General features: G+C 31.5%; 1 protein-coding gene across 2 annotated transcripts; it reads left to right on the forward strand.

The window, feature by feature from the left end:
- Positions 1-8,997: 8,997 nt before the first annotated feature.
- Positions 8,998-59,236, forward strand: LOC119680599 (eukaryotic translation initiation factor 4 gamma 3). 2 transcript variants are annotated; one of them, XM_038093503.1, is made up of 16 exons: positions 9,037-9,245; positions 15,740-15,917; positions 29,543-30,229; positions 30,457-31,062; positions 31,118-31,295; positions 31,350-31,467; positions 40,130-40,173; positions 54,114-56,584; positions 56,845-57,097; positions 57,149-57,309; positions 57,388-57,868; positions 57,934-58,157; positions 58,261-58,407; positions 58,470-58,692; positions 58,829-58,930; positions 59,085-59,236. In XM_038093503.1, exons 2-16 carry the CDS (start codon positions 15,840-15,842, stop codon positions 59,162-59,164), a joined length of 5,853 nt encoding a protein of 1,950 aa, XP_037949431.1. In that variant the 5' UTR covers positions 9,037-9,245; positions 15,740-15,839; the 3' UTR covers positions 59,165-59,236. The 2 variants fall into 2 exon arrangements, with proteins under 2 accessions (XP_037949432.1, XP_037949431.1); XM_038093504.1 differs by lacking the exon at positions 29,543-30,229 and having other exon boundaries at positions 8,998-9,245.
- Positions 59,237-72,089: the final 12,853 nt, after the last annotated feature.

Here is a 72,089-nt window from a genome sequence, read left to right on the forward strand (position 1 = left end):
TGTCCTCTAATTATGACTTAGGTTTGTAGTGCGGTTCGATCTGCTCCAGAAATTTAGCCCATCTAAGTGAGGTTCGTGATATAAGGTTTACTTATTTTATTTTATTTTAGGCAATATATAGTTAAAATAAAAATTTGCAATATTATGTAATTAATGACAAGATTTCACAACTTCCTGTTATTTTCATTCAAACGGAAGATGCAATAAATAAATAAAAGGTTAAAAAAAAAATATTAGTTAACAAAAAATATTCATTTTAGATTAATATCAGGAAAGAAAGAAATGACCTTATAACCTTATTAAGGTTATGTCTTCAAATTCCGTTAAATCCGTTGAATTTTCTGATTCCAACACCGGCAGTGTGATCATCCAAATATCGGGCCTAACTGTCATTGGCCGCAAAACCACACTTTTGAAATCCCGAAATTTACTCATCTCAAAAGAAGTGATCGAAGAATAGGTCATAGCCGAGAAGAGGCTCTAAAAATCGCCACGCGGTCTACATCTGCGAATAAACGGGACAGATGAAAGGAGATTACGTGAGATTACGAAACTAGCGTACAGCCTAGCTGTTAATGATGTACCTTTAAGTTTCACGTAGGCCGACCCTGCTAGCATTTTGCTCTCTGCAGAGCAAATAACGCTTCTCCAAGAAGCTACGATTTACAACCGGAGCTTGAAAGGTACTTACTTAGAACGGTATGGCTCAAGAAATTTTCAGGTCACATAGGGGCCACATGCAGACTCGCCTTAAACGTGGTAGAGGAAGAGGTTTTCCCACAAACTTATGTAGTTCGTGACTATTTTCCTAAAAGTTTGACTTTGTCAAACGAAAAAGTTCTAGCCACCATTGGTACCTACAATAAACTCTCCACCAAACGGTGGAAAGTAATAATAGTAATACGCAGACTGACACAGGATCAGATGCTGCACCTGACGAATCCATGAGGAAGTTGTCCGAACTAAAAAGTAGGATTGCATACCTATTCGAACACTTGAGATTGATGCTTAAGGGTACCACCCCCGCTCTCTCTCACACCGTGAAAAATAACGTGAAATAGGCTACTACTGCTGAAAAGGAACTAAATACACTTCCTTTCACTAGTTAAGCTGTTAACACCTCTAGTAGGAGTACAGTTCAGATTCCCACCTCAGGAATTAAACTCACAATGTCCTCCACGGGCACATTAACCGTAGCAGATAAACCAAGGACTGCTACCATAAACCGCGGGGTCTTAATAAGAAATCAGAGAAACTGGTATATGACCGATCGATAGCAGTGCCACGTGCAGCTATTTTAATAGATGGAAATGTAAAACTTCTAACGTTAACTAACTTTATTTCTAGAACCTAGTAGCAGTTCTAGTTGAAGTTCCAACAATAGGAGAGGTCATGACCTCTGCATACTTCCCAAATGAAGAAGAAACCGTTCCATCATTGGACAGCTAATATTGGGCTGTGACGCAAACGCTCACCATAAAGTGTGAGGGAGCAATAACATAAATAAAACGGGTGAGTATCTTTTAGAGTATATTATATATTTAAGATTAATTATAACTAATAATATGGGTAACAAGCCCACATTTATTAAAGTAATTAGAGAAGAGATGTTGGATCTCACTCTATGCACCAGAGGAATTGAAGAATCTATATGGAATTGGCGAGTGTCGGATGCAATCTATCCTTCTGGCCATCAACATATCAACATAGATTTATGCGAACAGCTAGAGAAATTGTACTGGCCTAAGAAAACCAATTGGCATAGGCACAGGGACTAAGTGTATTCCGCAAACTTTTCTCTAAGTAAAGCTTTATGAACTTGTGAAGAAATTGAAATGACCGCTATCCATTTAGGTGAGATATTACTGACCTTCTATCATAACAGTACAGTTGCCAGAAGCACCGCAATTATAGGTAAGATTTTTTGGTGGAACTAGTAAGGAGCTTATTTAATAGGCCAAAACACTCTGGTAGGTAAAAATAATATAGCGTTGCACTCACTGATTACAACTAATCAATCAGTCAGTACAAACAAACTAGCTGGCGTAGCCATGTGTCAGCACTACGCACTATTTGATGTTATTTTCGACAAGGAAACATGAATTGGGCGATCAGCTTATTTCAACCGTTTAAGGCGCCTGAAGGCGATGGTAACCTTGCAACGTTATTTCAGAATTGCACGGATATCATTTTAGATCTACTAATCAAACTTTTTGGGGCTTGTCTTATTATATGTTATATCACTCACTTCTAAAGAGGAGTAAACATGATTTTTATTCGCAAACTTGGTAATGAACCCAAGGACCAGCCAAAGTCCTATAGGTCTATTAGCCTTACGTCTTTCTTACTGAAGGCTGTTGAAATGCTGATTGATCTGCACGTACGAAATAAACTGGAGCAAACTCTGCCTCTTCACTCCACTCAATTTGGTACTCAAAAGGCAATCCACGGAGGTCGTGCTGTGTCATTTAGTCAACAAAATTCAAAGCACTTTTCAATCTAAAGAGATTGCCTTATGTGCATGGAGCTTTTGGCAACAGATCATATGAATTCATATCCGGACCACTGACCCAAAAATATATTGACGCTGGTAGCTGATGATCTATTAGTTTAACTGGAGCAATATGGCTACAATACCATAGGTTATGCAGATAACCTGGTAATTATTGTTTCTGATAAATATGCCACAGTTACTGACGTAATACAGGCAGCCTTACAAAAAGTCTCGAACTGGTGCATAAAAGAAGGTCTAAGCATTAACCCAAAAATGAGGTAATTGTACCAGAAGGAATAAATATTGGATCCGTATCTATAAAAGACACAGCAGCTGAATGCTCTGATGAAGTCAAATATCTGGGGGTTACCCTAGATACGCATCTTAACTGGAACATTCACCTGGATAATATAATTGGCAAAGCTACTCGGGTCATGTGGGCGTATTGTTATGGTAGCTTATGGAAACTCTTAAGGTAGCACCTGGGGCCTAAGTCCCAGAATTCCATTGTGGCCCTACCGCACAATGATCAGACCCATTGTATCCTACGCAGCTCTTGTTTGGTGGAGCAACACACAAGAAAATGCTGCAATACTCAAATGCAATAAACTGCAAAAACTCGCATGTATTGCTATGACGGGAACTATACCCCTCTAAATCACTTTATTGAAAAGACAGCAGTTTTGACTGCAGCTAGGTTTCAACCTGTTATCAATATGCACGCAAGTCTCGACAGTCTAAATTCTATCTGCAGACTGAATCCCGGCATAGAGATCTACGATAGAACTGATCGCATGAACATGGAATTTCGCTTCGGTAGAAAATTCTAACTCCTCACTCCCGACCGATTGGACTGGGAAGATATCACTCCTGATTTAGAACCAAAAGTGATTTCATGGTACAACGACAGTTCAAAAGCCAAAGAAAGAGTTGGTGCAGGGATTTTTGGTTCTAAGACTATAATCTCGCTAGCGCTGGGTATATGGCCCACTGTCTTCCAAGCGGAGGTTCACGCCATCGAGGTCTCTGCTCGTATCAACATCAGTTATATGTATCTGTATTTATTGAGATAATAAAGCAGCAATCAAAGTACTACCCTTCTAGAAGTTTTCTTCAAAGCTTCTGTTAGACTGCTATGGCACGCTGTAGCAGCTAGCAAGCAAAAACAAAGTGATGCTTTGTTGGATACCTGGTCACACAGGAATCAATGGTAAAAAGTTTGGGGACAATATTGCGAAGACAATATCTGCCATTCAACTCTAATTGATAAATAGTTTTGAACCGAGAGAAGTGGCTACTGGCTTCCAGTCACATACTCTGTGACTGCCCAGCCATGATCTGGACCAAAAGAAGGTCACTGGGTCTACTCTCTCATTTTGGCATTAGGAGGTCTTCAACGGGAAACATTCTGGCCTTCATTCTTCTGTTCGGTAGAAATGTATTGCAGTACAAAAGATCAACTATGGTCGCGCTCCGCTCCTTTCTTGTAATTAATAATAATCTTTTTTTTAATAATCTTTTACGATTAATATTAAATGTTTAATTTAATAGTTAATATGGTGTAATGTATAATATATGTTATTAAGTATTATGTCAACTTTTCTGTATCATTTTAAAACGGAAAGGATCAGCAATATATTGGGATTTCCGAGGGAATCCTTGTTATCGTGAAAGTTTGTCAATAACGTGAATAGAATTTTTGGTAACCTGCCTATTGACAACGCCTTCGAATTAATTTCTGATAGCTCGCTGTTACTGCCAGCATCATCAATATTGCCATCAACATCTTTGAAGTCTGAGAAGAACGCACCTAGAAAGAAAAGAAAAACCGATGATAACCAACTATATTTCTTTTTATTTTTAAAAAATTATAAATTATTTTAGTTTATAAACATAATATAAATTATTTATAAATTTTATTATATGAAATATTTTTTTTTTTTAATTTTATATATATGGTAAATGTATTCTATCTAAAAACTATTCGATATTTTACAAGTTTTTAATAGCTATATTAGCATAAATGTATGTCGTGCTGCTTATTTCCCGTATGAAGAACTATGAAGAACTTATTTCTATTACAATTTGTACAACATTTGTAAACAATGATTTCATTTTCCAGAGAAAGAGAGGAGTGTTGGTTGAGCAACCAAAACACATTTCTTAATTGAATACTAAGTGATTTCCTTTTGTTAAATAAGTGCGCTTTCCACATTACACCTCTGTCTAGATGAATTCCGAAGTATTTTGAAGCAGTTGATTGTGGTACCACAATATTGTTGAGTTTTATTTCCAGACAAGTTGCTCTTCTTAATGTGAAAGTGGCATGAGAAGACTTGGACTCATTTGCTTTTATACGCCAACACCTAAGCCAAATTGATATATCATCGAGACTATCTTGTAGCATCAAAGAAGCGGTTCTTGGGTTTTTTGAAGTAGATTGCTTAGATTGCCGTGTCATCTACAAATGTTCCAGTGAAGATATTAGTGTTTGCTGGTAAGTCGTGCGTAAATATTAAATATAATAAGGGACCTAATAAGCTGCCTTGTGGTACTTCAGCTTTTATGCAGTGAAGTGATAAGATATGATCTTCAAACTTTACATAAAAATAACGTTTTGAGAGATATGATCGTAAAAACATATAAAAATTAACTGGTAGTATCATTTTAAATTTATAAAGAATTCTGCCACAAGCGATCAAATGCTTGTAAATTATCCAAGAACGCTGCCGAGCAATATTCCTTTTGGTCAAACGCCGAGTGTATTTTTTCTACTATTCTGTGTACCTGTTCTATTGTGCTATAACCTTGCCTGAATCCAAATTGATGATTTGGTATAGTTTTAATTCAGATGCGTGGTGTGACAATTCGTCGGTATTCCAAAGAACAAATTTCATTGACATGGTGTTGTTTTGGAAATAAGGGTTACTACCAGACTTGTCATTGCTGTAATTTGACTCATTATTTTCTTCAGAAATTTCATCATTTCGCGTTATTCTCTTAGAAGCGGATCATCTTGTTAATAAGCATTGTTTGTTTCAAAAGTTTCTGTACTTAATTTTTTTTTTGTTTGATTTGATTGGGTACTTGCCTCTTGAGCGTATGTAAACTTTGGCTGGTTCAATTGTTCGTTTTGTTTAACAGATTGTTTCACAGAGTTTTTTCTTTCAAGTTGAGAATGCAGAATTTTTTCTCTTAGTTTAGGAAAAGTGCTTATTTGCATTTTTTTATAGACAGAGCATCCTTTGTAATTGCAATTTAATACACTTGACCTAGATTTCTAGTACAATCAGCTGAGGCATAATCACTAGCACACTTTATGCACTTCGGTTGTCGACGGCAGCCACATTTTATAATATACTCTGCTATTCGGAAAGGAGATTTTACTTCCAGTTCATATATTGATGACAGTATTTATTTATTATATTTGAAATTTGAAATATTTAAAATATTGACAAAAATTCAAAAAGAAAATCAGTATCACTCAAACTGTCATACTGTCAACAGTTTGAAACAGAAATTCATAAATTTATTATTTATGTTAAAATTAGTGGTTTTTCCAATATTTTATAATATATTCTGCTATTCAGAGCGAAGACGAATCCAACAAATCAAAGATAATTAAAATGGGCGCAACCGTTCTTGAGTTATAAGTGGTCTAACTAACATGACTTTCTTTCATGTATATAGATTAGTGTTAGTTTAAATTAGTTATTTGTTTAAATAAAACTTACTGAAAATTTGAACTAAATATAGCCTTATTTCTTGTTCATTTGGATTGTGGTTGTTTAGTGTTCAAACTTGTTTTGAAGCCACCTGTTGTTTTCTCAGAATTGATAGAATTATAGACCATTTTTTTTGGAAATTCTCTTTACATACTTTTTTCATTCTTGTTCTTGTTTTCTTTAAATGTTCCTTTGCATATGGAACAACTGCTGCATTTATATTGTGAAGAATATTACAAATATTATATACTAAATTATTTAAAATTTCAGGTTTATCCATGCTGAATTATTTTCTCCTAAGAATACAACATTTAATGTCAGCTGTTTATAATTAAAATGTAAAGAAAAGCTCTACAACTGGAAATTTTTGACACATAAAAGCTCTTTTTCAAGACTTTAGTAACTTGTGTTAATGTAAACGACAAAAAGCTCAATGTTACTAAGCAACTTACAAAGTAAGCAGTGAAAACGCTGTATAATCATATGTTCACACTTTTTAAGTACTTTCACAAAATATTTTCTTTGGACATATGATATATACATATGAAAAATACTTTGCTCATATAATATGTACATATGATAAATAACAGTTTTGTTAAAAATTTTGTTGATATCTCAAAACTCTTCACAATAGTATAAGTTTGTATTGCACAATACTATACTACGGTGAACTGTCCGAGTTAAAATCAACTTGATTTTTTAGAAATTACGATTCAATTTTAATTTCAGCTGTCAAAATTCTCAATCAAATCTTCTTGATTTGAAATTGTTTTGCTATCGAAATCAAGAATAATTCGAAATGACAGCTAAAATTACAAACAAAACTATCGTGTGAATCCAATATTCGTTTGTGTTATACATTAGTAATTAATTTATGTTGGGGGAAATTGTTATCAATTTTCGTAGTAATTATTAATGATTCATTGGTAATGAAATGATCAATTTTTAATTTGTTAAAATGTAATTGAAATGTATAGTGGTTAATTAAAACAAAAAAAAAGCAAAAGATGCAGAAATTTTTTATTTCAGAAGGGCAAGAAAATACTCACAACTTGAGAAAGAAAACATGTGGAATAACAACAAAATCTTCAAATTTAGAATTTACTTGCGAACAAATTTTCATCTAAAGTTTCAATGCAGCCAAATTAAAAATTCAAGCTATTGTGAATGTTCACTGGAAATATGCGAAATTCCAGTTACCCTTAAAATCATATGACCGTTTTATTTACTAATGAATTCAAATTCATAAATTATTTAAGTCAAATATATGTATAAGATAAAAATGGGTGTAGTTATCTTTCTAATATTTATTTTGTTTTCTTTTATATGAACTAATTAATTTTTAGTGTTTACAATTTATATATATCATATTGTACACAGTATAACAAAAAACATAAGTCAAAAATAACCATTTTACATATTCTAAAAGTGGTAGCAATTGAGTTCTACCAGACTTAATGCTATATTTTTACAACTCTGAAAGAAAATTATTGCGGCTAATAATAATAATAGTAGCCGTAATTTTTTCTTTTGCGGCTAATAATAATAATAATAATAGCCGTAATTTTTCTTTTAGAGTGGCAAAAAAAATAATTAGTTCCGCTAAGCGGAATATTGGCATCACTGTGGCAATCTGTCAAATGTTGTGTTTTCGCAAGGAGCATATATAACATATGTGCACATTAAACAAGCAAATTATATTTTCTGTAAAAATAAATAACTAAACTAAAATTAAAATTTAAAATCAATAATGAATTTAGAGCAATGGTACGAATGCAGAAAATTTTGGAATTTCCTTTTACAACAAAATTAATATAGTTTAGTTAAATAATTTAAAAAGTTAAGAAGTTTAAATCGCTTTTCAATTATATTTTCTTCATATACTTTTAAAATTTTTTGTATAGTTTTAAAATATTTATTTTTCAAATTTGTGAAACTTTAATTTTTTTATTTTTATTTACAAATTCTTAATATATGACTGGCCACTTCTTAGCTAGTTGCTTAGATAAGGAAAGTAGTGTTGTTGCATTAGCAACTTTAAGCAAACAGCTCGCAGTTTTTTGCCACAAATTAAAGCTGCTGAAAGCACCTAATAAAAAGCTATTTGATAACTATCTAAATAAAAAATTAACTCATTTCGTTGTAAATTTATTTAGTAAATGCAATACATATATAAATAATATTGAAGTATTTTTATTACAATTAAATAAATGTTTTAATGTTAATTTTTGTTTTTATTATAGGCTTTAGATCATTAAAAACACTTATACTATTTATAAAAATACATAGTTTTTTTCATATATAAATAAACAGATGTTTAAAAGTTGGTTTATTTATAAACCATCTTGAGTATTATTGAAGTTTTTCCTTATTAATTCAACAAAAGCCAAACCATCATGTGAGACATATACGTAAATGTATTCAAAACAAAATATTATATGACAGCGGGTGTTGTTCTTTGACAAATTGATAAAATTGAATCTCAAAAAAAAAATAATAATCGCTGAATGTTGCTGAAGATGTTGCATACAATTTATTTCTCAAATGATCTATGTTGGTAAACAATTGAAATTGATACCAATATTTACAAAAATATTAATGTTTAGTATTATTTGTATTAAGTCAAATTTTTTTACCCAATATATTTGGTTAATCGTCGCGTAAAAATTGTTTAATTCCTACGAAAACATTTTGTGCAGGTAATATTTTCTCTGGTCGCACAAAATGATCTTTGGTTTGCGTCTAAGCCAAAAATATTTCTCTGGTTGTGCATTCTGCCTAAATTAAAGCATGTGATGCAAGTGGTAGAATTGTCAAAAAGTGTCATTCATCGGTAGTTCGATTAATAGCCACGAAGTTTGGTGTTCGTGTAATAATAGCAAATTTTCGTTATAAAGTGAATGTAATTAGCTGCAATTAATTTTATTAAAAACATATTTCAAATTTTTAGAGTCGCAATTTTACAAATTCTTTGGATTTGCATTTGTTTTTTTTATCGTGTGTTTCGGAAACTTTACGTGTCTCAGGTAACTGAAAATGGAAGCCATTTCAATTTTTTGTTTGTATCAAAAACTAAAAATGAAATGCAATAGATAACAAAATCCTAGAATCTCCGTATATTTTTAATTAACGATATAAATACTTTGTAAAGTATCTCTGTTTTAATATGTGCAACTTTAAATCAGTATGTTGCTCTATGTAAAATGGAATATAATCTTCGTAGTTGTATTGTTGAGAGAAAGGATTGCATCTGATTTTCTTAAAATTTGGAGTTAATTTTTTTTAAATATTCTAACACAATGTACTTTTTATTAATCTTATATTTTTGTAGTATTTGAATAGCAAAAATATTCTCTTTGTTAACAAACTTATATGTTTATGTGATGAAAACGTGGTTAGAGTAATTATATTAGTATGCAAATCTGTTTAGAGAGACCTGTGTGCAAGTTACACTCAGTACTTAATTAATTATAGTTACCTTCTCCGGCATTGTCTTCGCATAATAAGTGAAGATGTTTGACATTTGAATTTCGTCTGTTTTTAGTTTAAAAACCATAGTCAATGAGTTTAAAATAAAATAAATTTAAATTTTGCGTTATCAACTAAAAACTCAAAAGTGCTACGTACACGTCCCTAAGCGTAGTACCAACATCAATTTCGCACGAAAATATGACATAAAAATCTATATAAAAAAAACAAACATTTTTTTTATATTGAGTTTTATATCAGGTTTTCAGAGAAATGAATCTTAATAATAGGCTTTAGAATAATAACGTTAATACTTACATTGACTAATATTAAAATTAGTATTACTTTGTTAACCCAATTTATATAGCATAGTAATTTGATTTAAAATTATGTTTTGGCACATTTTGATTTGGACTTAGTATTACTTTACATTAAACACAGTTTTCAACAGATAATATATAATTATTTATATATTACTTCTTGACTTGATTTGTAAATAAGATATATCTTATCTAAGTCAAGATGTTTATAAAAGGATTAAGAAGATATCGTAGACTATATATACACAGTGTTTCTTAAATGAGAGGTGATTGGTCTAACAAACGAAAGAAATTAAATTCAAATTTAAAAGAATTCAATATTTAACGGCGCCAAATGAACGACAGAATTCTCACAATATCGCATAAACAATACATTTTAGTGACTTAGGTCATTCACGAGGTTCTAAACCATTGAGCATCCTTTAATATCTCTTCGTAATATCTCTTAGACATTTATTGTTTCAAAAAAATTAGATCATTTTTATTTTATATTTTTGTTAAATTATCTTTTACATTTGTAAATCAATAATTTGTTATGAACACCTCATTATTTTTTTTATTACATATCAACTTTCTTTTTGAATATTTGTTTCAAAACAATTTTACCTCAATAACGCATAGTGTTCGTATAATCATTCGTTGAAATGAGATACCTCATTTATACTAAAAAAAATTTTTAGTTCGTATATTAATACCTTATTTTTTTTTTTTGTGAATATTTTATGCATAATGCGACATTTTCCAGTAATTAAGGCGAGTTATCTTTTATTTTCTACTAAAACTTATTCATTTATTCTAACTTAAACACACGAAACGAAATACATATTTTTTCACATCCTGTTCTTGGTGAATATTGAAAATGAGAACTTCTCACATTCATGAAACATTGCTAGAAAGCATTTTTTGTAATATTTCTGATCCGTAAAGTTAGAGAAATGAATCATGCTTATGTTGGTAAACAAAAGTTTAATGCAGATCCCTTATAATATAATAATTTTGAGAGTTTTCGAACTGCTTAATAGGGAAATTTTTCTTATCAAAGAACACAATGTTTGATAATTCGCCACGTTCCTCCTTTGCTCTTTCGAGTCTGACTTTCTGTTGCTTTGGTGTAAGATCTTGTGCCTTTTGGAACTTCTAAGACTTTAGCTTGAGCTCATTTTGGAAAATGAGTCGGATCTGGGATATATTCAGTTCTTTGGCCGTTTCATTATCACTACGACGTGGATTTCGTTCACTTTCCGAAAAATTTCAGGTTATGTTGCTGTTTCTTTACGCCCGCCACGATAGCGTTCGACCACTCTGCCTCTACTATTATAAAGATGGTAAGATTCGAAACATTCTATTCACTTTGCGGTGTTTGAGCTAGCTGGTTGTGATTTTTCAGCCAAATATAATGCGATCACATTATTACGTTTGAATTCCATTTCAAATAACTATTGCTCTATAAAACTTATTGTTTTGGAAGATTGTAAACAATATAAACAGCTGCCATTCATATGAATTGTACGTAGTTGGTTCACGTATATGAGTTTGACAGTTTACCTGGGTGAAGTTGGTAACACTTCAATTGCCTGCGGTTACTTTGCATGCGAATTTTTACTTGTCTGTTCGTACAAGCAAATCAAATGTGTGTTATCATATGTGAGTGGTTACAGTTGCTCATTAAACAAAATATTTTGTTTCAAATTCAATCGGTCGTGCGAAAACAAAAGTGAAAATTAAAAGGTGTGTGTTGTTTTCATTCAATTCCAATTTTATAAAAGGAAATACATTTGAAAACATGTCAATTTTAGAAAATGTATTAGGATTTGTTAATTTAATTAGTTGGCGGCTTTATGAAAACTTAAATTTTTTATTGTGAATACATTCCTAAGTATTAATTAAAAAAATTAATTCATTTTAATTATAAATAAAGGAAAATATAGCTTGTTAATTTACTCAAAATGAAAATTTGCCATAAATATACAATAAAATATATATATATTATATAAAAAAAAATAGTAAAACATAAATAATATACACTAGTCGGCATAAGTATTTTCACAAAATAAAAGTCTTGCATTATTCAGTTTAACGTTGAAATGACTATAAAGCTTTCTTGTTTTTCTATTTGTTTTTATATAAACTTTATATTAAACAAATATTTTTTCATAGAAACTGAAAAAAGTATAAATTAATTAATAATTAAATATACTGGCATAAGTATTTTGACAAATATATTATACTAAGATACAAAGTTTAAATTTAACGAAAGTAAAGAAAAGAAGAAGAATTTAGTAAAATGTATAACCTACTTTACCTTCAAAAACTTTTTAAAGGCGTCTGGGTAGTGAATCCACTAAATTTTGAAGAATCTTTGGAGATATCTCTTTCCAAAGGGAAGTGAGCTCAGAAATTGTCTCTTCTCTGATTTTATTTAACGAAACTGTTCTTTTTCATTTCAAAAGAGACCAGTCGTTCTGTTTAAGATTTAAATCTGGACTTTAAGGTGGCTAATTCAAAACTTAAAAAATATTAGCTGTCATCCGAGTTTTGTGGCATGGGATATCATCCTGTTGCAGGATAAGTGATTCTCCAATTAGTCTATCTCCAGAAGAAAAATCATAGTCGTTTAGGGTAATGAAATATTGACCTTGGTTCAGCAAGCTCATTATACGCAACACATTCCCAGAACATGACTGAGCTGATTGCTTTAATTCGGCAAAAGATCTGACAAACTCTCCATTTTTGTTTTGATGAATGAAAATTATGCACTCATATTCTTATTTTTTTGTTTGAAATTAATTAATAATTTAATAACGTATTTTCCGCTAAATATATTGGAACTTCACTATGCATTTTGTTTTCAAAACAGAACTTTTAATTCGCAAGCAATGTAATGGCAACATGCGATGTGTTCGCACGAAAAAACATATATACGAATACGCAAGACAAAATTCGTATACAATGTAACCGCTGCCTAACCCCGTTTATTAGGTGATATAGAAAGCACCGACAATTCCTTTATATATTGGCCATTATTGTCTATGAACTATTTCCATTATTCGGGTAGTTTTATAATTTGTTTGGTTTAGAAGTTCTGTAATTGAACGGCGAGAAACTTGGCGAAGTGATTTTAAGCAGCTGACCAATTTTTTATCGTTAAAAATTGTTGCAAACATTGAAACAAACAGTAATCAGTCGGTTCAAAATCTGGGCTATGTGGTGGATGCATCGACACTTCCTAACTAAGTTCCGTCAATTTGTTCCAAGTTATCAAAAATATGTGCGGCCTGGCATTGTAATGATAGAACACAACTCCTTTTCTATTGGTAAATTCTGGGCGCTTTTCCTTGATTGCTTTGTTTAAGCGGTTGAGTCGTGAGCAGTAGAAGACCGAATTAACTGTTTCACGAGACTGGAGCAGCTCGTAATGGACAATTAGCTTCTAATCCCACCAAACACTCAACAAAGTCTTGTTCGGCTTCAATCCAGGCCTTGAAATCGTTTGTGGAGGCTCACAGGTTTTTGACTATGATCGCTTATATTGGATATTCTCGTATGTAACGCATTTTTCTACACCCTCAATGATTCGCTTCAAAAATAGTTCCATTTTGTTGTAATTCGTATAACCAAATTTCTTTGTGTTAATCATGTGAAACTCACACATCGAGCTTCTTTGTGTAGCCTGCTCTTTCAAGTGATTCCAAACTGTCATGTGGTTGACGCCTCCGCTATCCTGATAGCTTGCATATCAGTCTTGCTCCATCAGTTATTTCGTCGGCTTTTTCACTGACTAATCGACCACAGCATCTCTAACATCCAAATTTCCGGGACAGAATCGAGCGAACCAGGACTGAGTACGGCTTTACTCACAGCATTCTAACTGTAAACCGCACATAATTTTTGGTATGTTTATGCTGCGGTTTTACCTTTTTTTATAGTAATAAAGTATCACATAGTGTATTTCTTTAGATATTTTAGTAATTTTCAAATCAATATTCCTTTCCACACAAGCAACAAAGCTCATTTGACACAATCGGATTAGTGTTGTAAGATATATGGGTATCAACATCATCTAGTGACAAAAAACCGTCAATACTTTTTATATTACCTAATATATACAGTGCACGTTCGGTAGTCGCGACTAATTAAAACTAGAACTGTCGCGAAAACTAAATTTTTGCGATAACCGAACCTAAAATTTTCTTAAAAAAATTTGCATATTTTAGAAAATTTATAGATTTTGTGTTGCTTTTATGGCAAATTACTTTTGATAATAACGGCTGAATCACGTAGTTAATATGGTGTTGCTGTCGACTTGTCATTTTCCAAAGGCGTAATATACCGATGCATGTGTGAAGAACACCGTGGTGTTAAACCATCACGGAAGGTATCCACGTAAAATTTTGGACCTTCATTTCATGAATTCTCAGTTGCCGTTTTCGATATTTCTATTTGGTCCTTATTACTTTCTACCGGAAATTTTCTTGAATGCAATTGTTTATGCCAACCTCTTTGAAGTTATGTTCCGGGCTTATCTCAGCTATATAACTGGCATTCCAAGATTTTTTAATATTTTACGAGGATGTTTTGTCCCAGGACGTAGCTAGAATCTGAATAGCCTTTTTTAAATTGAAATTGTTTAGTTTTAACTGCAAATTTGTCTCTTTCTCGCCTAGCAAATAGATGAGTAGTTGTTTTTTGTAGTGCAATGTAAACAAAAAGATCTTTTGTTTACATTTTTATTTTACCAAATATAATAAAGTTAACAAACATGGGGAATAAATTCGCAATAACACCAGTTCTTGAAAATAAATGATATCATCCACTATATTTGTATATTTCTGGAATACTGCAAAAACCTTTAAGATCTCAAGGATTTTTCGACTTTTCAACCACCAACAATTTTAGTTGGTCTGCGCCATTCGCATTTAAATATAGCAAAAAATTACTCGTTTTTTTCTTGCGGATGCTGTTGTCTCACTATATGTGACAACAGTGTGATTTGGAAGTATCCGATAATGTAAACTGGATTCGTTGGGTTTATCCACCAACCATTTTAGTTTGTCTGTGCCATTCGCATTTAAACATAGCAAAAAAATTATTAGCTTTTTTCTTCCGGATGCTGTTGTCTGTCTCACTATGTGTGACAACAGTGTGATTTCGAAGTATCCGATAATGTAAACTGGATTCGTTGGCGTTGTAGATTTGATCAGCTTTTTCGTTGACTTTAAAATATTTCAAAGTTTTCCTGTATTTAAATAATTAACAGCAAATATCACAATAGACGCAAGGAAACTCATAAAATTGAACACTATAATTCTCTTTGTTCTTTTCTGTGCGAAAGATTCGGGGATATCCCTTATTACTGCTTACATTGAGACAAAAAATGTGGGCTAGCACTGCAATTAAATAAGAAAAGTTGATATATTACAATTTGAAAAAAAAAACAACAAGTCCGAAAATATCACTAATTTTTTTGCCATCTGTCGCCATTATTGGACTTAAAATATTAAAAATCAACCCAGTTATTACGACAACTGGGTCGTCGCGATAATTTTATAATAATAAAACAATTACATAACTTGAGTCTTTATCTCAAATAACTTTTTTTTGGCTTGCACATGATAGTTTGGTATCAAAAACTTTACTTTTAAATTTATTTATAATATTTTTTAATTGTTGAATTTTACATTATCACTATTTTTTCAATAATTTTTAATTTTATCATTTCACTATTTTTTAAGGAACCGTCTGTTATGTAGCAGCTTCATCAGTAGGTTAAAGCGTACCCTCTGAGTGTGGTCAGTCACCACCGACTTTAATATATCTTTTTATATAAACGGTATGCAACCAACGCCTACGACGTTATCTTTAGAGAAAAATATTCCAAAAACTATGCAACAACAACCAACGCAAAATATGGTAAATAATATTTCAAAATTCAATTACGATTGCCTTATATACTAACTTAAAACCATTTAACATTTATTTTATTTTATATTATATTATTTTACAATCCTTATTTTTAATAGTAAGCATAATTTGACGCAATTATAGTAGTCAAATTTCAAATAAATACATATATATTGAGTTGCTCTGAAAGTAATTTCGTTTTTTCCCACAGAGGATTTGAATGTATTATTTTTTCTATGGAATTATGCACTAAATCCGTAATTTTATTATATACTTTAACAACGCAGTTGCTTCTCTGGTGCTATCTTAAATAATTAAACTAGAAAGCAGCATTTTCAAAACTATAAAGCATATATTACTTTTTTCTTTTATTATAAAAAAGATAAATATAGTCTTTAAGCAAGAAATTCGATGTGTAAGGAAATGTATAGAAATGTATGTCAGCCCCAAAACTGACGTGTAAAATTTCGTTCTGTCAATTTTAGTGTTACAACATGCACCACGTTCTAGAAGTTCAACATAATCTTTAGGTCAAAAATTTACTTGTATTCATCTCTGTGGTTTATGGATTTTCATGGATAAGTTCTATGTACTGTCACTAACTGGAGAAATTCACTTAAATATACCTGAATTGTTTAATAGATACAGTTTTTCACTAAGATTGGTGTGTACTACCATACCTACTATATTCCACAGATCTAGAATCTACACATGATGACCCATATCGTTTCTACAAAAGTTTTTGGAATGCAAAACTCTTGAGTACAGATTAGGATAGAAAAGATATGCATCAGTTTTTTGTAGCAAAGATATTAGTTGATATAGTCGACTAAAATTGAGAATATATGATTATGATATAATAACTTACAGTCAGGGACAAAAGTTTAAATACACCTTAAAAATTCAAAGTTTAAATCAAAATAAACATTTCAATAAAACTAAGTTTTACCCTGGATAAATTGCCTCGCTATAAACAAAGGTTTAAAGCAAAAAATTCATTGAAATTCATTTTTTAGAGTTGAAGTGGATCAAGAATTAGAAGTAGGTTATTTCACTTCACTCTTGCACAACAATCACTTTTAAACAAATTAAATTTTTAATTCATCAGTGAAAAGCACAGTTTTTCAAAACTCCATGTCCTTGTATTTACAAATATCTCTGATTTTTTTCACTTGTAAGTGGTCTCTTTCGTGGAATTTTTTTTGAATGGACATGATTGCTCAATTTATAAGCGATGTCACTTGCAAGTTGTGGGGCACTGACAATAATAAAAATGCAACTTATAACAAATTTAGACTTCCAGACTTACCAAATTTGAGAAACCCAGAAATGTAACAGTACTTTTTTTCTTATAAAATAGCCGAAAATGGACCCCAAGTTGAAATTTTTGCAAGTGGCTTTAAACTTTTGTCCCCATCATTTTTTCGTTTTTGTTAAATTAACCGTTATGCTTGCAATAAAGCGAATATTCTTTGTTTTTATTTTTAATAATTTATAAAATTAAAAAAAAATACATACTTACACTTTTATTGAAATGTTTATTTTTGTTTTACCTCTGAATTTTTAGGGTGTATTTAAACTTTTGTGCCTGTCTGTATATACGAGGGTCACTATTTATATTTTGAGCCTTGGCAACACGTATTGTTGTCAGGTGTAATCTGACGTTTCAATACGAAAGTTTGACATAAGCATAATCTACTTTAGATTTTTTGTCAAAAGAGTGTTATTTCTGTTATTTACAGTGATTTGTAAATTGAGTGTTCGCGAAAAAATGGAATTAACGCGAGAAAATTTTCGTGCAATAATTTATTACGACTTTCGACGTGGATTATACAGACCAGAGTGCATTGATCAATTCACTTCCGCATTTGGCAATGAAGCTCCTTCTTTTGCCACGGTGATCGCTGATAAGGCAAGATCATCGTGCGACATAGAGTGAGATTAACGGAATAGTATTCAAAAAAAGATTCTTAAGCACACAAATGCTTAAGAAGTACAATGGCGATGCTTCAAAAGACGTACAGTATGACCTCGAATAATGCAACTAATAGAATTCGGGGATGTTGCAATAATCGATGTTGTTGCAATAATAGAGTTTGGTTTATTTAGTGTATCTAAAGTTTTTAAAACAAATTAAGATACATTAACACAAAGTTTATTAGAAAATAACATGATTACTTAATTTTATTTATAGCAATACAATTGCAATCATACTTTATGATAATAATTTGTTATTTTATTGTACTTGCCTCACTTTTTAGATCTTTAAGTATTACAACTTTTCTAAGAGGTATTGAACTTTCCTCAGACCATTGTGTGCATCTGTTAAGTGCATTTATTGCCATTTTTGTTTTTAAATATAATTACATGGTCTCAGTATCGGAGTCTGAATCGAGTCAAGTTGTTCAGCAAGAGACACAATTTCCATAAAATGAAATTCCATAAAAGATGAGTTGACCCACTCATCCATTTTTTGTTGAGAAGTAATATCTGAACTATTTTCATGATTTCATAATATTCTTATGCACCGAAAGTGTGTTCGCAAATTCTTATGATTGAGTATTAGAAAGCAAATATATAAACATAAGTGACAAATAAAATATTAGGAATGCAAGAGAGAAAAATAACAAAAGTTGGATTCGTCGCGGTAGTCAATTTTCATAATTGCAATATCAAAGGTAACACAGGAAAAATGTAAGAGGTTGCAATAACCAAGGAGTTGCGATATTCGAGGGTTGCATTAATCAAGGTCATAATGTATATAAGAATGTTAGAGTTGACAAATCATGGATATGTGCATATGAGCCGGAACGCTCATACAGTCGACTGTATGGATATTTCAAGATGAACAAATGGTCGCTTGTTTCTTGGGAAAGATTGATCTTATGGCGTTGCAACTTTACCATTATAGGACCATAAAACCATCAATTCCGGATGATATACAACCATTTGTGTACTGCAAGTCTTTAGTGAAATACGGAAAACAAACAAGCGCCGTCGAATGATTCTTCATATTCATCAAGACAACGAGAGTACTCATACATCTCGTCTAACAACCGACTACTTGAACATTCAAAAAATCGAATTGATGGGTCATCCGTCGTTTCCGAACGTCAAAAATAAATTGCGTGCATAACGAATTTAGTCGGCCGGAGAAGCTGTTGTTCATTAAAAACCCATGTTTCGGAGGTGTCTGAAGAAGATTAGAAAAAATGCTTTCACAAATGGTTCAAGAATACTTTAAGAAAATATCCTAGGATAAAATAGAATAGAAATAAACACAGCACCGGCTTCCATGCCCTGCGACCATAGTTGATCTTTTGTGATGAAACAGACCCTAATCGAACAGAATACATTCAGCCTTTTGAATGAAAGCCAGAATGTTAGCTGTTGAGGACCTCCTAATATCAGAAGGGGAGAGAAGTTCTCGAAGAAACATGTTAATATTTAAATTATATTCTATATATAATCAAACATAATAATTTTATTAAATTATACTTATACATAGCCTGTGGTTTTTGACGATATTGTTTGGATAGTATTTCACGTGTTTTCTTTTGTTGTTCAATAAAAAAATTGGTTCAAAATCAGAAAATGGCTGTTAGGATAGATGCGTTAGCTGTGTAGGCTAATGTTTTGATATTTAACACGTATGTTTACAGTAAGAGAAATTCTCATGATTAAAAATTTGAATTGTAAGATATTATATTTAACACAGAATACAATTATTTTTTAACTAATAAAATATTACGACAAGGAAGGAAAAATTTTGATCGCTGGAGATTTTGTTCAGAAGATAGAAAAAAAATATATGTTGCGATGGAAAACATTGTAATTGACATATATTTACTTCAAAAGGTGTTAAAAATTATTGTAATAATTTTGATTATGAATTTGTAGAAAACATTTGTGGTTTTGGCATTGTTAAGAACACAATAATTGTGTATTTATTACTTTAGATAAAGAAGTACTTTAATTGTTATATAATAGAATTGATTAGAAATTAACAGGATATTTGCTCCCAGCTTAGTAGCCTACTGCTCTTTGCATAAAGGAGAAAGATGCTGAAAAAGAAGCTTTTTCAAGAGAGTTTGTTTTCAGTTTGTGATATATTAATTAACAAATAAGTTCCATATTATAATACTTTGATACATTTATACCGCCAACTTTTCAGAGTTAAAATTCGAAAACTTTTCAACGCCGGTAACAAATCCAATAAAGAATATTAAGTCACAATGCATTTACTTTAATTCATAATATCAATATAATTAAATATTATAAATAATAATCTTGGGTGGCATTGACCTAATTGGTAAATTACTGTTACAAATGAAAATTAACAAAAACAACCTAAATTATTTCACGCTTATTATTTAATTATTTATAAAGTATTCTATATTTTGACTTTAAAGTCGTCTTCAGGAAACTGACATTATATATAAATATCCTAATTAACATATTAAAAGACAAAATGGTGTGCGAAGTATAAATACGAGGACGATTTTTCGGCAAATAAACATTTTATTTTTCTACATAATCACCTCTTAGCTGGATACATTTAGTCCACCGTTTTTAATTTTCTTATTCCCTCCAAATAATGACTTTTCTCAAAGCTCTCAAAAAACGCGCCCTCGTATCAAACCGCCCTCGTATCAAACCGCCCTTGTATATATACAGCCATAGTCAAAAGTATTTACACAACTAAAATTTTTGTGCACATTGCTCTAAAATAGATTTTTGTTGTTGTTGTTGGACGTAAATTTCAAAAAAATTTTTGTTGTCACTTAGTTTTATCTATGCAGAACCAAATAAAAAAGAATTGGAAAGATAACTGTTCATTTGACAAAAATATAAGCAACTGCGCTGATGCTTATTATGTTAGTTGTCAAAAGTATTTACATACATTTTTTTCGCGTCAAAAATATTTACACAAAACGTTAATTTCATTTTCTTCTTCTTAATTTATGAACTTTTAAAAAAATTCATCCCCAAAACAAAACCGTGCAACCTTCAAATCTATTGAGTGGCTGCACTGCTTTATTCTTTTAGCGTTGTCGTAAATGCATGGAGTGGTTATCAAATGAACCCTAGAATTGAAATCTAGACTGAATCGTTTAACACATTGTAACAAAACTGTATAGGTTTCTTAAAACACTTCAAAGCAAACGAGAGAATATTTGATAGGGTCGTTAGAGTAATATTGACTCTTTTGTGCACCACATAGGTATTGATATTAGCATCTTTCAACCTGCGATGTAGTGTAGCATGTCTAATAAACTTGCCAATCAACTTTTCCGATGATGCTGTTATTTTGACAGGACTCCTAATAATCTTCTGCATTCCCTTTGATTCATGGGAGGTTTCCGCCCAGTTCTCTTCAAATTTTTTAAATTTCCGCATATGTTCTTATTTTTAACTAGATTTTACACCGTTCTTTGTAAAATTTTGCATAACTTTACTAAATTCGTCGCCGAAATCCCACTCTTATATTAGGTACCAATTTCAGATCGAATTAGAACTGATAATTCATTGGTTTTTATCATTTTCCTGAATAATTTCTGAAATTTTGAAATCTCTAAATTTGTGTAGTTTGTGACAAAAACTAACAACTGCACTTACTTAAAGGAAATCCTAGAATAAATGCTTATTAATTTTTTGTGTAAATATTTTTGACGCGAACAAAATGTGTGTAAATACTTTTGTGATTCTCTAATAAGCCTATCTCCAGAAGGAAAGGCGTTGTCGTTTGGGGTAGTGAAATATTGACTTTGGTTCATCGAACCGATGATAGAAACCAACTCAGCCCATTATATGCAACACATGACTGAGCTCTGGGGATGTGAGCTCACCATGGCTCACTTTTTGAAAAACGGGACGTTTTATTCGCTTTTGCACCTTTGGAAGTTTTACAAAAAAGTGTGTTTTGACGAGTTATCCTAAAAGGAACCTTCATCTGTCCATAAAACGATTTTCCAAAACTCTGGCTTGTGCGGATGTTTCTTAGCGAAGGCCAGTCTTTTAAGCCCGTTTGCCCTTGATATGTACGATACATCCTTAGCTTTTATTGTCTTAAAATCTTCTTCCATTTAAAAAGAAGATTAAATTCTTGGCCATCAAATTTCATTTATCTGCAACAGATTAGGGATTGAGAAAAATATTTTTTTTTAATTCCTTTAAAAGGACTTGGTTTTCAGTGGGCGTTATTTTGCGTTTAGCACCTGATCTTGTTAAGTTTCTTATGTTATTGTGCTTCTTAAACTTATTAATTTGATAGTAAACAAACGCAACACCTTAAACTTCTTTGCTATATCTTTTACAGCCGTTCTAGCATTAAACTTTGCTACCATTGAAGATCTGACAACCAAGCTGAACTCAGTCGTTTTGGCCATGGTTTTTAATAATTTATAATGCAAACTATTTTTTGTTTTTACGTGCTCAATATTCAAAAACATTTACACAAAAAGGTTTTGTCGAAATACTTATACCGACGAATGTACCTGATATAACGTTTCCGTCACCTTTACAGTTGGTTGGGTATACCACATTTGACTTCTTTAAGTTTCATATATAAAAAGCATGCATAATATTAAGGAAGTAAGTTGTTAGAATATTAACAATACCTTGTGATCAAGATATTGTTAAAAGAACGAGTATTTTAAATTTTTAATTCCTGCGCTTATCCAATCGGTAAATTTTTTTTTATTTTCACTCTGGCAACACTATTATACACATTCTGTCAAAGTTTGACGCATATCGTACGATTAGTTTTTGTTTGGCGTCTATAGAAAGAAGTCGAAGGTGATGAGACATGGGTCTATGAATTTGACATGCCCACCAAATAACAATCGATCGAACGGTGCTTCGAAGGTGAGCCGAAACCGAAAAGAGAACGCCAAAGTCGGTCCAAAATATCATCCACCAAGCACAGTACTCTCCAGATATGGTCCCGTGTAATTTTTTCCTCTTCCCCCGACTCAAATTGCGATTGCGAGGAACGCGTTTTGAGACCATAGAGGCTATAAAAGAGAAGAGAATGAACTAAAGACCATACGGTGGCCTATAAAACTTGTATGGAAAATTGCAATACTCGGTAATTGAAAAGCATGAATATAAGAAATATTCCTGCAAATAAAACCAAAAGACAAAGTTTTGTTATTACATCAAGATTCCCAAGCAGTCACAGTATAGTTGAATGTGTGTGCATTTACGACTACAAATTCGAAAGACTAACCAAACTTCAATTTCTAAGTATCACAATAAAAATGCGTCCATGATTATTTTATTACAATTAAGGATAAAAGCATTAAATATTTGTTATTCTGCTTTTGGAGACAATATTAGAATGAAGCATAAAAAATAAAGTAATTGTTGTTAGGGATCTAATACCACACTGTAATGTCTTTGTCCTTCATTGTCGGATTAAGGAAAATAATATATAATTAGTTCTGCGTAAGTTATCAGGTTTAAATGAAAAGCATATGCAAAAAACTTCAATGAAATCAAATTAAAATGTTCCATACTTTTATTAGTCTTATATTACTCTAGAAATAGATTGTAATTTTTCAAAACCAATTTCACACTAAGCCGCGAAACCATTTTATATTTCGATTTCTAATATAGCAAGTTGCTTTTTGGCTGGTGACCTCTTCAAATAAGGAAAGTAAAAAGCTACATTTTAGTCTTTTTAGGCAAGAAATAGTTTGCAAAATTTTAAAACCGCATTTTTGATGTGGAAAAGGCACCACGTTATGGACGGCTAATTGAAGCTGATGAAGATACAGTAACAACATCAATCTATGCAAATGGGCGGATAATAACTCGTCAGAATGAGGAACATCATCATCACATTGTTGTCTACAACAATGTTTAACACAAAGGATCGTGGGTTTATAAAGGTGAATTCGCTCGATGCACTTCAAAAGTAGATATAAAAAAAGCTATTGCAATTGGTTGACGTGACTTTAAAGGAATCGTTTTCTTCCACTGCTTACTTAGCAAGTGTACCTTACTAAGTAAATTTCATTTACTATGCAAAGAGCTGCTGTGCTTTTTAACTTACTTAATAATAAAATAAGAAAAATTAGATCAGAAATATCGAATGCAACCCATAAAAATAGTTTTTCATTTATCAAATAGTTTCGAAATTGATCTACTCATCACTATTGCTAAAGATGAAAAGCAGCTTTTTATATAGAACAATTTATATAAATTTATATATAATTTATATAAAATATATATTACAATAAGAAGTTTGTGCTAAAGTCCTTTTTACTGTCGGTGTACTCTTTTCTGTGGCTAGTGTTTTCTTTTGTTGTGAGGGTTTGTTTTGTTTTCTAATTTCTTTTTGACTTCTAATGATTTTTTATTATTAGGGGTATTCAGGCAACTGATTAGTTGCTTAGTTGATTCAAAAACTTCATATAAAAAAAATTTAGCATTTTGATGTTAATCAGTTGCTTGAACGACCCAAAATGCGTAATCTTATTAGTTTGTTGTGTGCAAATGCCTTGGCAGCACTCGTATCAACAGCAGCAGCGAAATATATGTTAACAGTGAAACACTCAAGTATTCGTAAATTTTAATATCATTTAAATTTATCATATAACTCTTTAAAAATTATAGTTTTACTGAATTTTATTTATTAATTTATGTTAATATTTTTGCATTTTCTTTTTAAGACACCCTATGCTTATAGCGCCGACACTTGGTACTGGCAGCACTATTAATCAAATTTTCACTAATCTGGTAATCTCCGATATAGTAGATTCTCTGCCTAGTTTCATTTTTGTATGCAAATTTTTGTTGTACTCATCTAATAAGCAATTAATCAGTTGCCTGAATACCCCTATTATATTTTTCTGTGATTATGATGATAATGTTTTTGTGTATGATGTGGTAGGTTACTTGTGTGGATGACTATATTAATCTTAATTTTAATTTAATAATTAAATGATTAATTAAATTATTTAAATTTAATTAAACTTAATTAAATTAAATAATTAATTTAATTTATTATTAATTTATTAATTAAAAAATTAATTTAATTTATTTGATATTTTAATATGATATACGTATCTTTAGTAAAACATATAATTTGGGTACATTTGGTCTGGGTTCAAGTCAATCTTCCTTTGAAAGTCTTGATTTTGTTTGTAGAGATCATTTACTGATTTGTTGTTTTAGTAAAACAAGATTTTTATTGTAATGGGTGACTTTTTTTTTGAAGATGAGTAAAAGCATCGAAAGTTTGTGAGTGAATTTAAGAATTTAAACAGCTCTCGTCAAGGCGAAAAGTTATTTCTATACCTACCGTTAGGCAGAGGTACTTGGCATACGTGACACTGGAATATCGAAATTTTTAAAACGAAAAATTGAACTTTATTAATATTGTTAAATTTTGAATATGGTTTTTGAAGTTGCTAAATTCAAAATGGTATCCATTCATTTTTTGTAACTAATCACCCATATATATAATTGCATTTAATTAAATTTTAAAGGAAAATAAATGTGCGTTCATGTGTGAAATGCTTTAAATTTCACTAAGTTTTGATTATTTGATTTTAACGTTTTAGTGACCAAAATATCTGGAAAACAAAATTAATATTGTTGAGAATCTGAAAAGAGAATAAATGTTTAAAAAGTATCTATATCAGGGGCGAAGCGTCGATACTTATACTTAACATATCTTTTTAACATTTCTCTAAGTAGACAACAGAAAAACAAGTGCAAATGCAATAGCAAGAAATAATCGTTAATTGCACTCTATTTATACTTATTTTGTATGTGTATTTTTCATATGTTTCTCTTAAGGTTCTAAGGTTGAAAGAAAAAATTGCACTGCATTCTTTACAAAGACTGCTAATCAAATCATATTTGTTATCAGAATTCAAATATTGATTCACAAACCGTAGCACATATACTGGGTTTTAGGATTAAAGACAACAACATTTAAACTGACTCCTACACAGAAAGACAAATACACATTAAATGAATCCTACAATATGTTAAAAATTACAAATTGCATAGTGGCAGAAATAATTAAAAACTAGAATGACAAATACCATGTGTATGAATAACTTTTTTAAAAGATTTAAAAAGGCTTAAATAAGAGATGGGGTCGGCGAAAAATACGCACCGTATTAATTTATCACTAAGTCACTTTGTTCGTCTAACATTAAACTTCAAACACATTCAAGTTAAGTCCGCCAACAATATAGCGTTTGTGTGTTATGATTCAGTGATTATGACGAATTTTATGTCTAAAAAAAACTCACTTCATCGATTAGAACATGTCAGATATAGTTTCTACAATTTATAAGTTGTGAATTCTATGTGAAAGAGTCAGCGCTATGATAGACCACAAAAGTGCAATGACAAGCAATTGCAGAAGTTGTTGGATTATGACCCAACTCAAACTTAACAACAATTGGCAAAAACAATTAATGTATCACAAAAAACAATCATCAGACGTTCCTACACAGTTTGAATGAATGTCAAATGGTCAAAACGCAGTCACTTGTGAAATGTTTCTTCAATACCACGAAAGAAAATAATTGTATCGAATTGTGACGAGTGATGAAAAATGGATTTATTTTAAAAAATGGGAGCGAAAAAAAATCGTGAGTGTAACCTGGCGAAGCCGTTTGCTCAACACGAAGGCCAAATCGCTTCGGTAAGTAGACCGTGCTTTGTATCGGTGCGTTAGACCGGTATTGTGTCTCTTGAGCTTATGAAGTCTTGAAACTTGGTGAAACTATTAATACACAACGCGGAAGAAGATTGGAATGAGCCAGAAGTTTTGGCAAAATGTTTGTGGTACACGAAAATACCTACTTCACACAGCAAAATCAATAAAGACACCTTGAAATGGCTTAGAGGAGACATCTTTTCGCATCCGCCGTTCTCTCTAGATCTTGCGCCATCTGAGGCACGTGCTCACAGAGCAGGACTTCAGCCATTTCGAAAAAGTTGGAAAATGGCTCAAAGAATTTTATACGGACAAACGGATTAGTGAAAATAAGTGACCCTTACACGAAATATACATATCAAATATAAAGGAAAAGAATATTTTATTGAATAAATAAAGCTTAAAATGGCACAGTCATGTTGTTATTTTATGTAAGCAAGCAGTTCAATACAAAAAGTAAATCTTTGCCTAAAATATTATTTTAAGATAAGGTGGACATTATATCGGTGTTCTAAGAAGAAATACATGCCAAAGTTAAATTTGGACATCCCCTACAAACGCTGCATGCTAGACATGCAAATAAAGGTGGTGGAGGAGTCACATCCTTCGAGTCAATTCTGGTGAACACCCAGCTAATAAGATGATGTCTCGCTGTTGGTATCACCTTAATCAGCTTTAAGCTTTATAACCGAATGACATATGGAATTGCATAATCCTCTCAACTTTTGTATTGGGTTTTTAAATTATCACCAGCGTGAGCTCTTCTTTGAAACTAAACAGCGTTTGTCAATCATACTGTTTAACTCTTATCATCTGTGTCTCTTCCATTAAAATCGTGGACGATAAATCACAGCAGATACTTTGAAACTCTGGCATTGTCCAATTATTCCATTACTTTCTGCCAATTCGCTTTCAGTTTTTACCTAGTTGACAAAAGGCTGTCTCCCTGCATATACCAGCATGTTCTATGTTTTGACCAGCATGTTTCTAGATTTCTATATAAAATACACCAGTAAACAGTTAATTTTAAATATTTTATTTACCATTAGCTCACATATTTCAATTATTAAGTGAAAGTTCAATATAAAAGAAATTTTAGAAATAGCAACATACTATAGTTGACAAAATTTTAATTGCGGCATGACTATGAATACTTTTCTTTCGGAGTACACGACGTGTTTCAATAAGATTAGTGCCTCTCCAATGACGAAAAAATTTGCTTTGAATACTCTGCTATGTACTAGCAGTCGGAAAGATTTCTGTATTGGCAGTCCTCCCCCGTCTTGTTCGGTTTAGATCCACCTGTATATATGAAACATTAGATCCATTAGAACATTAGATGAGGCGGTGTTCGCAAACCTTCCCATATATATCATAGCGGCATCATCTGCGTAAGCCATACCTGTCATCTTATCATGTTCACAAGCAATTGATTCATTGTTAATGAAGATGTGGTGGTCTTCCTTCTAGATTCTCTACTGGAACCATATATGTTATATACATATATTTCTTGTTTTTATTTTTAGAATTAAGAGAAATACAATTGATTTAGTTTTATTTTCCCTTATTTAACAATAAAAATGTGATATCTTAGATAATGTATATAACTTACTTAATTAAATTAAATTTACTTTATTTTTCTTCAAAAATCTTGTTAATGTAATTTTTAATTCCATTATTATACCTTATTTCCTTTTAATTTTCTTCAATTTAATTTCATTACATTTTTTATTTCTAAATTTCATTTACTTGCATTATCTCGTTTTCAAAATATTGTTTACATTGTTATCCTCATAATTCAGATTGTTCTTGATCACTCACAATTTCGTCAGTCAGACTCCTCGAATACCTACCGTTCATATATTACCGGTATCGGTGCGATAGAACTTTATCGTCAATTTTTTTTTAATCTTAAGAAATCACTTCGGCCGCTTCGTTCAATAGATCTAGTGATTCTTTCGTGAGAATCAGCTTTCTATTCCTAGTTGCAATTTATGATTCTTCTAACTTAAGAATTTTCGAATTATTCACCGGTTTTCAATTGGTTTAGTATATTTTAAGGTTCAATTGGAGTTTCTGACTTCAATACTATGGATATACTGCATCTATCTTACTGATGACTGTCCAGTTAACTGGGTGTAGTTAACTCCAAAAACGTTCTTGCCAATTAAAACCTGCCTTGTTATAATCCTCCAATGTGATTTCTTTTTATTGTATAATACTCGCCGCCATTGGTCTTTCAACGATTACTTGCATCTATGACTGGAATCGATTTCATGATATGATTTTTTAGCTCTATTTCTACATATTTCGATTTTTGAAATAATTCGGAATATTAATATTCCAAATATAGAAATATAATATTAAAGAAATCAATACAGCAATAGAATTGGTTGTGCATACTTTTATTATTTAAGTCAGGGTTACATTATATCCTAATATATTGGATAGGTGGTGCAGTGTAATAGGAATGCAGAATTTTTTTTTTTTTTTTGATCTAAGAATATATTATAAAAATATATTCACATAAACTTGGATGTTTAGATTGATTGCACTTGAATTTACATACAAGAGTGTGCGTTTGTTCATTGCTTCAATAATTTCCCTCAGATTGTCATATTTGGTATCGGCACTTGGTATAATTATATATAAGAAATTCTCAATTGCGTTGGCATCAGGACTATGTCCTGAACATTTCATTTCATTTCATTGCAAAAATGAAGTGACGTCAGTAAGACTCATATAATTTTTTTTGAAAATTTTGTTTAACATATAAAATTTAAATGCTGCAATTTCGAATTCACATTTTAGTTTTCGTTTAGTTTTTGATTTTTGTTTTAAATATCCACAAAAAATATTTCTTCTATTTAAACTGGATTTTGAATTGAATTTATATATAATATTGTGTATAATTTTCGACAAAATTTTCGAATCTTATTTGTTATAGATTATGACATCAAATAAAAAGAAAAAAATTGTTCGACTGCAAACGGCACCACCATCTAAACATATACTGTCATCAAATAGTCAACACTTTCAAATTAATAAGGCATATAATGTAGTTTCTATTTTAAAAACATCAATTCCAAATACTCAACGGCAACAACATCAGCAACACCTGCAACAACCACAACAACAAAAACATCATCACCAACAGGCGCAACCTATAACGCAAAGTTATGCCAATGTAGTTAATAGGTCAGTGCCGACCGTAATATGTGGAAATGGAAATATGGTTGCTGTTAACAATTGTCAGATATCAAATGCCGATATTAGCCCAACGCCCGTGATTTTTAATATAAATCATCGAGCAGTAAATAATACTAGTTATATTGACCCGAATATAAAAACTGTAGGATACATTGGTAAAACTGACTGTAGTGCCAATGGTATCGGTAGTAGCAGTAACAATATTGCTGGTAGTGGTGGTAACGGCAGTAATATTATTACTTTGGCCAATAGCAAGTCGTCAATCTGTCCTAATATGTTAGGGTCATCATTAGGTGGTGCCACAGGCGGTTCTTACCTTAATGTGAAAGGTGTTGGTGTTAATGTTAATTGTATCGATAATAGGAATTACGATTTGAAAAATAACAAGTTAATCAATAACAAAAACTTTCAAGCAACGCAAGAGGTATGCTAGGCATATTTTAATATTATTTTATATTTTTTCACATTTAGGTTGATATATACGTTATTTTTTATATAGTATATATATTTTTTACTATATTATATATTTATATATATGTTTTTATAAAAAAATATATATTTATATAATATATAATTATTTTGTATAAAAAAATATAAATATTTCATACAACTTCATTTGTGTAAGCATTTATTTAATTTATTCTATATTAGTATGTTCCGCCATCTGGTCCTAATAATACAAACAACGTTCGTTCAAACCAGCAGACCGGAAACCCTTATCGCGGCCCATCAACACAAACATCGCGCACTAACGCTCGACATGTTTCTCTTCAACCAATGTATACACAAAGAATACATCCTGGAGTAGTATTACCTTTTGCTCCGCGGTTCGATCCGCGTCAAGGTTATCAAACTGGACAATTTTCGATTTCACAACCAATGCATGCAAGTCACTTTTATCAGTACTCTTTTTTACAACCGATGCAAACACAATCACATCAATGTGGATCAGTTAATGTTAACGCTGGGGTAGCTGTTGCTAATTCTATGCCCGTACAAACTGGACCAAATGGACCTATATCAGGGCCTACAGGCGCAGCTCAAGCACCAATGACACTTACACCTGGAACAGTTTTAACAGGTGCAGTTCCACCTGTTACTAATCCAGTATTAGCTGTTGCTCCACCAACTTCATCGCAGCATAGTGGTATTTCATCAGTAACTACTTCACAAGGTAATCGACTCCGAAAACATTGTCTTCCAATAATTGACCCTCATACGAAAAAAAATATATTAGAGGATTTAGACTTAAATAAGGTAAATAGATGTTATAAGATTATATATTTAATTTGTTAATATATTTTTATAAAAGAATTCATCAAATATGGAATGTGAGTACCAAGACCATGTACTGCCACCACAAACAGCTTCGAAATTACACACTGATATGCAATTTGGTACTGTACTGCAAGAACAATCGCTTGGTGGAACTGAAGGCGATATTGTATTAACATCGGAATCACTACCTTCAAACTCTATTTTCTCTATAGGTACAATTAAATTATATTTTTTTTAAACTTTCACTTTCATGTTTTATTATGTAGATACACCGCAACTACAACAACAGAGAGATTTAATAGGACAAACTCCAATAGTATCAGCAATATCTGATGCACCATCTGTGGAAATCCCAACAATTGCTCAAAAGTTAATAAGTAAAAAGTAAGTGAACACAATACTATCTAATAATATAAAAATAACTAGTTACTAATGTTTTAAATAAATAATCAAGAATAAGCAGGGACCGAAAGTAAAAGTTATTTCACAATTTTTTATGAAAAAAAGCAGGAACAAAAAGTTGTCTAAACTCATATCTAAGTATATAGTTATCAGTTTAACAACTTTTATTCTTAATATTATGCATGCTTTTTATATATAGCATTTTAAAATAAAACTCAAAAAATAATAATTAAATTTGCTTTATATTTTGATTTTTTCGCGCAGAAATAAATCTTAAAATTCTGCTTTTTATTTTAAAATGCACAAATAACGCTCGTGAGCCATTAAGTTATAAATTGTCTCACGCTCGTGAGCAAGAGTTCGAGTTGAGGCTAATGAGACCTCATGCTCTGCTTACAAGAAGGTGCTGCATGGTGGAATATAAAAAATATGTAGCATTGTTGTTGTTTTCATTCCACAGTTTGGCATGCGCCACTATTTATTTGAATTTTGCAGAGTTCGGAATGTGGTGCACAAAATCGCACACTGCACTGTGCGAGTGGAAATTATTTTTAAAATATGCACACGCACATTTGTGGTGTTAAGAAAAAAAATGCACGCACTCAAATTTGTTGTGCGATTTTAAATTTCACATCGCACAAAGCGATGATTGTGCACACAGATTCGTGCACACACATTTGTGCTGTGTGACTGATTTTTAAAAATGTGCACAATCAGATGTGCGAGAAAATTTTATGCTCGCACCGCACTGTGCGACAAAAAATTCTCTTTGCACACGAGTGTGCTGCTCATATTACGTTTGCACAAATGTGCACAAATGTGCGACTGCACAAACGTGCACAAATGTGCGATGCACAAACGTGCACAAATGTGCGATGCACAAACGTGCACAAATGTGCGATTTTGCGCTTGCACCCAAGGGTGGAAAAAATTACAGGAACTTCACAATTTTGTTTGAAATAGAAAATATTATTTTGTTGCAAATTTTGAAAAAAATTGATATTTGCGTTCGTTGGGATCGTAATTTATGTTAAAAATTGCATAAATTAACAAATATTTAAAATAATTATTTTTGTTAATTAATGTAAACTAAAAATTATAACTGTCTTAACCTTATTTGTATTTTAACTTAAAATATTAGTTTTTTGTATATTACTTTGAGCATTTTTAAATGCAAATATAGTAAGTGAACTTAAAGTATTTGTTTGGAAAGTTTTGCACCAGTTTAAAAAAAATAAAAACATATTTTAGGAAGATTTTTTTATGCCCAAAAAATATGAAAGATTAGGAAAATATTTTTTTTGAACAGGTAGCAGGTATTGGTATTGGTGTATTTGTTTAATAAATTTTGCAACAGTTTAAAAAAGATAATACGGGAGGGCCACAAATAGATATTTTTCTTCTCCAGAAATATGTATTCACATAGGTAGAGTATCTAACATTCATTAAAAAACGCGAAAGATTAAGAAAATATTTTCTTGAACAGGTAGCAGGATTTTAGCGCCCTTTCTACTGTGATAAGTAAGCAGAGATATAATTTAAGTGAAAAAAATATTTCAGCAATGTTATTAATAAGATTAAATGAAAATTTATTTCAAATAATATGTAATAAAAATTATATATTTTATAATAAGAAATTAAGATATTAAATTATAAAATTATTTCAATAACTTTGTTAAATTTAAGCTGTAATTAAAGATAAAAAATTAATTGAAATCTAATAACAAAATTAATTCATGTTGTTGTAAAAAATATTTAATTTGCTTTTTATAACCTTACTAACGAATCTTAGTGTACAACTTACTATTAAATAAAATTTTATGAAGTAGTCCAAAATTGATATATTTAATTTTTTCAAAGTACGATCCGTAGAACCGATCCTCTTTACTTATAACATTTCGAAACAAATACTCTTTCTCTATTAAATTCATGTACCTATTTAATATAACAAAGTTTTCAAGTACATTGTGAAATTAACTTTATTCCCATATTTTAAATTAATAAACCTTAAAAAAATAAGTAATATAAGCAATAAATGTAAATCTAATAATAAATTCAAAATTAAAATATAAATACAAAATTATTTCTTCAATAAAATATTTCGCATTAAGACCAAAATTAATACAAATCAGTTTTCCGTACTATTTTGCTGCGATATTTGTCATAATATTGTGCGCTTTTAAATCATAATTTTACACAAACGTGCAGTAGACATTTCGTCTCCGCACATTTGGGTGCATTTTTATTTTCGAGCCTGCACACAAAATGTGCTTCTCGTATTCTTTTCTGCACACGTTGTGTGCGAGGGCAAGTTGGCTGCCGCACACACAATGTGCTGTGCGAAATAACTTCGGCACAAACAACGAATGCGTGTGCGAGTTTTATTTCACTCCACCACACTCGTGTGAAATGTGCGTTTCGTTTGTGCACACAAGATGTGCACTTAAGATGTGCACAAAAATTTTCGCACACCACATTTGTGGTGTGAAATTTTAGAATCGCACAACATTTGTGCGTGGTGTTTTGCATTTTTGTGCACAGCACAGTGTTTTTCTGAACCCTGGAATTTTGTGATCTTACTTAATCGTTTTATATTACTTCAAGAGTTTTAAACTATATTATATTGCGTTTCGGAAAATTTGAAAATAAAAAAATAAATATTTCAAAGTTTTACCTGAATGTAATAAAACAATTTGCTGATAATGCGAAAAACAATGTATTATTGTTTTTTTTATATTGTTTTAATATAAATAATTTTAAGCTAAATTAATTTCAAATTATATATTTTCACATAGCTTTTTATTGAACAATTGAGCTCTCGCTCGTGAGACCTCATGAGCAACTCTTTAATATGAGGCTCACGCTGGTGAACAGCTTTTCAAAATAAGCCCATTTTGAGCTCACGCTCATGAGCCAATTTTAGGCTCACGTAAAAATTGAGTGAGCACTCATGAGTGAACAAATACGAATTCCGTGTTTCATACAAGGTAGTTGTTTTTGTAATTCCATACAAAATGTTTTAAAGGATTGGCAAAAGTAACAGTTATTTGTGCGTTTTAAAATAAAAAGCAAAATTTTAATAGTTATTTCTGTGCGAAAAAATAAAAGGCACATAAAATAATTATTTTTGATGAATATTTTATATTAAAATGCGAATGATAATAGTTAAAAGATTATTTTTTTTTTTTTTAAGAGAACGGATTCAGAATAAAGCAAGATATTAAATATTTATTTGAAAATGAAAAAACTCAAAGAAAAATACTAAAAATGACTAAATATTGGGCGTGACAGAAAATACAGATCAAATCGAAATGCAGAAGTAAAACTACAGTAGTGTTTTAATTGTAGATCACATATTGCAAAAAATTGCTTTAAAAAAAAAAAAATAAATAAAATAAAAAAAAAATAAAATAAAATAAAACAAAAAAAAAAAAAAAAAAAAAAAAAAAAAAAAAAAAAAAAAAAAAAAAAAAAAAATAAAATTAAATTAAAAAAAAAATAAAATAAAATAAAATTAAAAAAAAAATAAAATAAAATAAAATTAAAAAAAAAATAAAATAAAATAAAATTAAAAAAAAAATAAAAAAAAGGGAACAAATGCATTTTATTAAATAGAAAAAGTCTTCGAAAATTTCATTATAAACACCAGGGGCGAACATTTTGCTGACATAGTGGTGGCCGTGAGCATTGTTCAAGTACTGAAATGTTTGGAGAGTATGTCGTTGGAAAAAGTGATAATTACGTTATATAGACTGAAAAACATGTCAACAAAACCTTTCAATACAATAGTCATTTTTAATCGGTAAAAATGTTTTGGACAAATTCGAGTAAACGTGCTTCATTAATAAACAAAATGAAGCAATAGAAAACCTAGTACAAGACTGAGGCAAAATGTAGTACCCAATCAGTGTCGTAATAGCTTAGAAGATAAGTGATTCCTGTCGCGTTTGTATTAACTACCGTAAATTAAAGTATGGTTCCCCATGATGTTTTCCCAGTTTTCCGTTAATAGATTAAGTGTAAGAAAAACTGCGATATTTCATAATTATTGATATGGAAAATGAAGTTTTTCACGTGCTGTAAGAAGTACACAGTAAATGTATTGGCGGTTACGAATATATGCTCCTATTTTCAATTTTTTAAAGCAATTACTGAAAGTTTAATTAAAATGATATATTAAAATATTAATTATTTATAAGCAAATTAAATTCCCTAATATCAATAACTTCCGCCTGAAAAACTAATGATCAGAAAACCTATAATAAGAAGGTTTATTTAGTACTTTCGAGAAAACTGCACTGCTTACCCCTACACTCATCTTACAGTGGTCTATAACAATGGTTATTACACCCTCTTCAGGCGGGACTTAATGAGGGAGCTCCAGACAGACATATGTCTCTATATGGAAAGTTGATACTAAATCTTCTGTCAAAATTAAGACTGAAAAAAATTTAGTTAATGATATTTAGACTAAAACTGAAAAGATTTAGAATGGAAGCCATAGTAGTTGTAACCAGTCTTCTGTTGCCATGTAGCTTTAAGTCTAAAATCAGATGATGATTTAGTAGCATTAAACGAAGCTTTAGGTCTAACACAATGAATGATGATGTACACAGGCTACCACTGACAAGGAGTTCAGTTTAATGATTTACTCTGTTGACAGTTCCTATTACTAGCAGAAACTACAATAAGCTTTTCGTCTAGTTCTTTTAGACTTTAGCAGTTCCTCTCAATTCTATTCAGATTAGCTTTATTAAATAGTCTCCTCCAGGCGATATAAACCGCTTTCTTGATTTACATCTTATTCAGTTTGTTACCTATCTAGATTGTAGTTCATGGCGATCATAAGCTAAATAAGTAATGTTTTTTGCTAAATAATACAACTATTCTATTCGATTGTTGAAATGTAAATCATTTTATTATTCGATATTATTATTAAAATGTGAAGAAATCAGGAAATCATGCCACTTTACTGTTTTTATAAATTTGGAATAAATGAGTAACTACAATATAAAAGTCTATGAGTTGATCATGCGATTTAACCGTTTCTCCAATTTTATAGAAACGTTTACAATTCTTGCGTACATACATGTATTTGGGCGGATTCATACAATTATGTTACTTGCAGATGCTGCCTATATTTGGCCCCAGGAGCCCACAGTTTAGTATTTATCACTATAGGGTTACGCGAATGAAGTGTTACCAACTACACATAAGTATATCTGCCAAACTGATATACGTGAACCAACTACGTGACATTCATACAAATGATAGCTATTTATATTGTTTACAATCTACCACAAGCATTTGCGTTTAAGTTTTATAGAACAGAAGTTATTCGAAATGGAAATCAAACCTAATAATGTGATCGCATTATATTTGGCTGGAAAATCACAACCAGCTAGCTGAAACACCTCAAAATGAATAAAATGTTTGAGAACCGTACTATAAATCGTTATAATAGTAGAGGCAGAGTCGTCGAATGCTATCGTGGCGGACGTAAAGAAACAGCAACATAACCTGAAAATTTCCGGAAAGTGAAGGCTCAAATAAAACGAAATCCACGTAATGGTGGTAATCCAATGGTCAAAGAACTAAAAATAACTTAGCGAAGCATCCGACAGATATTCCAAAATGAGCTTAAAATAAACTCCTATACGTTCCAAAAGGCACAAGATTTTACACCAAAGCAACAAAAAGTTAGACTTGAAAGAGCAAAGGAGCTGTTGGGCTTGCACGAACGTGGCGAAATGTTTTCTGATGAGAAAAAATTCCCCATTGAGCAGTTTATAAACTTTCAAAATGATCGTGTTTATGTAACTAAACGCACTACCGAAAATTTGAGATTACGAATAGCTACCCAATGTAATTTTCCATCTCAAGTAATGGAAAATTGGCAGCTCTCCAATTGCACCGCAGATGGACGCTCTCCAATCGTTTTCATCAAGCTTGGTGTCAAAGTCAATGCGACTTTTTATCACTAAAATGTGTGGGAAGTTGCTTTAGATCAGTGGGCAAGCAAATATTTTGGTCGTATACCATGACCGTTCCACCAGTCTCGATCTTATAAAGCTTGTGTAAACCAAGAATGGTTAAAAAAAGATGGTGCACATTTCGTCCATACAAAAGCTTTCAAATTCGCCAGATGCAAATGCAATGAATTGTTCCATTTGGGCCATTTTAGACAGCAAGATAAGGACTAAAAAATATAACAGTATGGATGCGCTGAAAAAAGCCATTAAACGAAACACATCCGTGAAGCATGCAACTCATTTTTTAACCTTTTGAAGGCTATAGTCAAGGCAAAAAGTGGACACCGAGCTAAAGTGAATGGATTCTGAAATTTTTATTAGTTGGTAACTTGAATTGGTAATTGCTTCCTAAAGACTGGTAAAGCAAATCTGTTGTTGGAAACGCTGTAGAATTTGCAGTGACTCTTCGTTATTAAAGTGGTGTTTTCTTGTTTCTATTTTGACAACTTGCTATGAAACGTTCTCCGTGTTCTCATCTTAGCGAAGTGAATGTATTTTCTATATACAGTGACTCCATCGCATAATCGGACAAGCATTTGTTCGTTATAAATGTGCTCTAAACTTTAAAAAAAATCCTAAAAATATGATTTTTTTTTTGCTTTAATTAATACTTAACATACTTATCTATCTAAATTATAAAAAAAAAAAAAAACATTTCTCATAATAACTATTAATTTAAAGTAAAAAACAGAACCAACACAATTTTTTGGGCTCAACGTATAATCGGACAAAATTAAGCATTCATGCTAAAAATACTGTCAGAACAATGTTTTTTACATTAAGATAAATATAAATTATAAATTATATAATTGTAACAATTAGTATTAAAATTAGTATTAAAATGGCACCAAATGGAAAGCAATCTACTGTCGAAATTAGGCAATTAATAATTAAATTGAATTTCGAAGGTAAAACCTTTAGAAAAAACTACTATCCAAGACATTATCCAGAGGTCCCATGATGAATTTAGGCTAGCCAATAAGATCAGAGTAACTCAAGACAAAATATAAAATGATCGAAAAGAGCGTTCGAATTTAAAAGAAATAAACAAAAATCCTTTCAAAACCGCAAAAGACCTTAAATTATCATTAAAATCGCGCACTGGAAAAGATGTATGCTTAAATACTATTCGCAATACATTACATAAATTCAATTATCACGAAAGAATTGCCAGGAAGAAGCCGTTTATAAGTATTAAAAATAACAACAAAAGAATAAAATTTGTTAAGGAATATTTACTAAAAATAGAAAGCTTTTGGAATTAAGTAAATTGGTGGTAAATCATCTTAAACACATTTTCATTGATAATTTTCATTTTTTTAAGGTTTTGTTCACTGATAAAAGTAAATTTAATCTGAATAGATCTGATGGTAAGATGTTTGTATGCCGTAAAAACCAAATACAGAATTCAATCATCACAATACAAAAACCACTATAAAACATGCAGGAGGCTTGGTTTGGGGTTGTATGTCGAGTGCGGGAGTGGGTAATTTGCATTTTATAGATAGTAAAATGGGCAAATCTGAATACCTCGACATTCTGAAACAGAATATAAAGCAAAGTGCAGAGAAATTGAGTATCTCAGAAAATTTTAATTTTTATCAGGACAACGATCTCAAGCATACGTCAGGCGTAGCAAAGCTTTGGTTGATCCATAACTGCCCCAAACTCATAGACGCACCTGCATAGAGCCCAGACCTTAATGTAGTTGAGCATCTTTAGGAGGAATTAGCTAGGAGAGTACCAAAAAAAATTTAACACAATAGTACAGCTAAAGGAAGCTTTACTCGAAGCATGGTACTCTATTGAGCCAGAAGTGTGCCAAAAATTGGTAAAATCAGTTCCAAATTGTATTCAGGCCGTTCTGGATAACAAAGGATATGCATAAAATATTAAATGCCACATTTCTGCATTTTTAATGTGGATGTTTAATTTTGTCCGATTATACGTTGAGCCCAAAAAATTATGTTGGTTCTTTTTTTTACTTTAAATTAATAGTTATTATGAAAAATGTTTTGTTTTTTTTTTTTATAATTTAGATAGATAAGTATGTTAAGTAATAATTAAAGCAAAAAAAAATCATATTTTTAGGAGTTTTTTTAAGGTTTAGAGCACATTTATATTGAACAAATGCTTCTCCGATTATGCGATGGAGTCACTGTATGTGGTATATTTATTAATTGAAAGTTTTTATATACAACCTAAACAATTAAATAGTTAATTAGATCTTCATTAATATAATAATTTAAATACATTAGCAATATTCCAATCTCATTCATATTAAAAAATTTTCTGTTAAGAGTTAAAGTTGATCCTATTTATATGGACACTTAATATACTGTTAATAATAAGAATGAATGAGCTAGTACCCCAGCTCCCACTTGCTAGCTCCCATATACTGTTGTAGCTGTCTACTTGCATTTTCAATTTGCAATAGATATTTAGGCATATATTGTAAACTTGAAAAATGTTTTCAAATTGTAATTAAATTTCGTAAATGGAGAAACAATTAATTTTAATGTTGCGATAAAAATCTAACAAAAATTTTTATATCAAAAACAAATCAATGTATGGAAAATGTTTATAATATTTATTTTTAAATTCCTTTTCAGATCGCATATTCCGAGAGAAATATTATCTGTTCCTCAAACTACAAGTAAGTTTCGTTTTAATTTAACATATATAGATTTTTAAAAAATATTTGGCTACAGAAAAATTATTTCATGATATATATTGTCTTTGCGGATTTTTATTTGTCTTAACGGAATAAATAAAAATTTTTAAATATAGTACTATTGTATTGATAGTTGTTGATATTAAAAAAAGCAGCTTTAAAACAGGTTAGATTGAATTTTAAGGTAAGGTGACTAGAGTTTTAGATGGGTAAAGCGGAAAAACTCTGAAGGAGGGGGGAGGAGTGGTGGGTGGTATCAACAAAAATTTTCATACAGAATAAAAATAATATTGTAATATTTTTTATGTTTAACATAAGTACAAATGCCTGCGTAATCTCCCAGAAGACGCAATCCAATTGCGCAAACTGCATGTTTAGGCTTGGCAAGTTCTCAAAGACCTGGAAGATAGCCTCGGTTGTTGTGTTTCCTAAACCGGACAAGAATCTCTTATTTCCGCAGAACTGGCGCCCCATCAGCCTGCTCCCAACTCTGGGAAAGCTGGCAGAACGAGTAATCCTGGCTAGGTTAAAAACAGTGATGAACGCCCGGGTTTAGGAACGATCTTTCCACGGAACTACAACTAGCCAGAACAGCGCAGCTGATACAAACCGCTCTAAGTAAACAGGAATCAACCGGGATGATAATATTCGACATAGCCAAAGCCTTTGACAAGGTCTGGCATGATGGCCTTTTAGTCAAAATGGCCCATTTTGGGGTCCCCAGCGGGCTGATTAAAATCATCGGTAGCTTCGTGCAGGAAAGGTCGTTCCGAACTTAAACTAACAGCACTTCTTCGTCCGCATGAACAATAGAAGCAGGTGTACCTCAAGGGTCGCCACTAAGTGACATTGTTTAATATATATACGGTAGACATCCCCACCTTAAGCCCCGTGCCAATGGCGCTTTACGCAGATGAGACGTGCTTGATCTACTCTGACCGGAACATCATAAAAGTAAGTAACACCTTACAGAGAAATATAGACCTCATGGTGGAATACTTCCAGAAATGGTAAATTAAAATTAACAACGACAAAACCAAGGCTATATTTATAAAACGAAAGAGAAGGCAGCATCCTCCAGAAGTGAGCAATCAGTGTCATGGAGATACGATGGGAGAAAAGCATAAAATATCTAGGGGTCACTTTTGACAAACGGCTTTATTGGTATAAACATATGAAATGCAAACGAAATAGTTGCTCTAAAATTCTACATCTCTTTAAGCCGCTGTTTAATAATAATAGCTTCAACCTCAAAAATAGAAAGTTATTACAAACTCAAATAATTAGGCCAGCACTACTGTACGGATATGTAACATACAGCAAAGCCTCAAATATTGCCATAAAGCAATTACAGATAGCACAAAATCTGGTTTTAAGTAGACTAATAAAAATTCCTTGGTATATTAGAACAACAGACATGCATAGAGATTTAAAAATTGACTCTGTGATAAAATATGTCAAGGACAGAGCCCTAAAATTATTCACAAAAGTTGATACGTTGCCAACCCCGCCCTGACAAACCTTAAGTCCACCTCAGGACGCACAGGAAGATATGCTGATCTACGGTCCGTCATCAGTTAAAAGATAAATAAATGATAATAATTCTAGTATACTAAAAGCTTAGTGTGGGGCAGGGATAAGCCCCCCAGCCACAAAAGAGTAAAAGTTCGCAATAGCACTAACTCAAATCACAACAACAACAATATATAAAAATCTTCATAAGAATTTCTCAATTAAAATTTGACACATAAAATGACTCAAAGTTTCAACACTTAATTTTGATTTTTCTGATGTCCATCTTGGTTTACTGTAGAAAAATACGCGTTCAGTCGCAGCGTTAGTTTCAGGTATAGATAGCTTCCAAATAGCTAGCTAGCACGCATTGTATCATCTGAGAGACAAATACAATGTAATATAAAATTCAACCTAATTCTAAAAGTCGGGACTCTTGCAAAACGTCGCGGGACGCGGGACAAATTGTGAAAAATCGGGACTGTCCCGCCAAAAGCGGTGACATCTGGTCACCTGATTTTAACGGCGTATGTTAGTACAAACGTCAACACTTACACTCATAGACTATTATTGCTCACTGAACCCTTAAAGTTATCAAAATGAAACAATCTATATTGCTCATTATTTCTAAAATGGCTCTATATGTTATTCTAGTTGAACTATTTAGACGTATAGTTGGCTGCCAATATTTTGTAAATAATCTTTTTCATATACAGTAACTTCATCGCATAATCGGACAAGCATTTCTTCGATATAAATGTGCTCTAAACTTTAAAAAAATACGCTAAAAATATTATTTTTTTTGCTTTAATAATACTTAACATACTTATCTATCTAAATTATAAAAAAAATTAAAACATTTCTCAAAATAACTGTAAATTTAAAGTAAAAAACAAAACCAACACAATTTTTTTCACTCAACGCATAATCGGACAAAATGAAGGAGCCGTGCTAAAAATGCTGTTATTTTACAAATAATACCAATAACATAAATAGTTATTTTATTTTTATGTAATAATAATAATAATCTGTAATAATTCTCACAACAAATATAACAATTAAGTAATATTAAATAGTATTACAATAGCACCAAATGGATAGCAATCTACTATCGAAATTAGGCAATTAATAATTAAATTGAATTTCGAAGGTAAAACCGTTAGAGAAATTGCCAATTTAGTTGGAATAAGTCAATCTACTATCCAAGACATTATCAAGAGGTCCCATGATGAGTTTAGGCTGGCCAATAAGATCAGAGCAGCTCAAGATGAAATATTAAATGATCGAGAAGAGCATTCGATATTGAAAGAAATAAAGAAAAATCCTTCCAAAACCGCAAAAGACCTTAAATTTTCATTAAAATCCCGCTCTGGGAAAGATGTATGCTTAAATACTATTCGCAATACATAACATTAATCCGATTATCACGGAAGAATTACCATAAAGAAGCCGTTTATAAGTATTAAATACTTACTAAAAACAGAAAGCTTTTGGAATCAGATAAATTGAGGGGAAATCATCTTAAATACATTTCCATTCATGATTTTAGCTTTTTCAAGGTTTTGTTCACTGACGAAAGTAAATTTAAGTATGATTTAAGATGTTGATAAGATGTTTGTATCTCGTAAACCAAATGCAAAATTCAATCAGCCCAATACAAAAGCTGTTTTAAAAAATGAAGGAGGCTCTGTTATGGTTGGGGGTTGTATGTAAAGTGCAGGAGACGGCAATTTGCATTTTATTGATAGTTAAATGAACAAATTTGGCTACATTCTTATTTTGAAACAGAATGTAAAGCAAGGGGCAAAGATATTGGGTATCGTGAAAAACTTCACCTTTGATCAGGACAACGATTATAAGCATACGTCAGCCGTATTAAAACTTTGGTTCATCCAAAACTGCCCCAAATTCATAGAAGCACCTGCACAGAGCACAGACCTTAATGTAATTGCGCATCTTTGGAAGCAATTAGCTAGAAAAGTGTATTAAAAAAAAAATTTAATAGTACAGGTAATGAAGGTTCAGAACATGGTACTAATTAGAGGCAGAAGTGTGCCAAAACTTGGAAAAATCAGTTACAAATCATCTCCAGGCCGTTCTGGATAACAAAGGATATGTAACAAAATATTCATTGCCACATTTCTGCATTTTTAATATGGCTGCTTCATTTTGTCCGATTATGCGTTGAGCGCAAAAAATTGTATTGGTTTTGTTTTTTACTTTAAATTTACAGTTATTATGAGAAACGTTTCAATTTTTTTTATAATTTAATAAGAAAGTTAAGTATTAATTAAAGCAAAAAAAATAATATTTTTAGCATATTTTTTTAAAGTTTAAAGCACATTTATTTCGAACAAATGCTTGTTTGATTATGCAGTGGAGTCTGTATGTATGTATGTTTTAAATATACTCTGCTCTGATCCGCAATTGATTTACGGCTATTTTATGTAATAAACTTGACGATATAGTTCTGTGGGTTAGTATATTAAAAAGTATTTGCAATATGCGTAAGTCTATCTAGAAATTTTAATCTTTCACTTATCGTATAATTTTATAAAAATTATGGAACAGTTTATTAGATTATTTTGTTATTCCAGAATCTTGACTAATATTGCATGTTGCATTTTGAGATTTTGAATATTGTTGTATCCCTTTACTTATGACTGTTGTTATAAATGCAACTCTGGCTGGCATTCAAAATAGAATAACAATTGAGAGACGCTTTTAGATATAACATATATAGTTAGTCACGCAAAATGTAATAATTCAATAATAAACAATCAAGTTACAATAATTGACGACGAGGAGAAAACAAAGACATTCGTACTTCAAAATTGATGCTACTCAATTTGCGCAACTAGCTGCTTCAACAATTAAGTGCTAGACAACCAATTCAGGCGCAGATATTAAGTTTTAGTTTATATCGTCAAAGATTTGAAAATTACTTAAAACTCAAAAATGTTTTCGAAAACAAAAATTGTGCCACCAAAAACTGATAAATTCAATTGGTGCAATTCGTTTCAAATTATTGGTTGCGATGGTGGCACCCGAAATAGTCACGGAATTACCTTACAACACAATTATTCAATTATTCTTTATCATAAATTCACTTTATCAACAACAAAATGAATCAATTGCTAAAAATGTAAACTGAGAAATCTGGTCATTGAATGCAACTTTATATTTCCATGTCAATGCAAAGCAAATATCGCAGGTATGTTTTTACGAGTTCAATTAATTCGTTGGATTAAAGATAATTCAATTCGAGAAAAATTACTATTAACTCAAAATGCAGAATTCAATGAAATTATAGAACAGCCTGTTGCTTTAGAAGCATCAAAAATTGATAGCAGAGAGTTAAACTTAAAGCGACTGAAATGCTGACGACGTTTCTAAGAATCTTCAAATCTATCAACGGCAACATATCCTCTACAAAAAATTCCTTAAATAATCGAAAGTTTAATTGGTCAAATGATTGCAAAAGAGCATTTACAAGACTCAAAAGCATAATATGTAGTAACGTGATACTTACACGAATCGATATAACATTACTTATCATTGCTGCCACTAACGCAAGTCCAACAGGTATTACCGAGATCGCTAACAATTGCTTTTGCTTCGAGATCGCTAACAAAACCAGAAAAAAGTTATAGCGGAACTGACCGGAAAACTTTAGCAATTGTATTTACAGTTGATCATTTCTTCATGTATTTGTATGGTAGGCATTTCAAACTTGTAACCGACAATCGTCCAAGGTATTGGATAACGCAACATTGCTTACAAGTGATATTCTCAATAAATACTGCAACCAGAATAGTACAACATGCAAACCAAACCTTAAAAAGAAAATTAAAAGCAATGCCATCTGATGAGAGACGTATTAACAAGAAAGTTGATGAAGTCCTTATAAGATATACAGGTACATCGTTGACCGGGGCAAAAGCGCTTCAGAATTGTATCTTAATCGTTAAATTCATATTCAGTTAAAGATAATAAAGCTCTAACTTAGAAAAAAAAACAAACGAGAATATTCCAGGTATTCGAACGCAAACAGGTTAGAGGATCAAGGCGATTAATTTCTCATATTTGTCATATTTCTCAAATTTCTCATAAAATTTCAGCACAAGATTTTGTGTCAATTTTTGGGTGGACGCAGACTTTTTTTATTGTGTGTATAAAATTTACTACCAGTTTTTAAATACAACAAACACTATATATGACGCAAAAAGTAAACATGTGCTTATATAATTTGAGTGTTTATTGTTATTGTTTTTGGATAAACTAAAGTACGTTTTTACTATACAACACTTTCAACTAAATACGTTATAAAAGTTTAAGAAATGCATTTTTTTTTTAAAGATATGGTATACATGTCATATGAATAAACTCTTCTCTTACCAACTGATAGGCTTTTTGAGGTATTGTATCAACGATATAAAAAGTGTAAAAAAAATTTAAATTTACAAAACATTAAAATTGAAATACTAAGTAAATGTTTCGACTTAGAATTTCATATAGTTTATGTCTGAAATAAATAAACTTAAATGTAACATAATTATTTATTTCTTGTCTTGTTAAAAAAATAATAATTGTTCTATTTTATGTTTATTAACCAATCTACTCGTATGTTTCTATCTCTCCTTAATAAATAGAGCATGATTCATAAGCAATATGCTTAGGTGAATGAATATATTTTAATGGGAGCATTTTTTTGGTTGTAGTAGTCTTCGGTTCGTTCTATTGTTTTATATGTTTTATACTTACAAATTCTTCTACTTGACAACAATTTGGCATTTTTCGTTTAGCTCGCTCACCACATGTTGGCGACTTGTGACGATTGCATTAACTATTTATATATAAGAAGTCAAAAATGAAATGAGCAAATAGATAAATTTGTGACAAGTTTATATGAACAATACGTTCTTCTTTTCTGCTTATTAACGTGAACAAGTACTTGCTTTATTGTTACCGATACGATATACGATTTCATGCCGTTACATTATAATTGACATTATAGCAATAATAAACTTCAGGCAAAAAATAACGCTTTAAACAATGTGCCAAAATTAATAAAAAAAATATGTATATATGAAATTTTAAATGTGTTTCACATTTATATACATTTAAGGAAATGAAATCAGATGTGCCTGTAAAACGATAATGTTTTACGTAAAAATTCATGAATATCTACAAAATAACATAATTCAAGATACAGTGATCACATGTTTTTATAAATGCAGTCAACTGCAGTAAAACTTTACATATGATTGATCTTCTTGCTTCCTATTGTCAAGGTTGTCTTAATCGTTACTATTTATTGTGTCTTTACAATGCTTATATATGTAGCAGCTTTATAAAAATTAGGACATATGTATCCAATTAATTGCCCTTTAAGTGTAAAAATGATTTTAAATGATGTTAATTTTTTATTCATTCACCTTTTTATAAAGCTGTGCAAATTATTTCTGTAAAAATTAATATATTAATAAATTGATTTAAATTGTGTTCTCGTTTTTCAATTAATATTAAAGACAGAATTCGCGAGTTTATAATCAAATTCGATTTGCTATATTCTCTAAGTTATCATAGAAACTGAACAATTAAATGCGAATTTAAAAATTTATTGAAAAATTTAACTAAAATTATAAAAAAATATATGTAAATAAATGTGAATAAATTAATTAGATATTTCAAATAAACAGTCTGTTTTAACACAAGTGATTGATGAACTTGATAAATTTAAAAAAATTTTTTGTTTACAACTTTTGTTTACAATTTTCTTCAATTTCTAACAACTAGTTTATTGGCATCTATTTTTCAGTTCCCTTACGTATGTCCAACTTAAAATGAGCTCTCAACTAAAAAGAACAAAAATCACAATCAACTTATTTTAATAAGTAATTCTTGTATTAAAGTTTTCACTTAAAACGAACCATTTCTTCCGGTGCATTGTTAAGTTCGATTTAACTTGAACACAAATTAATAAATTAATTTAGATTTTGTTTTAAAAGATGGAAGGAAGGAAGAAAGGAAAATGTTGAAGGAATAGTTCATTGGTGACTGAAGTAATGCAGTAAATATTTTAAGTTGTAAACGAAGGAGTTACATTTTTTTTTTTTCGCTTAATGGCTTCTGGAACGAGAATTGAGATATCTTATCTCTGTTGAACAATTCAATGAGTGTTTATATTGAAATCTTTTCCACTATAACACTTGATATATTTTTGCAATTGATGCCTAACTCGATGCCTTTAAATACTATTTATAAGCGCTTTACTACTTTTAAGCTATGTTTAAAGTAACGTTTTTCGTTATTACAAATAAATAACTCATCTGTTTTATTAAATATATTACATTCTTAAACTAACTTAAAGTATAGTATGCACAAGCGCATACCTATATGCATATGTAAGCATTATAATTATTATATATAAAGTAGCATACATACATTTGTAGATATGCAACAGCTTAGCTTCACATCGCAAACAATATTGTGCCTTGGGCGGTAAACTAGAAAGATTCTAGCTAAGCATATTTGAAATTAGTTATCCAAATACATGTACGCTACACCTCCCTTCTTTTGAAGAATGAGTTTATTTACTTGAAATAAAAAGAAAAATATAACAGTAATAAAAATTAAATATCATAAACATATACTTAATACATACTTCTAACAATATATATTTATACTTCACCAATATATAATTTACAACGTTATGTTGTTATAATTCTTATATATTATTTATAATTAATTTAATTTTTTTTTTTTTTTTGAATAAACTCATTTTTATTATATATATATATATATATAAATAAAATGAAATTTTTTTTTGTAATTTATTATACAATCTGAGTCTAAGTGTATTTTAGTTATTTTACCCTTATCATCTTGAACTTATCATCGCACATAATGTGCAGCCATGGAATATGAAAACATGGATGTAGTTCAATATACAGTTTTAAATTTCTTAGATTAGTTATTATGTTTCAAAGCATTATTAGATATATTAATATATGTATTGCCAAATACCCAACATCAGTGGTCTTGGAAATAATTCCTGTATTTAATTATTCGTAAATAATTTTTTGAGATTGCATGTACCAGGAATGAATTCGTGTCCTGTCAAATTTGAAAGCTCAGAGTTACCGTTCATTAGCCAACTGACCCAAAGCCGTACTTGACTTTTATGTTCGCACATTTTTCTGGAATTTTTGTTAATTTGCTGTGAAAGTTTTTTGTTATTAATAAATCCACCTGCTGTTTTATATTAGAACGAAATCATAAACCAAAAAACTTTTTTCAAAACCGTTTGTCTCCAATATTGCTTATATTAAGCTTACATTATTACTATAGCATTTAAGAAAATATGTACATATATGAATATTAATTCGTTTTTTATAACAAACAGTTAAAATTTTTTTTTTTTATAACTAACAGTTAAAATTTTTTTTTTTTATAACAATTTGTTATAATAACATGTAAGATATTTATATATAATATATTTAGTGCTACATATCTGGTTCAGGCATAATAAATGCAACATCAACATCACGCTCTGCTTTTGCTTTCTTTCTGATTAATCTGGTTAAGGATTTAATATTATATTTAATATTAAAAGAACGGTGTGCTTCTGTTCGTTATATTTTATATAAAATTTATTAATATTTTTTAAATTGTATTTTTAATCTTATATCAAATTAATATATTTTCAATAATTAAGCATTAAGTTTTTTTATTGTAACATAAAGTAGAAACGAACTTTTTGAAAATAGTGTTATCACAGTTATTTACTTTTTTCTTAAAATAATTTTAATGCAATTTAAATTACTTTTATTTATTTATATACTTTTAACACAACTATTTTTTGTGTTTTAAACTGACGTTTATTTGTCACCGCACAAAATTTGTTAAAATATTCACGATTGCCTTCATGGCTTTTTGTTTATATTTTTGAACGGACTAATTTATCAATTGTTAATTATTGTCAATTGTTAAAATAATTTCTTAAATTGTTTAAAAATGTATATTTTATAGCCGCTAATATTTTGACTATAGTCTATAGTCATCTTCAGGATACTGAAGATACGTAATACAGGATAATATAATATATAAGTTATATTTGGTAAAATTTCCCTTACAAACCTTCACTATTTTTTTTATTTTAAAATGATATAGGTAAGTAGATTTAAAACTTGTTCAAGCTTTAGTTTTAATTAATTGTTAATGACAGAATTAAAAATGTATCACAATAAAATTGTTGTTACATTTTTATTAGCTTACTAATTTTATTATCATTAAAAGGCATTTCGTTAGAATTGAAAACTTAATTGAACTTACTTAATAAAAGTATCACCCTATTAATTTCAAAATATATTTTTGACATTTCGTATTGTCAAATTCTTTATTTTGAAATTAAATATATAATCAATATTTTAAGTTAAAAGAATTGATAACGTCTTGGGAATGGAAATAGTTCTATAATATTTCTAGAGGTTGACTCTGATGTTGAGGTCGCGATTGTAAATTGTCTACCTCGTTTACATTCCTCTTCCAATCGTCCTCTGTAATGATCTGGTAGGAACTTGAATTAACTGAAACATTTGTGTTCTTCCAAATATTTCTTCCAACCATTTCAGTTATTTCCATCAAAATTGTGTTGTATTGAAAACTTACTGTCGGTATCTCCGAAAATTGCTAATGCATATGGGGCTATATATCTCGAAGACATATTACCATTTACTCGAACCCGAACCCGTTCTGAAATTTCGGTACACGGTTTTAACAGATTTGAAACTACGAACTTGTTGCGTTTAATTAAAACGCTCATCAGATTGTAGCTGCTTCTCAGTATTGGGGTGATCATTTACTCAGTGGGGTGTACATGATCTAACAACATCTTTAGTTTCTTTTGCATCCATTTTTATTGATTTTTAATTTGAATATGCGTTTGAAGTTGTACGTGCATTCAAGGGTTTATTTGCAAATTCTTACTAATGTCTGAATTTGGCGTCTTCGTTAGATGGTTTTTTAATAGTTTGTATGATCCTTTCTGCTGTCCGTTCGAAGATGGATAATGTGGTGCCGTTAGTATGTGTTTTAGTTCGTAATATTTTCAATATTTCCCGAACTCCACTAATAGAAATTTTTATCAATTAATGAATAACTTGATTGTTTTTATCGAGTTTTTTTTATATTACTGGTAACTGTACTCATAAAAATTCCTGCATAGTCGATATGCAAACGTGACCATTGCCTTAACGTTGCTGACTATGGTTTGCTCACTATCATAGGTGGATTTTTTTCTTATAACGTGTATATTCTTCACAACGTCTGGCTAACATTTTTATATCTCCGCCTACGTCAGACCATCAAAAACAGCTTTTTCTCATAGCCGCCTTCGTGTAATATATTAAATATTCTGGAATGTGGTTTCGTTAGTATAATTGCTTTGAAACCTCATAACAAGCATTGCAACTTTATTTAAAAATAGTTTAAACTGGTTTGAATTGTCCTGCAAATCTACATATTTTCTTGCTTTATATATGCCTCATTACTGTCGTAGTACTGGCTCTCTTCTAATTGCAGTAATCAAAAACTGTTGTTCACCCTTATCAACCTTATACAATATTTTAGATACTACTGGTATTTATAGCTTCAAATTATTTGAATGTAACGGGCCCAATGTATTTGCATTCAGTTATGCTTCCTTTTTCGAAATTTAAACTCGTACTGATAGGAACTTAACTTCATACACCACTTTAATATTGTGGGTGATACATATATGATATAAAATTAGCTATTACCATATTAAACACTTTAATAGTAAATATGGATTTAATAAGCGTAATAGCGGTGTATGCTCTATCAATACCATTTAAAGTTGTCTACAACATAAAAAATGGTAAAACTTTTGAACTCTGTAAGTTCGACGAGTAATATACTAACAGATTTCTGGATTGAAGTTTGCCCTTTTCTTCAATTTAAATGGCGTCGCATTTCTTAGTACAACATTTTTTATTTTGCCTTTATTTCGTAAGAATCTATCATAAAATGTTACTAAGCCAAGAAATGCTTGTATCTGGTGCATATTCACTGGTTTTAATGTCTGAGACATTGTTTTCAACTTTTTGTCTGTTTTGGTGCATTCCTGATTGATTTTTCTTAAATCTTAAAAATATTATTTTGTATTCTGTGGAAAAATGTTTTATTTTTTAGTTTTAATTCTGCATCCTATATACAGGATGCATATACAGAAGTTTTTCGAATTCTCTCCCATTGTCCCGCCAATCAGTATATCTAAATAAATAACTAAATATTTAAATAACACCATATACGATATTCAGAATTCCTTACATTACGTGTTGGTAAATGTTTGGTGCTGGCGAAATTTCTATAGGTAATCTAATCAATTTAAAGAATCCGCGATTTCCATTCAGTATTAGAATTCTAGGTAATTTTTGTTCAATTTTCACCTGCGTATAACCCGATCTAAACCCAACTTTGTGAACCACGTATAATTTGAAATTAATTTATTTGTAATGCTCCCAAACGAAACTTAGGTGAGTACTTCTTCACTTACATTGACTTCAAGTTGTTATTAAATAACTTGTTATGGAATCATTTTTCATTACCAGTGGTTCTTGGCATATTATAACCACTTTCTAAACCAATGGATTGTTTTGAATAGACATTGACAATAAATACTCAACTGTTTGAATTTCCTGATTTGTATCTAAAAGATTTGATCTGCTTGACTTTTTCTAACTACTACTGATCTGTCTGTTGATTTCCACGACATTGATAACAATTGCGAGAATGCATAAATATGTTTTACCTTATGCCATTTTTTTTGTGCTCTTTCAAAGACAATAGCTTTCTTCTGGCCTATTTTAAATGTTCACTTGTCATTCGTTAAAAGCAATTTCTAAAGATTGTCATCTCCCACACCTCAATCTCTAACCTCTTCCGTAACATTATATCTAAACCTTTAAAGTTACAATCTTGGTTAAACATTCGAAGCGCTGCTGGAAATTTTGTAATTGACTACTCCTACTCTTTCAGATCGCCATTTCACTCAATTTGCGATCTTAAAGTCAAATTGAATATATATTTGTTTACATTTCGCACGAGATCAATACATATAAATGAATACTCGTTTACCCTCCTTCAGCTGATTGCGATATATTTAAAATTTCAAAGTATTTTCATAAGTTACCACCAACCTCTATGCACATTTTGCAGTAATGTCTTTTAACAATAATTGAATTTCATTGTAAAGCAGCTATTGCAGTACTCTTTAACGATCTCATACACAATGCAACAAAACATTGTGTATGAAGTTACTGAAATCAACTACATTAAAAAATCATACAGTAAATTGGTTTGGCTCTTGTTCTGCAGAACAAATGCATTAGTGCAGAAGATTGACACCAATTAACATCTTTCATCTATTTACGCCCCAGGTTCGCCTATTGCTTAGAGAAAGATTATAGTTTATAAAAATACTAACATTATTACAACAATGACATCTGTATAGTTTTGATATTTGATACGAGTAATCAGAGAAGCGGTGGTGGCATCCCACAATTTTTCTCCAACCCAACAGATTTATATTTACACAAAGAGAGCTCTTTGTGAACTCTTTAAAATAATTTACTTCGACACATTGTTGAATGGTCCACTAATATCTAGGAATACATCTAGACCATACTTCGTTTGCTCTGGGGATTTTTTTATATTACCTTATGAATGAAATGCAATGTATTAATCAGTGCTACATAGGTGGATAACAAAATAGCTTATCATACGGAATATTTATTGTGCTCCATTGTCTCTGGTGTGTCACTCCGATACACCTTTAGAATATCGTCTTACAGACTATATCTGTACATAGCAATAATACCACTGTTCGATTTATTCAATTTATGCATTTGTTCAACTGTTCCGCTTCTCTCTTTCTATCAAAGCAGCACTTGGGTGTCTTAATCTCTTTATTCGAATTTTCCTATCCTTATGGAAGAAATTTGCTATTATAACTAGACAATGTCGATTGAGACATCAGAATTTCTCAACAGTTTAGTGTGTCCTAACAAAATGGAAGCAAACTAATACACATACACTAAATAGTTTACCAAGAACAATATAATATGACAACCTTGCCGATGATGCAAAACTAATACATTATTGCATTAATTTAATCACCTTTAATCAAAATCGAATCGTAACAAATATTTATTTATATATTTCATAATAATTTGAATATCAATTAAATGATAGTCGAAATAGTGGTTTGCAACAATAATAATAACAACTGAATTAAGTCAAATAATGAACGCCAATAAGACATAAATTTATGCTTTAATGTAAGCACAAATTACAAATTCTATATTAACAATTTTTTTTTATTCTAGGTTCTTGCGTTGAAAGTATTTCACAAGATAAACCATTGTGTGAAGACACTAAAACTGCGTCTAATTGTGTTCAACAGAAACTTCCACCATATATTGAATCCATGCCAGTGCCGGATATCGAACCGTTGCAACAAAATGAAGAACATTGTACCCCAATAATTCCAACTCCAGAGAATGATAAAAACATTTTAATGGAAAATGTAACACTTGATGTAGAAAATAATATTAACAGTTGTATCAGCGATACAGATAACGTTTATTCATCAGAAGAATCAAAAGAATCGAAAAAAACTGAAGGAAATGTTTCATATTACAATTCACTAGAATCAAACCAAGTGACTTTTGAAGATATCGAAAAAGCTTCAGATTTAAGCACAAACTTACATAATAAACATTTGAAGAAGACTTCGTCAGCTTTGCCCGTACAAACAGCTATATTAGAAACAGAAATATTAGTAAACAGTGGGGATGTTACTGAACGTGAAACTTACACACAACTAAATAAATTGGTTGATTTGGATGTCACAAAGGAAGACGCTCAAAATAATAACAATGTGACAACCGAACTTTCCGCTACAGTCGTTAAAACAGATACAGAACATATTAATAATGAAGGTGTTTTAAAAGATGAAACAGATCGTTCACATACCACAAAAGTTTCGTACATACCTTCTGATCTTAAAAACCCCACTAAAAATGAAAAAATTGAAGAAAATATTTCTTCATCAAATAAAACCATTTCAATTAAAGACCAAGAATTATCACCGTTAACAACACCAATAATACCAATAACAAAAGTAACAACAACTGACATTGAGGACACAAAGACATCAAAAGATATTGTTCCTACTCAATTAAACTTTTCAAACCAACTACTCATCAATTATAATGAGGGGCAATGGTCTCCTACTAATCCAACCGGAAAGAAACGATATGATCGTGAGCAATTATTACTTTTACGTGATGCAAATGCATCTCGTATACAACCAGTAGTCCACAACACGGCTATACTACCTCAAACGAATCTAATGATGCCATCATTTATGCGTAATAACAATAAGCGTGTTCAATCGATGGTTGGATCAATAGGTGGTACCAATCGAGGCAGCGACATTAGTGTTGGTGGTGGCAATTACGGAAATAAGCAGGCGTCAATGTCTGGCGTTCATACTAGAAACAGCATGAAAGGTATGATTCACATAAATCTATCACTAAACCAAGATGTAAAATTAAACGAAACTGATAATGCTTGGCGACCTAGTGCGTTAAATAAAAGTAATAGTGGTGAAAATGATCCCGCAGCAAAAGTACAACGCGAGAAAGAAGATCTTGTACGCCGTGTGCGTGGTATTTTGAATAAACTAACTCCAGAAAAATTTGATGCTCTAGTGGAGGAAATAATTAAATTAAAAATAGACACGCCTGACAAAATGGAAGATGTTATGATACTCGTATTTGAAAAAGCGATAGATGAACCAAATTTTTCTGTATCTTATGCACGTTTATGTTATAGTTTAATAAGTGAAGTAAAAGCACGTGAAAATAGAATGGAAAGCGGTACAAAATCCAATTTAGCTCATTTCCGCAATGCATTGATAGATAAAACAGAACGGGAATTTACTACAAATGTAATACAAAGTGCAGCTAAAGAGGAAAAATTACAACCAATTATTGAAAAAATTAAAAAATGTAATGATCCTAATGAGAAAGCAGAGCTTGAAGCCTATTTGGAAGAAGAGGAGAGAAAAATTCGCCGTAGATCTGGTGGTACTGTACGTTTTATAGGAGAACTTTTTAAAATTTCTATGCTAACAGGCAAAATTATAAACCATTGCATAGAACAGTTATTAAGACCCAATTCCGAAGACTTGCTTGAATGTTTATGTAAATTGCTAACAACTGTTGGTGCAAAATTTGAACAGTCAGTGATTCATAAAGATTCTTCCATATGTTTTTCTCTAGAAAAAAAAATTGCTCGAATGCAGGCAATAGCAAATAAAACAGACAAAGATAATCCAAAAGTAAGTTCTCGTGTTCGTTTTATGTTACAAGATGTAATAGATTTACGTGCAAATAAATGGCAATCTAAACGTAATGAGGCACCAAAAACAATGGATCAAATTGTGAAAGAAGCAAAGACAGAACAATTATCATCATATTTGAATTATAGTACAACAATGCCTGCACCAGCAGGTAGTAATTCAAATGCTACATCCTCTCAATCTGGAAATAAACGTGATGACCGTAGCATTCGATATAACGATTCTCGTTCATCTGGTAATGGTTCTAGCCATAGTCAGCGAGGCGATGTTAATAGTTTACGCCGACAACAAATTAGTGGTAATGTTTTAAGTAATAGCAATATTATCAGTGGTCATAATAATAGTAACGACGACAATACGTGGCATGTCCAAACTAGCCGAGGTAGTCGATCTTTAGCTGTTGATACAAACAAATTGGAAGGTATGGTGGTAAGTATAATAAAATTCTTAAAACCAAAAAATTCATTTCTCCTACTATTCAATCAAAAATACATTATTTTTTCAGTACTTTTAGTATTTTCAAAGTGATATAGCATTCATTAAACCCACATAATCGTGGTATTTAATATGTATAATTAAAAATTAATTCTTCTGCATTCAATATTTTATGAATATTATAAACTAAAGAAATTATGAAATACTATTCGCGGAATTCTAAAAATTAAATAAATATATTTTTTTGCATTCAGTTAAATCAGGATATTGATATTGGTAAAAAAAAAATGGGCGGCTTATCTCAATTCATATGGAACAATGATAATTCAAGACAATCTTCAACCCCACATACAAATGCAACAAATTCATTTGCCGTACTTTCCTCGTTAGTTGATACGACTAAAGGCAGTGATCGAGGCAACGATAGGGACAGAGACAGAAGTGGTCCACGTAATAAAGGTTCCTACAACAAAAGCTCAATGGAGCGTGATAGATGCGTAGATCGAGGTATTTGTTAAGGTATTTGCAATTAAAGTTTGAACTAAGACTGTTTTATAGGTTTACACTCACGGTCTGGTTCATCTCAACCATCTCGAGAAAACTCATCATCCCGCAGTTCGCAAAGTATGCGTGGTATGAGTAACTCATCATCTGTACAAAAATCTACTAGTCATTCAAAATTCCAACAACCGTTATCGACCCCCCGGACTTCTGGAAAGGTATGAGTAAAAACGATTGCTGAATCTTGTTTTAATTTTTTATACATTTTATGTTAACTTCTTATTTTTTGAAAACAGCTTAATTCATCAAATTCCACTAATTCTTTTCAACAAAATCGTATGGAGCAGCAAAATTCCTCATTTTCCGTACAAAATTCGAAAATGAATGTAAGTAATCTACCACCCTCTGCAGCACCTTCAGCAGTTTTCGAAGAACCTAACAACAGTGATTTGAAAATTATAAAAGCAGTAGCTTCAGAAATGGTTGAAAATGTAGTGAACACAAATTCGATTGATATATCTACTGTCTCCAGTATAACTAAAGTAAGAGATAACCAACGGTGCGGTTTCCTTTACTATATATTTACTGATTATTTACATTTACGCGATGTCGGTCATTCGCAAAGACGCCATTTAGCGAATATTGTTGCATTTCTGATAAAACATAACTTTTTATCGTTGGAACACTTTTATTTAGCTTACAAAAATTTCTGTCTTCAAGCTGCCGATCTAATTGTTGATGTGCCTGAGTTATGGTTATATATATTTGAGTTCTCAGGTAACGCTACATAATATTTAATTTATAATATAAAATTCACAACGTATGCTATATGCTATTTTAAGGTCCTTTGATAATAAAAAAGATTTTAACTATAAATGATTTATGGACAAAAGAACTTAGAGAAGACAGTTCGCCAACGTTAGGACAAAAATTTCTCAAGACATATTTAATTTATTGTACACATGAAATAGGCCCAAGCTTTACGCGCTGTATGTGGCAAGATTATAATATGAAGTGGACCGACTTTTTATCAGAGCCTGATGTTGAAGATTTTATTAAATCAAATGTAAGTAATTCTTTTAGTCTATACTATGACTGAAATTGTGCAAACTACATATATATATAAAACCGGTCTCAAACACGAATATATATATTTATTTCTATACTAGTCGTTTGAATATGTTACGAATGAGAACATTCAGCATAAAATAATTATTAAAGATACTAAGGACAAACATATCAACCGAGTATTGGATCATGTTGATTATTTGTTACAAGATGGTTCTAATGCGGACAATGTAATTGATTATATAAATGTAAGATAACAAATGAATTTAAATATTATAATTGATTAATTTTAAAATTAATTTTTTTTAAGGGAAACATAATTGATATTGACAAACAATTTATTAGAAGTTTAACAACAACTGTGTGCAAATTTGCTATTGCTTACAATGATTACAGCTACAAACTTGAAATTATCAAATTTCAAAAAATATGTATACCTGTCTTAAATCGTTATACTGATTCGAAAGAAGAACGTGAGCTTGAATGTCTTTACGCAATGCAACTATTGGTTCACAGTTTAGAGCATCCAAGAGGTAGAGAATAATATATAAAATAGAAATTGTGTATATATAAAAGATTTAATTTTACTGTACATACTGTTAAAAATATCTACAAATTTTACCGACTTTATTTTTGGAAATTCTGAAAATATATTTTAATTCTTTTTAGACCTCTTAAGTGAACTTTACGGAGAACTATATGATGCTGACGTTATACCGTATGACTCATTTATAAAGTGGCGAGATTCTAAAGATCAATCTGCTGGCAAGGGTAAATATTTTTTAATCATATACATAATACTATTCAATATGATTCCATATATATAAAGATTAATAATGAATTTCTCTTTATTATACAAAAATAATAATAATTACATCATAATATTGCAAATAGTAACTCTTAAATTATAATTATTTCATTTCAGGTGTTGCAGTAAAAGCATTAAACCGTTTTTTTACTGACATACATTCATGCATAGGGGAAACTAGCGATGAAAATAATTAGTTTCGGCAAGACAATTTACTTCTATGCTATTGACTAAGACTTTAAATAAAAAATGTTGTATGAATATTTAAATTGGCTTTAATTGTATTCAAAGCAATTGTTGATTTTTATAGATATATGTCTTATTTTTTTTTTTCTTTTTGTTTTTGTTGTTAAGCGAAGATTACGAAATAACAATATCATTAACTGAAACAGTAATAATCCGTAATAGTGTCCAGATATGTTATCAGCTTAATGAATATTACATTAATAATTATCATAGATTTTGAAATAAGTGTCATTACGAAAAAAATGCCGAACAATATTTTGAAGCTATAACTGCATAATAATGGAAATTTATTATATCTCTAAGAGATAAACAGTGTATTTGCGAATAAATATATTAAGTAAGTAGTTATTGTAAATAAAAGTTTAACAACATTTTTTTAATACACTCAAACTGAAATGAAAATGTTAATTTTATTTTTCTTTATTGTTATAAAACAAAGGTCTTAGTACTAAGGTACTTTATTTTTATATCGAAAGAGTTCGCAAACAATTAAATAAAAAACATGTGTCTCAACATTTAAAATTGTTAAAATTTTTCAACTTTAAAAATGTTTTTCCAAAACTAATATAACGGTTTTAGACTATTGTTAAAAAATGTCAGCATTAATTTTTTTGACATACTTATTGAGTTAAATGTAATTGTATGCTATAGTAATGTAAACATTTTCGGCGGTTATTAAGGTTTGTTGCTACTTTAAGGTATTTTAAGTTGAAAGTTTTAAGAGAATGTAGTTAAGATCAATAAATACCTATAATAGCTTTATTTTGTCGATTGTGTTCGCCATGCTATTAAGGGGGTTGGTTTTCACTTTTAATAGAGATACAGAGTATCAAAGGCAGCTTTGTCCCAAAAAGAGCTTACAGTCAAAAATCAATACAAATTTTTTTTTACTCATTTTTATTATATTAATACATTATTATCTATACTGATCATTTTTCCAATGTGATGTAACATATAGCTTTTGCAAAATCATACATTTTTTTAATATAATTTCTAATTAAATTCGTTTCTTATTCATATTACTATTATTGGTAAAACCATAATATGTTATAAGAATATCAATAAATAATATTCTTATTGGTAATACAACGTACTTACTTATTTGGCCATATTAATAAGCACTCCTCTTCAGGTACCTACCTCTACTGTGTACGCGCCTTCTCCAGTCTCGTACATCAAGCGTAGTTAGTGCTTTCTCAATTTGATCACTCTGCCTGTAACACGTCAATCTCTACGTCGTTTTCTTCCAACTGCCACTATAAACTGAATAATAACTACTTGTGGCGGAATTTTTACATACCTATAACAAACACTAGTTTGTATTATTGACAATTTATTTCCTAAGCAATATATACATATGTAAACATTGAAGCGTCAATTATTCAACCACTCCGCCTTGAGGAAGAAGTCAAAAAACTTCGGAGCATCGGGAAAACTAAACGACAAATATTAAATCTTATAACATTCTGTTTTAAATTTAAATATTTTGTTCATCAAGGCCTATATAAATTTTATAAAAATTTTTTTTTTTGTGTTTATAAAAAAATAAAATTAAAAAATTCTTTTTAAAATTTATGAGGTCAGAGTTATGGGTACTATTACAAAGGTGGAAGACAAGTACATGTCAGTTTTTATAAGCTTTTTTTGCTTCATCAAATGAATCTCTGAATTATAGGTGTTCGTTACTTTCTTTTTTGTGTCTTCTCGAAAAGTTCTACTGAAATAAAAATTCTTCCTCTATTCTCGATTCAGTCAATTCTCTTCCATCGACTAAAATATTCTATTAGACTTCCATAGACTAAAATATCAATTTTTTTTCGCGATTACATTATAACTTGGGTATAAAACAATTATTTTCTTTTGACTTTTATCTTTATTTGTTTTATTGATATTTTGTTAACATTTAATCCAAAAATAGAGCTAATGCTTTGATGAATTTCGTGTTTCTTATGCAGTGATGAAATGTTAACGACGATTGTCTTCACACTTACTGGACTTGCAATGAGTACTTTTTCAATGATTTCAACTTCTTTTTTTAGCTCCTAAGTTTATGAAGAAACTAGTTTATGCTACTATTGTATAGTATTGAGCTTTTATCTTCAAACCATCACTGCATGCATTCAAGATATTGTTAGATAGTTCTAACTGACGGTTATAGAAAATCAGAGGTATGTTTGTTGTGAGAGAGCTCTAAATTTCATTTCACAATGTCTCGGATTTTGTGGGTAATTTTGCTTTATTGAACTTAACATCATTTAGTCTCCTATTATAGTTTTTGACTCGTTTTTACTCGAATATTTTTAATTGATCGAGTATTGATCGACTAAAATGGTTTTTGTTTTACACTTGTTGAAACAAATATTTGAAAATGATCAAATTGAAGTAAAATTTTATACAGTATTCCAATGCACGATTCCTTATCTAATATATACTTAGTATACCTGCTATTTTATTTTTTTGCTTTATTTTCAATTAACGAAGCAAAAGTTCCAACGCAAATTTATTGGTATAATAATTTATTATATTTACTGTATTACTTTCACTACATTTATTATAATACAGGAAGGCACATAAATAATATTAGTTTATGCAAAAAGGCACTCAACTGTCAATATACCTGCTTTTACCTTTTTTACTTTACCTAGTTATTGTGAAACTTGTTTTTCAAAGATATGTATCTTAAATCAAATTGGTGACTAAGAAGTTAAGTTATCAACGAAAACTTTTTTAATAGTCTTTCTTACAATTGCATTAATTAATATATGTTTTCATTATATATTAAATTTATTTGACTGAAAGATTAAAAAATCAATTTATTTTAAACGTTTTATAATATTTAGATGCATACTCATATGAGTTATTTGATTTTTGGAATCAAATTCTAATATACAGCCAAACTTCCATAACTCGAACCAAAAAGGAGTGCAACAGGGTTTTAGAGAGGAAGTTATATGTAATTCTGCTTCTCTCTCTCCATAATTCGAACTTCTGTAACTCGAATAAGAATATTGTCACATGTCAATAGGAATGTGGGAAAGTACAATCCATTTTTTTGTTTTACGTATGAATCCATTTTGGTGTTAGGGGAAGTCCCTTAAAGTAAATAAAATAACTTCCCATGCTTCTCTTAACGATTATATTAAGCTCGACAATAAAATTTGCACATCAAATTTTCCTATAGATGACGATATTATTGAGCATTTTAATATGATAATGAGGGTTCTGTGGATGTAATTGTTTATCAGCCTTTCAAGAATGAAGTAGAAGACTCATTCAAAATTCTAAATTTATATTTTCAAACGAATGATAATACAACTTATGATTACTATAAGAGTATGAATAAAGTAGAATCTTTTTTTACTGAAAATAATAACAAAAAAAATAAAATCCCAACTTCTGAATGTTTCACTTCTCTATAACTTTTGTGCTGTATAAATATCTTATACATATCATGAAAAAATATCGTAAAATGTAATTCTTTCAAAAATAAAAAAAAACCTCTTTAACTCGAAGTATCCATAAGTCGAACCTTTTATTTGCAAAATGATACTTCGAGTTATAATATTTCTTAGGTTGCACAAGACGTAAATTTTTTTAAATTAAAAAACAATTTTTCGAAAATTGTTCTGAAGTATGTCATCATTAACAAAATTGATAAAAAAATTCAATTTTTTCAAATCGGAAAAATACTCAACTTTGCAATATTCAATCTAATCATTTGTTTAATTGGAGTATATTGGAGTATTTATGAAAGGGCACAGTGCCTTGAGATTGATGAAATCAAATCTGAAATTGCTGAAAATTTTAAAATGAAACCATTTTTCAATATAACAAACAAAATAGTCATATAGCAAAAAATTAAAAAAGGTGAAATACAGCCACATAAAATCTTATTGCGCACTATGTAGCGTATGCATCTTTTGTGGTTCTGGACTCTTCGACAAACTGTCCGTCAAAAAAAACAAGGCACAAAAATCAAAAAAATAACTCTGAAGATAACCATACGCCTACAGTACTATAAGTCTTTCCAGCATATACTGAGTTAGAAGTGATAGTGGAAATTTTACAGAATTCGTCTGCTTCCCATAGCATTCGCACCAGTTCTACTACGTCACACAATTTACCGATGCGATGAAACGGCAAACTCAACCCTCAGATAATGCATATGCGAATGTTCTTAGAGGCAATAGTCTACTTAGTTGAGATTAGATTAGATTTAAAAACGGGTTAGGAACTTGTCACCAAGTCATTGCATCTTTTAAGGATTATTGTGGCATACCTACTTTAGTTCAATAGACGAGAAGCAATTAAAAGCACTGAGTGGATAGGCAGTTGATAAGTACCGAAGTCTGAATCTGGCGAGACTATTACAGTCACACAGAATGTGTTCGTTCTGCTGTTTCCTCTTTTTCGTAAAAAAGTCTGCAGCTATCGTCTCTTGTAATACTTAGCTGTGTCCTGGTATCCACATGAAATGAACCCTGTTCCTTTCAGCAAGGTCTTTGAGAAGTTGAAGGCTATCCCACAAGTATGTTTTAGCACTTGATTGGTTTCCCTTCATATTCCTTTAGACATAGTTCAATTGCGTGTACTTCGGCCTGAAAAACTAAGTTTTCTTGACATATATTCGCAGATATTTCATCTTTTTTTAACCCCATATACTCCCACCGCTACTCCTTGCATCGTTTTGGAGCCATCCGTGTACCACAGATCATAGTCTTCAACGAATGAAGGTATGTTCCGTTTCCAGTCATTCCTGTCTGGTACTAATTACCAGCAACTTTTGGTGGAAGTTAAATTTAGTTGAGCAAATGTCAGATATGGTGATATTTAGACCTTCCGTTCTTTGTATTTCCATACCTAAAAGGGAGTTATCGAGTGATCTTGTTGACTGTCAACTGTAGCTTGGCTATAAAAATGCATTGCTTTCTTTTTAACAAGTAGTAGTGCTGTCGGAGTGGTTTTCATCGCTCAACTTATCATTATGCAGGCTATTCTCTGTAGCTTTCGTGAATTATCTATTACAGTTTTTGCTGAGTTTTCTTGTACCAGATGGATGTTCCATATGTAACAATTGGCCTAGCAATGAATGTGTACATCCAGAGGCATATAAGCGCCAGAGTTTACCAATAAGGTTTCTGCTGGTACATAATGCTTCCCTGGCTCTACGTTGATTTCTCATACATCAAGAATGGTTTATTAGAAAGCACTCTTTTCCTTTTCTTAGCGAAGACAACCAGACTTGTCTTTTTAAAATTGACATTTAATCCTACTTCTCCGCACTATCTAGTTACTATGTTAACGTAGCTATTGGAGTTGATATGAGATCGTAGCTTTATATTTGCCTCTAACAAGTATGAATATTTCGTCAGCGTAGCCTTGTGCGTCGAATATTTTGCCCGTAAGGCGATGCAGGAGCTCGCCCACTGCAATTAACTACAGGAGTGAGAAAAATACACCCTCTAGTGAGAATCCTTTGGCAGTATGTGCTTTCATTTCGGCATTGCCGAGAGTGGATTTAACCACCCTGTTTATTAAAACATTGCTTATACATGAAAGTCTCGTACTACCAACTGCTCTGTCATGAAGGTATCTTTCGACTTATCAATGATCTGTATTGTCGAATGCTCCCTCAATATCAAAAAAACAGCTCACCGTTTAACTGAATTGTGTAATTGAAAGTTTTTTAATTTATGATTTATTATTTAAATATAAAATGTAGAGTGTTGGCAACCTCATACAAAATTGTTTGACTTTGTGTCTCAAATAAAAAAAGTAACCTTATGTGTAATTTAGAAGTTGAGCAATCAGCATGAAAAGTATATTAAAAGTTTTTTTTATTTTGTTTAATTTGTTAAAGTTGCAGTCAGCCGCAAAAATCATTGCGCCCGAGCAGGGCTCTAATGATAAAGGTGTTTTCAAAAAACAACAAAAAAACCGCAAGAAAGCGGAGCGAGCTAAGTGGTCGGAAATTTTTTCGTTAAATATATTTTAAAACATCTTTTTGCTTTAGCAAGTAGTGAATTTCTCAAATACGTTAAGGCGGTCTAGTTAGGTTGGCATCGAAATTGATTAGCATGTGAGACAAAACTGCCACATTGATTTATGTACGGCCATTTGCATTCGTTTTATTTGTTTGTCGCACATTTATAAATACATATATTGCAGTTAAGTAATTGAATTTGTTTTTCACTTGTGTTAATGTCGGCAACGGACTTATCCGTTAAGTGAAATTAATACTTTGTGTGTCCGTTGAATGAATTTCCCATCCCGTTAAGGGATGGAAATTATCTGCGGAAAACTATAAAAGAAAGCTAGCGCTTTTAAAAGAAAACCGGTCAATAATATTTCAAGCGCATTTTAGAGAGCTTACTGAATTGCCACGAATGGAGCATGGGAGTACAGACAATCGTTGATTGTTAGTGGATAGGATCAATACACATGTAGAAGCTCTAAAATCGTCAGGAAATGAAAAAGAATTTTTAGATGTGATAATGTATCATTCAGTTCGATCAAAACTTGATCAAGCACTTTACCAGAATAAGAGAGCCAATGAGATTGTACAACCTTACCGTCGTTGGCTTTGCTGTCAAAATTTTTAGTAAATCAACATGCTGTATTACCTAACCGTGAATTAGCTTGCAATGTTGGGGATAAAATTCAAAAGAAGATAATAATAAACAAAGTAGCTCTGTGTTGATAGCTTCATTTAGTTCTGAATCAAAGATCCGGTGTTATAGTTGTGCAGGCAAGCATTCGCTATCCCAATATTAAAACTTTCTTAAACAGTCGCTTTTACAGCGATATCATGACGCAAAAAAATAGTCTGATTTGTCTAGAAAAACGTTACTCTATAAAAGAGTGTAGCTCCAGTCGTCAAACTTGTTTAGGTATTCATCATACGCTATTACATAAAAGCGTCTTTCTCGATCCGGCACAATGTCATATGGAAGCTAATAGGACTGGTCTTCATAGCACATTGTTGCCTACTACTTCGACTTGCTTTTTAGCCACGGCAATAGTGTCCGTACAGCCGTATTGACGTACGGCAATGATCTCATCAAAAATGTAAATGTATTCTGGACTCAGAAAGTCGTAGAGTCCTCAGAATTATTCGTAATTGGTATCGGTGAAACGAAGCAATAATACCGAAATAGACCGCAGCTCTAGTGTGACAAGCTACTCCGCGGTTGCTCAGTATTTTGTTTTAACGTTACTCATTGTACACCTAATATACGTGGAAGTAAACAGTTGGAATCTGCTAAAAAATATCAAATTGGCGGATCCAACTTTTAATTTACTTAGTAAGGTGGATTTCTTCTTTAAATTAATAGCTGTAGGACAAATTAAGTTGGCAGACAATCTACCTATTCTGTAGAAATCGCCATTGGGTTCGATCGTTTACAAGTGAAGAACAGCTTTGCGAGGATAATTTCTTAAATTTGGTAAAAGGAACAGATTCCGGCAGATTTGTAGTTTCATTGTCATTTCGTACATCTCAACTCTCAATGGAGGAGTCATTTGAAATTGCGCAAAAACGGTTTCTTGACTTATAATCGATTTTTAGACGGGACAGTTCATTGCTAGAACAATATACTTAACATATAAAAGAATGTCAAACATTGAATCATTTACAAATGTTAAGCAATCTAGAGAAAATAGCAAAGGTTAAATATTATATGCCATATCATGCAGTAGTCCGGCCGTGTAGTTTTCTAAACGTTGTGCGAGACGAGTATGAATATATGGATATATATATACAAACTGGGTCAATGTTAATAAACAACTTTTATATGGACGATATGTTAGGTGGAGAAGATATAATGCAAGAATTGATAGTAATTAAAAATGAAGTTACATCTATATTAAGATTGGACAATTTTGAGCTACATTAATGATACTTTAACTGTGAAGAACTATCGGGCACTATGAACTCGCCACTTTTAATTAAAACAGATGATTGTTCAAAAACATTGTGAATTTATTGGGATTCAAAGAGTGATCTTAGGAAGTTTACTTAAGATATCATAGAGACCGAATTGATTTCCAAACGGAGAGTATAATCCGAGTTAGCTCAACTGTTTGATCACCTGGGCTTATTAAGTCCTATAATTATAATTGCTTAAATATTTATGTAAGAGTTGTGGCTACGCAATGTCGGAGGTCGGTAGTATCTCTTAACAGTGGTAATTTCATTTAGTTGCATTGGTTTTCCGATGCCTCGGAACGGGCGTTCGAGTCAGCTATTTATGTTAGATCAATTGATGGTAAGGAAGAAATTACAGTAGAACTGGTTAGAGCTTCAAACTGCATTACTGTTAGCTAAGTTATTTAATAGAATTCAGAAATGTGTAGCCCATAGGACTCAAGCTGTCCATTGTTGGACTGATTCAACTATTGCACTGAATTGGTTATCATTTCAATCTAAAAGATAGTTATCATTTGAAGCAAATCGTGTAGAAAAAATTTAGGGACAGAGTTAGATTCTTTACCAGCGTCAGAGTTGAGAGATGGGCTTCATTACTTTGTGTTTAATATTCAGAACAAATTTAGGCAACATAATTAGCTGTAGCTATAACCTCAAATCAGACTGTTAAAAGTCAAAAATTCAAGGGTTGAGCTCCTTTTATTGGTACCAAGCGCCCTACGTCAATCATTCAAGTAGGTGAGCGATTAAAGAATGCCTTGCTGCCAGCTCCGATTAAGCACCCAATTCTGATACCAAATAATCAAAGTTGCGTACTCACTTTAATTAAGTACTTATACTGCATTAACTAACACGCTGGCATTCAAACAATTTGTGCATTTGTAAGACAAAGATATTGGGTTATGAATTGGCGACACTTGGCTTGCAAAGTCGTTCCAAGCTGCTTGGTTTGCTTTCGTCAAAATATAACGACGTCAATACAACTCATGAATTCTCTGCCCTCTTATCTCGTCGATGGAGGGGTTTTTCCATTATGCATATAGGCATGGAATTTGCTAGTTCAAATAATAACCATTTTCACATACGCGAAAAACGACGGAATAAAGCTTACTTATGTCTCTTCGTTTGTTTTTTTACTAGGTTAGGTTAGGTTATACCGGTGATCCCCAGTGGATCCACTTAGGCCTATTGGCCCATTGTGACGCCGTATACAAATAATAAAAAAAACCTCAGGGCTTAAAACCACCTAGAACCTTTTGCGAAGCATAAAATGCAATTTAAAGTCAGATCCTGTAACTGGTCCAGGTCTTCAAGGAAGGGGGCTCCTAAAGTACTAAATGCCGACGTGCATGAGCTGGCCAAAAACACAAAAGATGAGATGCGCTCTCATCGTCCTCCCCACAGCTACGACAGATTTGATTAAAAGGAAGACCTAGTCTTCTAGCATGGTTCCCTAGTTTACAGTGTCCTGTAGTCAACCCTACCAGAAGACCAATGTCTTTGCGGGACATCTCAATTAGAGTTTTCAATTTCCTTTTATCGGAAAGTGGCCAGATTGCATACAGATGTCTACATACCGTTGAGTCTTCCCATCTTTTGTTAAAAGTATTAGTGCAGAAAGAACTCAATATCAGTTTACATGATGTTAGCGATATGCCCAGATAGTCTAGGTGCTCCGAGTATGGTTCTGAAGCACCCTTTCTGACTAACTCGTCTGCTTTGCAATTTCCGAAAATATCCCTATGACCGGGAACCCAGATTAGAGAAATATTGAGCTGCGTCGACATTTCGTTTAGAGATGTGTAGCAGTCAAGAACCGTCCTAGATGTAAATTGGACCGAACTCAAGGACTTTAATGCAGCTTGACTGTCTGATAGTATGTATATATTCCTGCCAAATATATCATCTACATTCAAACAAGCTATAGCTTCCCTGATGGCGACAACTTCCGCCTGAAAAACACTACAATGATCTGGAAGCCTAAAGAAGGAAGATTTGTTCAATTCCTCTGAGAAAACTCCACTACCTACACCACTACTTGTTTTGGATCCGTCAGTGAAGATGGTTACGCCCTCATCTAAGAAGGAACCACCTGACGTCCATACCTCTCTAGATGGAAACACGACATTAAATTTTCTGTCAAAGTTGAGAGTGGGTGTGATGTAATCAACGTTTTTAAGAGTGAAATTGAAAAGATTTAGAATGGAGGCATGACCATAGTCACTGTCTCTCCATTGTGAAGTAGCTTTTAGTCTTAAAGCAGATGAAGCTGCCATTTGTTTACTAATAATATCCATTGGCAGTAACTGAAGCATCAAGTCTAGTGCAATAGATGGTGTAATGCATAGCGCCCTGCTAATGCAGAGTTCAGGTCTACGCTGAATCCTGTTAAGTACCGAACAGTACGAAGATTTATCAAGAGCTGTCCACCATACCATAATACCATACAGCAATATGGGCCTAATAACAGCTATATATAGCCATTGTGTGATGCGAGGTTGAAGACCCCACTTCTTATCAATAGCTTTCTGACATAGAAGAAGCGCAATATTGGCTTTTGTTGCACGCTCTAGAGTGTTTTTCTTCCAAGTGAGTTTCCTATCGAAAACTATACCTAAAAATTCGGCTTCCTCCTTCACATGTAACACAGAACCTCGTAGAGAGGGTGGAGAAAGATTTGGGATCGTATGTTTTCTTGTGAAAACTACGATTTCAGTTTTATTGGCATTCACCCCAAGGCCACATTTTTGTGTCCATTTGTTTAGTATATTTTCCGGTTACTGTTATCGCAATATCGTCCGCATATGCAATAGTTTCGCAGCCCTCTGCCTTCAGTTTTATAGCAGTTCATTCACCACTATGTTCCAGAGGGGAGGGGAGAGTACTCCTCCTTGTGGGATATCTCTATTCACCCTTCTGCGTGCCATTGAGGAGCCTATCGTTGCTTTAATGAGTCTGCCAGTTAGCAACTGATTTATAAAGCCAATGAGCGCATCATCAACATCCAGACGCGAGATCGCGCTTACTATTGCACTCGGGAGTATATTGTTGAAGGCCCCATCAATATCTACAAAAGCAACCATACAAAATTCTTTAAGTTTAATGAATTTTTCTATTCTATAAGTGAGGGAGTGGAGAGCTGTCTCCGTAGATTTTCCCGTAGTGTAGGCATGCTGTGAGGGGGACCACTGGTTGGGGCTTACAGCACGCCTTACTTTTACGTCTATGATTCTTTCAAGATTCTTTAACATGAAAGAGGAAAGGCTTATTAGACGGAGTTCATTGGGGTTATGGTGCGAAATTTTTCCTGCTTTGGGTATAAAAACTACTCTAACTTCCCTCCATTTAATCGGGACATAGTTAAATAAGAAACAATGTCTAAAAATTGCCAACAGCCGGTTGTGTATTAACTCCCAAGAATTCTGGAGCTCAATTGGATGAATACCATCCGGTCATGGTGATTTGTAGGGTCTAAAACTAAAAATAGCCCATTTAACGATCTGCAGGTTTACTTTAATAGAATTAACCGGTGAGAGATTAAGGCACTTCCACATAGTGCAGTTACCGAAGTAGAAGATCCCGGAAAGTGAGTATCTAGTAGTAATTGTAATGATTCACTACTATTGTTGCACCATGTCCCGTCAGATTTTTTGAGTAACTCAGGGACAGATGGATTTTTGGATAAGATTTTACGCAGTCTAGAGGTTTCAGAATTGCTGTACGACTGCCAACTATCTCTCTTGGACCTACGTAAATTTTTCTTATATTCTTGCAGAGAGGTCTTGTATTTCAGTCACTCTCACTCTCATTATTGTATAATTTTGCCCTATTGAAAAGTCTCCTACACTCCTTTCGTAAAAGACCTAAATGCTTATTCCACCAAAGTGGGTTGCATTTTCTACTAGTTCGAGTGGGGGGACAGGCATAATTAAAAGTTTCATTGAGCACTGAGGTGAGATCTTGGACTTGATTGTCTAGATCAACAGTGTTCCCAGGGGGATCAGAGGAAATGCTTAAAAGCAGCTCACTTAGCGCTGAATTATAATTCGTCCAGTTTGTATTTTTAACATTTCTAAACGATACTTGTTAGCTGTATCAGGATATTCGATTGTAGTGTGGCATGGTCATGTGCCAGATATGCAGTTACTGCCCATATTTGGTCCTAGGAGCCCTCGATACTTACTGCGGTTTAGTCACCATCACTATATTGCGAAAGTAAGAGAGCATTAAATTTTTTATTAACCAATATGCAGGACCTAGGCTTACCCTTATATATCGCATAAAACAGGTTGTAGTTTTTAGTCCTGATTCCGCATACAAGATCCTTATAAATCCATGGTTCTTGTATCATTACCATATCAGCCTCGTTGTTGCTGAGGCGTTGCAGTAGACTGGCGGATACTGCCTTGCTATGATGCAGATTAGTTTGCTGTACCCGCATCTTCAGTATGTGTGGATCCATTTTTCTCCACCACAGTGACGTCAAGAGCACTATCCTCCTCAGAGTCATTACTCATTAGGAGTTTCTCTTCATCGAAAAGACAGCGCATGCCTATGCTCTCCTCTGATGTAATTGAGTGAGCTGGCGAAGGAGCAGACACCAAAGTGGCCAGGTGAGTCTTCAGATGGAATAACCGGACTCACTTCGGTCATGGAAGCAGGCTTAATATTGCCCACTTTCAATAAGGGATCAGCAGTGTGTTGAAAAATTGCCGCTGATTCCCGTACATCAGACGAGGATTGCTCTTCATCTTTTTTGTAAATCCTCATAGTTATGGGGAAAAACCGTAATTTAATACGCCACCAGATCGCGCCAAAATGGCCATAGAGGCTTTGTCGATCACAAAACTGACCGATCTAAACTTGCCTTTGGCTTCTTTCAGCTTAGTGGCCTTTCACGTGGACGTATTTAGATCAGGGTTTCCCACCCGAATTAGCTCCAGAATCCG

Source organism: Teleopsis dalmanni, chromosome 2 (assembly GCF_002237135.1).
Source record: "Teleopsis dalmanni isolate 2A chromosome 2, ASM223713v2, whole genome shotgun sequence".
Taxonomy (NCBI): domain Eukaryota; kingdom Metazoa; phylum Arthropoda; class Insecta; order Diptera; family Diopsidae; genus Teleopsis; species Teleopsis dalmanni.

Excerpts from the sequence above, each read along its gene's own strand:
- LOC119680599 (XM_038093503.1), top strand. The coding sequence starts at position 15,840 with ATGCAACCAACGCCTACGACGTTATCTTTAGAGAAAAATATTCCAAAA. Across the intron at positions 40,174-54,113 it reads ATCTGTTCCTCAAACTACAA|GTTCTTGCGTTGAAAGTATT; the intron begins GTAAGTTTCGTT and ends TTTTTATTCTAG. Across the intron at positions 57,098-57,148 it reads TGATAGATGCGTAGATCGAG|GTTTACACTCACGGTCTGGT; the intron begins GTATTTGTTAAG and ends ACTGTTTTATAG.